Source organism: Ranitomeya imitator, chromosome 6, assembly GCF_032444005.1.
Source record: "Ranitomeya imitator isolate aRanImi1 chromosome 6, aRanImi1.pri, whole genome shotgun sequence".
In the NCBI taxonomy this organism is placed as follows: domain Eukaryota; kingdom Metazoa; phylum Chordata; class Amphibia; order Anura; family Dendrobatidae; genus Ranitomeya; species Ranitomeya imitator.
The window spans coordinates 37663247-37735335 of NC_091287.1; the positions used below are offsets into that span (position 1 = coordinate 37663247).

Consider the following 72089-nt stretch of genomic DNA (forward strand, 5'->3'; position numbering starts at 1 on the left):
CGACTGCCGATGTGCCTTTTAACGACGACAGTTAAGGGTATTAATTCCTCAGCGCCGCTTTTTAACGGCGCTAAGTAATAAGTGTACAGCGCCCCCCCAGCGTTGGAAATTCTCTGAGGTCTCAGCTACTGCGGCTAGCTGAGACCCTGGAGAACATGATTCGGGTTGGTTTTTACCAACCCCAGTGTTTTGCGATCACCGTTATTCCCAGAATAACGGCGACCGCAAAAAAAAAAAAAGTCTGATTTCCAATCTAATTTCTCTCTCCTCTGATGTGATCTAGCACATCAGAGGAAAGAGAAATGGGGTCCCCTGGTACCTCCGGTGTCCCTGGACGCTCCTGCATCCTCCGGTGGTGTCCCCTGGCCGTCAGCGTCTTCTTCTGGGAAGAAAATGGCGGGCACATGCGCCTGCCGAGATCTGCGAGCCAGCACCCGGCAACAATATGAAGTTTTTCCTATTGGTTCATTTTGATCACTGTGATAGACCCTATCACAGTGATCAAAATAAAAATAAATAGTAAATCAACACCCTTTATCACCCCCTTAGTTAGGGAAAAATAATAAAATTATTTTTTTATTTTAATGTATTTATTTCCATTTTCCATTAGAGTTAGGGTTGGGGCTATTGTTAGGGTTGGGGTTAGAGCTAGGGTTAGGGTTATAGTTGTGGTTATAGCTAGGGTTAGTGTTGGGCTATGGTTAGGGTTGGGGCTAGGGTTATAGTTGGTTATAGCGAGGGTTAGGGTTGGGCTATGGTTAAGGTTTGGGCTAGGGTTAGGGTTGGGGTTATAGTTGGGGTTATATCTAGGGTTATGGTTGGGTTAGGGTTGGGTTATAGTTGGCGTTATAGCTAGGGTTAGGGTTTGGGCTAGGGTTAGATCCTTGGTTAGGGTTGAGCTAGGGTTGAGGCTAAGGTTAGGGTTGGGGCTAAGGTTTTGGTTAGGAATGTGTTGGGGTAAGGGTTGTGGTGTTGGGGTTAGGGGTGTGTTAGGGTTGGGGTTAGGGCTGTGTTAGGGTTGGAGTTAGAATTGGGGGGTTTCCACTGTTTAGGTACATCAGAGGGTCTCCAAACGCGACATGGCGCCTGCCATTGATTCCAGCCAATTTTACGTTCAAAAAGTCAAACGGTTCTCCCTCCCTTCTGAGCCCTGCCATGTGCCCAAACAGTGGGCACAGTAAAATGTTCACTTTTTCCTTCCACATTGCTTTAGTTCTCAGGAAGCACCTGAAGGGATAATAAACTTCTTGAATGCGGCTTTGTGCACCTTGCGGGTGTAATTTTTAGAATGGTGTCACTTTTGGGTATTTTCTGTCATATTGACCCCCCAAACTCACTTCAAATGTGAAGTGGTCCCCAAAAAAAGATTTTGTGAATTTTGTTGGAAAAATGAGAAATCGCTAGTCAACTTTTAACCCTTATAACGTCCTAACAAAAAATAAAATTATGTTTCCAAAATTGTGCTGATGTAAAGTAGACATGTGGGAAATGTTATTTATTAATTAATTTGTGAGATATGACTCTCTGATTTAAGGGCCCAAAAATTAAAAGTTTGAAAATTGCAAACTTTTCAAAATTTTTGCCAAATTTCTGTTTTTTTTCCCCCCATAAATAAATGCAAGTGATATCGAAGAAATTTTACCACTAACATGAAGCACAATATGTCACGAAAAAACAATCTCAGAATCAGCGGGATCCGTTGAAGCGTTCCTGAGTTATAACCTCATAAAGTGACAGCGGTCGGGGGCGTGGCTATGTAACTGAGGAGGAAAGACGCACCTCGTGTGAGCTCCAGCGATCCTGAACTTATCCTGCCACTTAGACCCTTAATTAACGCGCTGTGCCGGCTGGTACTGATACCGCAAAGTCTCAGGAACCCAGCGGGCCCTCCGGACGGCTGCGGTGAGGATCTGGGACGAAGGAGCGGTGGTGGCCTGGACGGGCGGCAGACTCCACATGCAGCGGCGGCCATCTTGTGAGTGCGCGCGCTGAGGAGACCAGACACAGCGCCGGCTCTTCCTGGTGTCGGGCGTCCTCCCTTTTGGAAGCGGAGTTCCCCGAACACAGCGGTGATCGCTGGAAAGTACCGGTGAGCGGGGGCAGAAGGACCGGAGGTGGACGGCGGTGTCCGCGGGGGGGCACATCAACACAGCGCGCACCCTGACAGTGGGGGAAGCGGCGCTCTCAGCCTCATCTGCGGCGCAACTTAGGAGGTGGAAAATTAGCCTGACACAGCAAGGAGGTGGCACGGTGTGTGTGCCCTGAAAGATTGGGCCCCGTGCCCCCTGCCATACAAGCACTCCTCCTGCCAGCGCCATAACTTTAGAGGGGTTAACCCTCCCCCCCCTCACTCTGCTGTTCCCCCTGTGGAGCCTGTGGATCTGGTCTAACATACAGAGCCTGGGTGCATATTAAAACTGCAGCATATAACACTCTCAATATCCCAGCTGCCCATCTAGTGGTCTCTCTGGAATACAATCCTACATTTAACTCCACTGTGGCTGGATCTGGAGAGTGCACTGTATACACATATAACTGTAATTAACCAGTGGAGCCCTCTAGCTGCCTGCCATGCATCACTCTAAGGGAACAGGGGCTGCTGATAAACTAAGGAGGTATGCCAGGGAGGATCCTTCTGATAATACACGCACTCTCAGAAATAACCCTGCACAGACCCAACGTAAAAATCGTCTTTCTGATAGTAATGAGGAGGGAGAACAAGATGAACTGACTCTTAAACAGGCGTCAGAGCAGCTAATGCAAGCTATATCCCTCACTAGATCATCTCTCACAGAAAAAATTGAGGACGTACACACTGAGGTGGGTCGACTGCGGCATGATATGCAAGCTATGAGAGGGCGTATTTCGGAGGTTGAAACAAGAGTGTCTCATATAGAGGATACCATCACCCCTATGGAGGCTAAGTTGACAAAAGCCGCTGGCTCAGTAAACGCCTGGAAACAAAAGGCAGATGACTTGGAAAACAGACTGCGTCGTAATAATATCCGAATTATTGGTCTGCCGGAACGTTCGGAGGGTCAGCAACCCGAACAATTTCTAGAGGACTGGCTTAAGGCCTCCCTGGGGGAAGAATTTTCTTCAACTTTTGCAGTGGAGAGAGCCCATAGGGTCCCAACAAGACCTCTTCCCCCTGGAACTCCACCCCGACCCTTCCTGGCACGTCTTCTCAACTGTAGAGACAGAGATGCTATTCTTCGTCTGGCACGACAGAAGGGCCCTATTAAATTCAACAATGCTACCATATCGATTTTTCCGGATTTTTCCATGGAACTCCAAAAGCAGCGAGCGCGGTTCATGGACATCAAGAAACAACTTAGAGATAAGAGTATCATTTACTCCATGCTTTATCCGGCTCGACTGCGCATTGTTCATGATGGTTCCACCTTATTCTTCACAGATCCAGCGGAGGCGGCCGAATGGTTACGGTCTCGCAGGGTGTCTAATGTGAAAGACTCCTAATTTATGCTCCTTGTCCAATGGTAACATAAATGGAGCTCTCTAAGTGGGTGCTAAGGTTGTTAACAATACCGGACGCTGGATTCAGTGAGGATTTCATATTTGACTGTAGGAGTACAGGATCTTACTCATCTACTGTTCAGTTTTTGTTAAATTGTTGCATTTTTTTTCTGTTAGATTTAATTAGTTTTAGTAGGTATTTGGGTAAGAGCCGCCTCCAAAGCCATTATGACTTCCCATGCGTAATCAGCAGACTTTTCTCACCATCAATGCATACCATGTTTTTAAATGCTAGATATGGGGTCTGAGTTGATATGTATGACATGGAACATTCGGGGCATTAAATCACCCCGGAAGAAAATTAAGGTGTACTCTCAAATTAGACGATATCATCCTCATATTGTGGCCCTGGTAGAGACACATCTAACTAGAGATACAGCCAGAGGTGTACAGAAACCATGGGTACAGTGGTATGCTCACGCGTTTCACACTAGCTACTCGAGAGGGGTATCACTATTAGTACACAAAGACGTCCAATGGGAGGCCCAGACGACTCGACGAGATCTAGAGGGACGTTTTGTTTTTGTTCATGCATTAATTAATTCCCGCGAATACGTTATATTATGCATATATACCCCCCCCCCCAGCTAATACTTCAGTACTTAAGATGGCAATGAGCTTTGCGTTAAGCTACCCGGACGCACATGTTATTTGTATGGGTGACTTCAACTTAGTTATGGACAGTAATTTAGATAGAATGCGGTTGGGAGATGGGTCGCCTGGGGAACCTTTGTCCTCTTCCTCTTCTTCGACCCCGACTCAGTTAACATTGTTCATGGAAGGTAGCGGCTGGGTAGATCTATGGAGGATGCATCACCCCGGGGAGAGGGGATATACCTGCCATTCATCCACTAGAAGTTCCCTTTCTCGCATAGATTATATCTTTGGATCCGGTGACCTGGTGCGGTGGGTGGATAGTGTGGAACACGGTAATAGAGGGGCCTCGGATCATAGTCCGATTATTCTTAAACTTGTATTTGGGACGTTAAATAATGGTAGAGTATGGAAATTGAATCCCTTTTGGCTTAAACTAATAGATTCGGACGATAGGACAGTTGATCAGCTGAACTGCTTTATTCAGTCCCATTCAGAACTTCAGAACATTAACTTACTTTGGGATACACTTAAGGCATATCTGAGGGGTTGTCTGTCTTCTACGATCTCATACATTAAAAGGGTAACATCGAGGGAGGACGATGAGATTGAACAACGTTTGAGAGATGCTGAGGCAACATATACAGCTGACCAGACTAATGATAATTGGGTTGAGTGGTTGACTCTGCAAAGATTATACACCCAACACATAGACACCAAGTCTAAACGTAAGTTATTTTTTACGCGACAATCGTACTTTGAAATGGGGAATCAAGCGAGGAAATTTCTGGCCTATTTGGTGCGTCAACATAATACATGTAACATGATATTGCAAATTCGCTCACCGGACGGCTCATTGAATTCCACTACTGAGGGAATACTACAATGTTTTTATAACTATTATAAGGGGCTGTATGAATCTAAGAGCGGTTTTGATGTTTCCGATTGTCTGAGATATTTGTCCGATATAACACTCCCTGTGCTGAGTTCCGCCCAGCAGACCTTTATGGACGCTGAATTTACCCTGGAGGAAGTGGAGCAAGCTATAACAGACATGGCCTCTGGAAAGGCTCCTGGGCCAGATGGCTTCCCTGTAGAGTTGTATAGGAAATACGGGGGATACTGGCTCCGCTTCTACTGAAAGTGTTTAACGAGATATGGAAGGGAGGGTGTCTACCAGATACTTTTTACGAGGCACATATCATTGTACTTAAGAAGGAGGGGAAAGATCCTTTGGAATGCGGATCCTATCGTCCTATATCCTTGGTAAATGTGGATTATAAGATCCTTGCCAAGATACTGGCTACCAGGTTGAACTCCATTATACTGGATATTATACATCCAGATCAAACTGGCTTTATGCCCGGTAAGAGCACCTCTATAAATATTAGACGGGTCCAGTCGGTGATTCAGTGCAGTTCTTTGTTACCAGACAATGCCTGGGCATTGGCGTCACTGGACGCAGCCAAGGCGTTCGACTCACTTGAATGGCCCTTTTTGTCCGCTTGTCTGCAGAAATATGGCTTTGGGGAGAAATTTTTGAAATGGGTTGGTGTGTTATATCTGAAACCCAAAGCCCGTATAGTTATTAACGGCTCTATGTCTGAACCTTTTTCACTGTATAGGGGAACTCGTCAAGGGTGCCCCCTCTCTCCGGCCCTATTTGCTTTAGCAATAGAGGCATTAGCTGTGCGCTTGCGTTCAACTCCTGGTATTGATGGTATTAAGATAGCGGACCGCACTGACATCATTGGTATGTATGCTGATGATATGATAATATTTATGGATAGGGCAGAAGAAACGTTGCCAAAAATAATTGCTACCATAGATAAATTTAGTGGGTTCTTGGGCCTATATATTAATTGGGATAAATCTGCCCTATTACCTCTATCTCAACACCCAGCACCCGGTCTTAGTACTCTTTCCTTACTGCCCATAGTGTCCAAATTTAAGTACCTGGGCATCTACATGTCCCAATGCAGTGGGTTAGACCTACAGCTCAATGTTCTCCCCCTGTTGGAATACACTAAATTGAAATTTGCATCTTGGAGTAAGCTTCCATTGTCCGTAGCAGGCCGCATTAATCTTATAAAAATGATTTTGCTCCCTAAATTCAACTATTGTCTTCAGCATAGTGCAGTAACCATACCAAAATTCTTCTTTACCAGTTTAAATTCTCACGTTACTTCATTTGTGTGGGGGAAAGGCCGGCCCAAGCTCAAACTGACTACTCTGCAAAGACCTAAACAGGAGGGAGGAGCGGCACTGCCAGATTTCTTTTTATATTATTTGGCGGGACAGTCGGGAAAATCACTTAGTTAGTTCCGTTGGTGCTAGGTGTCCGCTGGGTCTTTTGGAATCGGGGAAAATAAGTGCTCCTGGTTTGCTGCCCATGATTCGATTGGTGAGATCCACTTGGAAGAAAATTAGGAGAGTTACTGGATTTGGGGACATTGTAGCCGAGATGCCTCTGTGGGATAACAGTTATTTTCCGATGTTAGTGAATCACCCGTCTACAAAATTTTGGGTTTCCTACGGGGTTCTTTTGTTGGGAGATTTATATGACCAGGGGGTTTTTATGTCCTTTGAACAACTACAAGATAAATATGACCTTCCAAGATCTCAATTTTTTCGATACCTGCAACTCAGATCTGCCGTTCAGTCATTTGTCAGGAATGAGGGGATGAACCGTAACATCTCCTCTTTGCCTCTGATAGGTATTCTTAAATCCCAGGGCCCTCAAGGTCTTATCTCGTCCCTATATACATATTTGTTATCAGCGGGAACGAACTCTGTTGTGGATTCGGTGAGAGGCAAATGGGAGGGGCTTTTTCCTGATACGCAAAGTGAGGAATGGGAGGATATTTTGGAATCACCCCTCAGAGTCTCCCCATCAGCCAATAATAAGATGACCCAATTATATATAATCCACCAGTCATATTTGACTCCATTGAGACTTTGTCGGATGGGTCGACACTCGACGTCGGAATGTTTGCGTTGCCACTCACCTGACGCTGATTTTGTACACATGATATGGCAGTGCCCCATAATCTCTCACTACTGGAAGGAGGTGACGTCATTATTAGCTTCAATACTATCAAATCCAATTCCTCTTGAACCCTTAATTTGCCTGTTTGGAGTGTGGGACGAGGAGGCCTGGGAACACTATACGGGGATTTTTCTACGAGAAACACTTTTCTTGGCAAGGAAGTTGCTAGCTATGCGGTGGATGGGGAATTCACCCCCCTCCGTTAGGTCCTGGATTGAACTGGTGAATACAGTCGTCCCCTATGAGCGTACTCTTTACCAAAATAGGGGCTGCCCGTATAAGTTCAGTAAAATTTGGGATAGATGGAATTCCTCTCATCTCACTTTGTGACCTGATTAAATGGGAGAAATGTGGTTTACCTGGTCCTTTGATCCGCAAATATTGCACAATGGGAAAAGAACAAAATAAATAATGTATTTGGCTTTGGTCAAGTGGCGGTGTAGAAGTTTTGGAGGTTTAGTTGGGTTGTAGTTTAAGAACCCTATGTTCTGACTGTTTTTCTAAAAGTAAAATGATTGACATATGTATGTTCTGTCCTTTCCAATCCCTGTAATGTAACCATGCAGATTAATGACAAGGACAAATATGTATGCTGTAATTTTATTCTATGTTTAATAAATAAACGAATTTAAAAAAAAAAAAGTGACAGCGGTCAGAATTGTAAAAATTGCTTGAAGTGTGCGATGCTGCGCTCTTGACACAGCAAAAATACAGTGTAAAAAACTCACCAAAAAATTATTGTGGTAACATAGGGGGTAAATCCTGGACTTTATGAAAAACAAAAAACATGCCTCAGCACTAACAGACAGGTAGTTGCTACCTGTTGTGCACGGCGCCATTCTTCCCAGCACAAAGCGGTCACAGCACAGCAGGCATGTAAGTGGCAACTACCCGCCTGTTGGTACTTAGGGCATATTTTTTTATTTTCATAAAGTCCCGGATATACCCCTTAGGCACACGTGTGCACACGTTCAGGAATTCATGCAGAAAATTCCTGAGAATTCCGGACATTTTCTGCATGAAATCCGCAAGAAAACCGCGTGCGTTTTTGCCGCGTTTTTGCCGCGGTTTTTTCCGGACACTTCCCAATGCATTTTGGAGTGGGAAATCCGCAAAAAAAACGCAAAAAGATAGAGCATGTCCGGATTTTGTGCGGTATGCGTTTTTTTTGCGGAAAAAAACGCATCATGTGCACAAAACATCCGGAATTCATTCTAGATAATGGGATGCTTATTGTATGCGTTTTTTTTTGCGGTTTTATAGCGTTTTTATCGGGAAAAACCGCGAAAAAACCGCAACGTGTGAACACAGCCTAAAGGTTAGAAATTAGGTGTGGTCTAGTTCCATGCTTTTACTGTTGCTTGATAGGGGTCAGACTGGCACATCGGTGTAAGGGGATTGTCCTGTGGGGCCCCGGAACACAAAAATGGGCTGCAAAGGTCCAACTCCTGTTGGCACTAAGGTCTATTTAAACACTATCCAATAAATCTCTGGAAAAAAGTGGTTTGATGTCAATGCAATTCAGAGTCCATCTGACTCCTTCTTCAGGACAACCACAAATGAAAATGAGTATCTTTCTGAAAACACTCTTGGATATTACAGCAGTTGACATTTTTGCCTCATCAGTGGTTGTGTCGTACACAACCTTTCCTGGTGGGCTTAAACCCCCTTTTTCCCCCACTATTACTTGGATAAGACTCTATTGCCTTTTGCATTTTTTTTAATCTAGTATCAGCACAAGATGAATGTTCAAACCAACCACTGGCACTCGGTGCATTCTAGAAGTGGCTAAAAATCTCAGCGCACCTTCTCACCTTGTTTTCCATCTTCGTCTGTCCTCCTCTGCCTCAGGTAAAGCTTTAGGGCAGTGATAGATGGAACACAAGTAGGCACTGAAATGCTCGGCCACACCAAGGGTGCACCAAAGGCCTGTGCTTGGTTAGGACAGTAACTTTTTGCTGATAAAATGCTTTTAGGACTGATGTATTAACGACTTATCTTAGTAAATTTCCAAAATTATTTTTAAGACTCGTCTGTGACAGACTCAGTAAGATGCGGCGTATTTAGGACCACGTCTCATAATAAAAATTTGGCTGTCTGTATTCAAGAAATCTAAAGGGTTAACTCCCACCTAAATAAGTTCATCCGGATCAATGTGGGTCGCAATGCAAGGACCTCTTGCATTTCTCTGTTCTCCATTCATGACCATGACGTTGAAGATACCCGGTCCTCCGCCTCATAGTGTGACCTGCCACTGCATTCACAAATCCCTCATTCTGCGGCAAATTCGGTTTTCTGTGCATGTGCAATATGGCGGACTAATATTAAAACATGACAATGAGACGCCATTGTACAAATATTTTATTGGAAATAATAAATACTACAAGTGGCTAAGGACACATTTTCCACCAGCCATTCCTTTACTGGACTCCCATCCACATCGGATCTTCTGGATTCTCTTATTGAAGAAGGGTAATATTAATACAGTTTTACAGATAAGAACAAAAGAGGGAAGGAAGACCACCAGCATGAACGTGGGGGGAGTGTACCAAATATACTGCTTCGTATCCACCCATTTATTCCACGCAAACACCAGTGTGTGTACTGTGGAGAGGAATAAGGCAATATGGCCTAGCTTACTCTGTGAAGGAAAAAAAAACAATATAGATAACATTTAGTATAAATTTGCATTAATAGAAGAACATGGGTTCATATAAATGCGTAAGTGTATGGACATAGCATGTAAACATCAGGCCTCAAGTATCAAAAGCCGAATCTGTCTTTGTTGCTCACGGCAACCAATCAGAGCTCAGCTTTCATTTCTAAAATGGCTCTGTTACATTGAAAACTGCCCTGTGATTGGTTGCTATGGGCAACAAAGACAGTTTTGATATGAGGCCTACAGTATGTAAATAAGCAGCGTCTTAGTCGCAATGACCACATTTGTAACTTAGATTGTTCTTATAATTGGATGGTTTTCCCACCAATGTGAATATTGCACTGTATGAAGTGTTCTATGGCAGTATTATTTGAGCCCTGCAGGGTGGTATTATATGTAGACATGGATGTCAGCCGCTTAGAAGCGATTTCTTGCACTGTCTGTGTTGATTAGAGCTCTGAATAGGACTAATATTCATTATCGTTATATGGGTGTATAATTCAGCCCACTATGGAGATTTAATTGCACACTATATTGTGGTATAATTGTGCATTGTATGGCGGTATAATGCATGCATGGTATGGTGGTGTAATTGGCACAGTTGTATAATTCGGTACAGTATGATAGTTTACATGTTTTATGGCAGTAATAATAATATATAATATAGGGCAGCACCGTGGCTCAGTGGTTAGCACTGTTCTCTCCATGTTTGCGCGGGTTTCCTCTGGGTTCTCTGGTTTCCTGCCAAAGACATACTGATAGGGAATCTAGATTATTAGCCCCAAGTGGTGACATTGCCGATGATAACTGTAAAGTGCTGTGGAATTAATGGCGCTACTGTATATAAGTGGGTCAAATAAATAAATATAATTTGCATTTATATATGTCATGTTTTGCAGTAATGAAATATAATAAATCTTAAATAATGTGTCTCTATAATTGTAGGTGGCATGAGTGCTTCTGGCTAGCTGGAGCACCAAACAAAAAAGCCAATAAAGTTTACTATGTCTTCACTTTATATCAGATTAATTGCTTTTCTCATTTATTCACTTTTTGCAGAGTGTGCAGAGTCTCGGATTAGACCGGAGGCAGTGAAGTGTGACAATAATGTTGCCTCCAACTTTGAAGTTAATAACTGGAATTTACAAGGATCTGAAGTCTGAAAGTCTCTATTTGGAAATGTCTGATCACAGAACTTCAATGGATAGTATTTAATCATTATGTAAAACAAAAAGAATTCGTCTATATGGCTTCACTTCTACCACACCCTAATACTGCCAAACAGTGAGATGTGAGACTCATAAGTCACCAAGTAAAACCATTGAACTTAAATATATTACTAAGGCCTTCGTCACACGTCCATGTTTAAACACATACGTGAAAAAACAGTACTGGTGCCATCAGTGTTTTCCATCCGTGTGTCATCCATGTGTCAGTGTGCCATCAGTGTGTCATCCGTGTGTCATCAGTGTATTATCCGTGTGTCAGTGTGTTATCCATGCGCCAGTGTGTCATCAGTGTGCTATCCGTGTGTCAGTGTGTTATCCATGTGTCATCAGTGTGTCAGGGTGTCATCAGGGTGTCATCTATGTGTCATCCATGTGTCAGTGTGCCATCAGTGTGTCATCCATGTGTCATCTGTGTGTCATCAGTGTGTTATCCGTGTGTAAGGGTGTCATCCATGTGTCATCTGTGTGTCATCCGTGTGTCAGTGTGTCATCAGTGTGTTATCCGTGTGTCACATTGTGTCGTCCGTGTGTCATCAGTGTGTTATCAGTGTGTCATCCTTGTGTCAGTGTGACATCAGTGTGTCATCCGTGTGTCAGTGTGTCATCAATGTGTCAGTGTGTCATCAGTGTGTCATCCGTGTATCAGAGTGTCATTCGTGTGTCATCAGTGTGTTATCCGTGTGTCATCAGTGTGTCATCCGTGTATCAGAGTTTCATTCATGTGTCATCAGTGTGTTATCCGTGTGTCATCCGTGTGTCAGTGTGTCATCAGGGTGTCATCCGTGTGTCAGTGTGTCATCCATGTGTCATCAGTGTGTCATCCATGTGTCAGTGTGTCATCAGAGTTCATCCGTGTGTCAGTGTGTCATTCGTGTCATCAGTGTGTTATCCGTGCGTCAGTGTGTCATCCGTGTGTCAGTTCGTCATCCATGAGTCAGTGTGTCATCAGTGTGTTTTCCGTGTATCAGAGTGTCATCCGTGTATCAGAGTGTCATCAGTGTGTCATTAGTGTGTCATCAGAGTGTGTTATCTGTGTGTCAGTGTGTTATCCGTGTGTCATCCGTGTGTCAGTGTGTCATCAGGGTGTCATCCGTGTGTCAGTTCGTCATCCATGTGTCAGTGTGTCATCAGTGTGTTATCCGTGTGTCAGAGTGTCATCAGTGTGACATCATTGTGTCATCAGTGTGTCAGTGTGTTATCCGTGTGTCAGTGTGTCAACAGGGTGTCATCCATGTGTCAGTGTGTCATCCATGTGTCATCAGTGTGTCATCCGTGCGTCATCAGGGTGTCATCCGTGCATCAGAGTGTCATCTTTGTGTTATCAATGTGTCATCAGGGTGTCATCCGTGTTGCAGTGTGTCATCCCTGTGTTATCCGTGTGTCATCTGTGTGTCAGTGCGTCATCCATGTATCAGTGTGTCATCAGTGCGCTGTGTGTCACTGTGTCATGAGTGTGTCATGAGTGTGTCATCCGTGTGTCATCAGCATGTCATCCATGTGTCTGTGTGTCATCCGTGTGTCAGTGTGTCATCCATGTGTCATCAGGGTGTCATCCGTGTGTCAGTGTGTTATCTTTGTGTCGGTGTGTCATCAGTGTGTCATCCATGTGTCAGTGTGTCATCCGTGTGTCATCAGGGTGTCATCCGTGTGTAAGTGTGTCATTCTTGTGTCAGTGTGTCATCTGTGTGTCATCAGGGTGTCATCCGTGTGTAAGTGTGTCATCAGTGTGTTATCTGTGTGTGTCATCAGTGTGTCATCAGGGTGTCATCTGTGTATCAGTGTGTCATCCATGTGTCGTTGTGTCATCCGTGTGTTATCCGTGTGTCATCAGTGTGTCATCAGGGTGTCATCCGTGTATCAGTGTGTCATCCGTGTGTCATTGTGTCATCCGTGTGTCAGTGTGTCATCCGTGTGTTAGTGTTACATCCGTGTGTCATCAGGTTGTCATCAGTGTATCATCAGGGTGTCATCAGTGTGTCCATCTTTACTATCAGTTTGTCATCAGTGTTTTCCGGTATGTGTAAAGGAAGAAAGAAATTACACAGTTTCTCCTATACATTGCAATGTTAAATATGTACAGCACATGGACGCCATGACAGACCCATCCGTTTTTCATGAACCCATAGACTTGTATTGTCCCTTGTCATCCTTGCTGCAGGAAAAAAACAGATACAGTGGGGCAAAAAAGTATTTAGTCAGTCAGCAATAGTGCAAGTTCCACCACTTAAAAAGTTGAGAGGCGTCTGTAATTTACATCATAGGTAGACCTCAACTATGGGAGACAAACTGAGAAAAAAAAATCCAGAAAATCACATTGTCTGTTTTTTTTATCATTTTTTTTGCATATTATGGTGGAAAATAAGTATTTGGTCAGAAACAAACAATCAAGATTTCTTTCTCTCACAGACCTGTAACTTCTTCTTTAAGAGTCTCCTCTTTCCTCCACTCATTACCTGTAGTAATGGCACCTGTTTAAACTTGTTATCAGTATAAAAAGACACCTGTGCACACCCTCAAACAGTCTGACTCCAAACTCCACTATGGTGAAGACCAAAGAGCTGTCAAAGGACACCAGAAACAAAATTGTAGCCCTGCACCAGGCTGGGAAGACTGAATCTGCAATAGCCAACCAGCTTGGAGTGAAGAAATCAACAGTGGGAGCAATAATTAGAAAGTGGAAGACATACAAGACCACTGATAATCTCCCTCGATCTGGGGCTCCACGCAAAATCCCACCCCGTGGGGTCAGAATGATCACAAGAACGGTGAGCAAAAATCCCAGAACCACGCGGGGGGACCTAGTGAATGAACTGCAGAGAGCTGGGACCAATGTAACAAGGACTACCATAAGTAACACACTATGCCAACATGGACTCAGATCCTGCAGTGCCAGACGTGTCCCACTGCTTAAGCCAGTACATGTCCGGGCCCGTCTGAAGTTTGCTAGAGAGCATTTGGATGATCCAGAGGAGTTTTGGGAGAATGTCCTATGGTCTGATGAAACCAAACTGGAACTGTTTGGTAGAAACACAACTTGTCGTGTTTGGAGGAAAAAGAATACTGAGTTGCATCCATCAAACACCATACCTACTGCAAAGCATGGTGGTGGAAACATCATGCTTTGGGGCAGTTTCTCTGCAAAGGGGCCAGGACGACTGATCCGGGTACATGAAAGAATGAATGGGGCCATGTATCGTGAGATTTTGAGTGCAAACCTCCTTCCATCAGCAAGGGCATTGAAGATGAAACGTGGCTGGGTCTTTCAACATGACAATGATCCAAAGCACACCGCCAGGGCAATGAAGGAGTGGCTTCGTAAGAAGCATTTCAAGGTCCTGGAGTGGCCTAGCCAGTCTCCAGATCTCAACCCTATAGAAAACCTTTGGAGTTAGTTGAAAGTCCGTGTTGCCAAGCGAAAAGCCAAAAACATCACTGCTCTAGAGGAGATCTGCATGGAGGAATGGGCCAACATACCAACAACAGTGTGTGGCAACCTTGTGAAGACTTACAGAAAACGTTTGACCTCTGTCATTGCCAACAAAGGATATATTACAAAGTATTGAGATGAAATTTTGTTTCTGACCAAATACTTATTTTCCACCATAATATGCAAATAAAATGTTAAAAAAACAGACAATGTGATTTTCTGGATTTTTTTTTCTCAGTTTGTCTCCCATAGTTGAGGTCTACCTATGATGTAAATTACAGACGCCTCTCATCTTTTTAAGTGGTGGAACTTGCACTATTGCTGACTGACTAAATACTTTTTTGCCCCACTGTATGTGCATAGGTCTAATGGGTACATGTGGTATCATTAAAAAAAAAAAACAGATGCCACACGTGCTGCAAACACGGACATGTGAAGGAGGCCTAAAGATATAGAAAAACAGTAAATATAAATCACCCATAGAGATGAATGGACTGAAGTTTTTACTATAAGATAAATGAAAACCCCTTTAAGAAGCTGTTATAGAAGAACTTACTCTTTAAGCTTTATAAATGGCGTCTCATCTCACAATTTATAGCTTTTTCTTCATTTGTAAATGATTATTATGTTACATGATATCACATAGAGATATTTTTTTCTTGCTGTTTTAGGAGCATTTTTTATTGCAGAGTTTCATTACTGAGTCACTGGATTAGTGAGACAGATCCAGCCGCCGTCACATGGGATTTTCAACAGCTTTACAACTTTTTGGCTCGGCCTGTATAAAACTGTCTGGCTTTGTATGTGTAGATACAATTCAGTGACACGGTCTCCCTAGACAGCTGACATTACCATTCTGGGGCTGAATGTCTACAGCCGTACAGGCGACTGCGGGGAATTTATTTTATAACTTTGCTAAAGCCTTTGTTTACAGGTTCAGTTACAAATGTTTTATCAGATGGATGGAGAGAAAGGGAAATAGAGACTAAGAAAAGAGACAGAAAAGAGCCATGAATGAGAGGCAACAATGTCGGAGAAAGAACACAATGAGGATCGGGCAGGAAGGGAGTAGAGGTAAAGGCAAGTAAGGAGCGAATAGAAAGGACAAGGAGGTTGTATGGATAGCATGGAGCAGAAAGACAGAAAAAGACAGAGATGAGTCAAGACTAGGGGGAAGAGAAATTACATGGGCAGAGAGGAGACAGAGCATAGTAGAAAAGGAGATTCGACATGGAGGGGACAAGGACAGAGAAGAGACAGTTTAGAAAGAGAGAAAAAGTAGGACATAAAAAGAAAAGAAGATGGAGGGTAAAGAGATGACATTGAGAGTGAAGAGACGTGACATGAGAGTAGAAGCAAAGGAACATGGAGTAAGAAGAGACACAACTTAGAGGGAAAATACATGGGCCATGGGGGTAAAAGAGAATGGCCATGAAAGGAGGAGAGACTGTAAATATAGTTAGAAGAAAAGACGAGACTTGGAAGGAAAAGAGACAGGACATAGAGTTAGAAGAGATCAGAGTGAGAAGAGATCAGACATAGAAGAGAAGATATCAGGCATAGAGGAAGATGAAACCAGACATACAGGGAGAAGAGACCAGACATGGAGGGAGAAAAGACCAGACATGGAGGGAGAAAAGACCAGACATGGAGGGAGAAAAGACCAGACATGGAGGAAGAAGAGACCAGACATGGAGGGAGAAAAGACCAGACATGGAGGAAGAAGAGACCAGACATGGAGAGAGAAGAGACCAGACATGGAGGGAGAAGAGACCAGGCATGGAGGGAGAAGAGACCAGGCATGGAGGGAGAAAAGACCAGACATGGAGGAAGAAAAGACCAGACATGGAGGGAGAAGAGACCAGACATGGAGGGAGAAAAGACCAGACATGGAGGGAGAAGAGACCAGACATGGAGGGAGAAAAGACCAGACATGGAGGGAGAAGAGACCAGACATGGAGGGAGAAAAGACCAGACATGGAGGGAGAAAAGACCAGACATGGAGGGAGAAGAGACCAGACATGGAGGGAAAAGAGACCAGACATGGAGGGAGAAAAACCAGACATGGAGGGAGAAGAAAACAGACATGGAAGGAGTAGAGACCAGACATAGAAGGTGAAGCGACCAGACATGGAGGCAGAAGAGAGCTGACATAGAGGAAGAAGAGAAGGGCCTTTGGGGAAAAGGGAATAAAAATGGGGGAATAAGAGAAGGGATAATGACACAGAGCAGACAGGACATGATAAGAAGAGAAGGGTAGAAGAGATGACATATGAAAAGCAGAGACAGAAAAAGAAGGCACAGAGAAAAGAACAATGTCAAGGAAAGAACAGAACAGGAACACGATGCTAGAGCAGGGAGGGAGTACAGGTGGGACAGGGAAGAAGTAAGGAATGTGCAGATTGGGAGCAAATACTGTATATCCAAGGTGAAAGACAGGAGAAAGAAGGGACAATGATAGATAGGAAAGTTTCATAGCATGGGGAAGAAAGACAGACAAAAAACTGAGGGAGCAGAGACAAGATGCAGGAAGAAGGAGAAGATACAGTACATGGAAGAGGAAAAGATAGAGCTTTAAGGCAAAAAAGAGAGAATGGACAGGACATAGTAGTAGATGGGACAGTACATGATGACAGGGTCAGACATAAGGAGGCTTTGCAGGACTTCTAGCCTACATCTGCTACATTGATGGTCACTCATTTTGTCAGCACTGCTGTCAGGATAATGAACCGGGCTTTTTCTATAATGGAAAGGGTTTGTCCAATGTAAACTACATCTTCGGATGATTCAGCGATCGCATCATGAAATCTCCTATTGTCCATACCTGGATGAAGGTATGCTCTCTCCATGACAAAGAGTTTCCAATGGAGGGGATTGATGCCACAGCCAATAAAGCTAATATAGCCAGTGCTACAATTCCCAGAGAAACGTAAATCTCCATCCTCCACACGTCATGCTCAATCCAACTGTTTTCTCGTTGTTGCTGAACCTATACCAATAAAAATAAATTAAAATGAAGATTTTAGGGGTTGTATGGTAATATTATATAAATTCAGAGATAAAGGGATCGATGACCAATTTGTAGGATAATGGTAGGAAATACCTGCTCATACGCCCAGTTCAGCAGTTTGTATCTGTAGGACCTTCTCATAGGGTAGGACAGGCTGTAGACAGCATGCATTGTGCCCGAGAAGAAACCCAAGAGCCCAAACTGTTTCCGTCTAAGCATCCATGTGCTCAGCCATTGTGGAAATCTTCGGTACTTTGTGCCACGGTGAAGCTGGAGAATTGTAGCTAATACTCCTGGCAAATATGCCAAAGTCAGAAGTGTGATGGCGACATCCGGCAACACTTTATTAACCACCAGAATTGGAATCCTGTAGAATTCATTTCTTTTATGTATCAGAAGCGGGTGCAGAATTTCTCTGAGAAATGCGTATATAAAGAAGAGCAGCGACAGGGAGAATGCTACTGTGGCCGGTAGTCGCCACTTTGGAAAAAGTTCCATTTTCTTGTGGGCGAGATTTGCAGGGTCCCGGTCAAAGACATCATAATAATCTGATTCTTCAAGGTTATCAGGATCACAGTTGTTATTCTATAAAAAAAAAACACAAAGGAAAAAAATAAATAAAGCTAAATTGTAAGAATTTTAGACAAATCTGAAAGGTCTTATTTAAAGTTAAAAAAATCATTGAATTTCCACAATTTTTGGGGATTTTTTAATTAAATGTTTAATTTTTTTTTTATACAGGTATTTGTCTTTCCTCTTGCAGAATTAGAAGCGAAAGGAGAGGCAGAGAGCTGCGGGTGAACACTGTGCTGCACATTTGCAATGTTTGTGATTTAATACTGTTGCTGCCTATGCAGAGCTCAGCAGGTGAAATAAGGTATAGGCAGCAAATGAGATGATGAAACTCACTTCATTGTACTGAGAGCTGAGCGGCGAACTTCCTGCGCCCGAGCGCCAATCTTAGAAGCTGCTCATTGCAGTATAGGTCTGGAACATTTGATAGTGAGAGCTGAGGAAGGGGAAGTGAAATGTTGCACCCCATCGAATTTTAGGCCTGGGGCACTTGCTGTGACCTTCCCCAAGTTACACCCGCGTCATCATTATGTGAAAGCCCGGAACATTGATGTTTACTAGCAGAGTGGGAACATCATCCAAAGTGCCCGGGGAAACAACAGGATGTTATGTGTTTGGAATGACGTGAAGCTTAGGAAAATTATGTTGGCAAAGGACAGCATTGGCACCACTAGGTATATGCAAACATTCATAGGGAATCGTTCATAAGGTTTTTGCCACTTTATATGAAAGCAGTATGATGTAGGGACAGAGACCCTGATTCCAACGATGTGTCAATTACTGTGCTGCTTGTTGTAGTTTTGATAAAATCACTGTTTTATCAGCAGGAGATTATCACTAGAGGACTAGTAAACCTGACCTGCTGCCAAGTAGTCCTCCATATCTCTGAGCCTTGTATAACCCCACCCCTGCCAATGATTGACAGGGTATGCACAGTGTACACAGAAAGCTGCCAATCAGTGGTGTGGGCGAGGGTTATACAGGGATCAGCATTGAGAGAACTGGTAAGTGACATATCGCTGGAATCAGGGTCTCTGTCCCTACATCACACAGCTCTCAGATGGGGTAACAAAATCTGCTGACAGACTCCAGGTAATATTGTCACCCAGCTTTTCCAGAGTGCTGAATAGAATTAAATTGACCTAATTATACAGCAATATGGGGAAAATCTGTGTGACAACCCTTCTCTTTGCTGTTGTAATGACTGTATTAGTTGTCAACATTGTCACCAAACTTTCCAGAATAGAAAAAAATCCAAAGAGTTAGGTAGGAATATGGGACATGCAAATATGCCATTCCGGGGTCTAGAAAAGCTGTGCTAACTAATATTCCTACATACAGAAAAGCTGCGTGTTTTCCTCCACTTTTTTTTTCTGTTTTCCACATGTGTATGCTCGAAAATAAGCAATTAGCAATGAACTTTTTTATTGCTTTTTAGTTGCTTTTTGTGAATGATTTTTCATTTTTTTATGCATTTTTGGTTTTCAAGGCCTTTTTATTGCAGAAACTGTGGTTTTATTGCAGAAACAGCACATAACTGTGTAGCGTCATGAGCTTGAGTTCTCATAAAATCACATTCACTTTACTTGTAATGTTACTCTGTGTTCATTCAAAAAGTTCTCTAAGCATTTTTGCCACAACTTTCCAAAAATTAAAATGTGGCAATCGTATTGTGTTTTGGGATAATTGCTGTTAAAAAAAACACAGTGTAACTGGTTTTCTGTATAAAAATAACAAAGCAGAAAAAAAGTACGGTATTTAAGATATATGTGAGCGGGCCTAAGTGCTTGTTCACATGTAGCATTTTAAAGGGAGCCTGTCACCTGAATTTGGCGGGAACCGGTTTTCGGTCATATGGGCGGAGTTTTCGGGTGTTTGATTCACCCTTTCCTTACCCGCTGGCAGCATGCTGGCCGCAAAATATTGGATTGAAGTTCATTATCTGTCCTCCGTAGTACACGCCTGCGCAAGGCAATCTTGCACTCTTCTCTGTTGATAGTGGTGACTGCAAACGTCATGCTGATTGACAGACGGCTCCCTGCTGCCTAACTGTGGGAAGCCAGCTGCCAATCAGCATGACGTTGGTAGCCACACCCTGTTGAAAGGGCAAAAGAGGAAAAGCTGCTCTGTTGGCGTAGAGTAGCAGAATCACTGGCAGCAGTGGTCGGTGACCGCTCTTAGCCGGCGCTAGATAGACCAGGCAGGTAGTTTGCAACTACCTGCCTGTTAGTTTTTCGTCTCATAGTAAAAAAATAATATAATCCTGGATAACACAGCAATTATATTAGTTGTGATCTGTCTTCCTCTGAAACTTATAGAAATGGCTGAGTAAAATGAGAAAAAAACAAGACAACTTAAAAACTTTGTAAGTTCTTAGGGGTAAAATTTGTGTTGAAATTTACAAATTATTTGAAAAAGCAAAAACCTAATCCCGGTCTTGTTATATAGTCCGGATGGAACAGTATCACCATTGTGCATAGTATAAAGAGGGGAAGGTTACCAGTAACGAGGCCGAGAAGGGGAAGACGGGGGTCAGACATTGTTTTTAATGGAAAGTTTGGTAATGTAATTTACTAATGAGACCGCAGACGACAGTGGAGGTCAGAAAGGGTCACTGCACAATAATTTTAAGTCCAATTCCAATTTTTCTTTTTTTGAAAATGAGGTACCCCATGTTAGGGTTGGATCGACTAATTTAGGATCCTTATCTACAGACATGAGCGAATCTCCCAAAATTTGTTTCTCTTTAATTTGGTGCAGAATTGAAAATACAAAAATTGTCATGCAAGAAGGTTTATTTTGCTCGGAGGTCTCTCCTGACCCCAAAACATAATAGACTGAGGAAAGGGATTAAAAGAAAATCATACACATTATACTCATCTGTCCGTGTTCTACGTCCACCATCGATCTCCGGTCCTCAATGCTGGTTTTCAGTTTTTCCAACGCTTCTTCTCTTTGCGTTGTGACGGGCGCAGCTGCGGCGACGCATGTGCCATGCGCCCCTATATTTGACATGGGGGGCGCATGGACATGCGTTGTCTTGCGTTTTGTGACGCATGCGTTTTTTGGCGCAAGCGTCAGGGCGCAGAGGACGCAGCAAGTTGCATTTTTTTTTGCGTCCAAAAGCAAGCCAAAAATGGATGCATGCGTCACAAAACCATGCGTTTTTGCATGCGTTTTGCATGCGTTGTGCGTTGCGTCGCCGATGCAACACACAACAACACAAATGTGAATGTACCCTTACTCTAAGGCCAGTGATAGGCTCATGGAGTCGCGTTGGGGGGACGATACACATCATGAAATGACTGCGTGAGACCATTCACCGGCATTGGCGACAGAAAAGCCCAAAGATTGGCGCTCAGGACCATAAAGACACAGCCGGCTTCCCGCCAATCTGCCGGATTTGAATGGACTAAATTCCATTGTCCAGAATGAGAATATTTTTGAAAAAAAATTGAGTAGTTATGGATCGAATCTCTCATCTCTACTTATCTATTAGCCAGAATGTCTCTCGTTCTGAAGGACTCGGCTTAGTCTACGCATTACACAAGCAGTCCATAGACTGCAATGAGAACGGTGTAATGCTTTTTTTGCCCCTTCTGGTGGCGCTGCAAGAAATTGAACATTTGCTATTAAATTTATCAATATATTACTGTTAATCTTGGAGAACCAGCAGGCAGAAAACAATACCCGATGGGCAATTTAAGAAAAAGGATTTCTCATAGAGGTCATGTGTTACCCAATCTATGCAAACATGTTCTTGAAACCAGAGCCACACGTTAACAATGGGGTTTAGTCTTTTTTTTTTAATCAATTACTTCCGGATTTAAAATATATATAAAAAAAAAGTTTGAAGTCCAGGAATAAAAAGTGGATCTGTATTCATGTTAGTCCAAGGGAGCGGTTTTATTATGGAAGCAGCATGAAGTCCAGCACTTGTGAATGAACTAATGAACAATGAATCACACATACAGTACTTACAGGGAAAAGGCACATTTGATGTAAATGTTTAATAACATCTTACAAAGTGATGACGTATGGATAGGATTTGCCATTACTTTATGATCGATGGGGGTCACTGGGATCCTCATGAAGGCCATGTTCACACTATCAGTATTTGGTCAGTATTTCACAGCAGTATTTGTAAAACAAAACCAGGAGTGGGTGATAAATACAGAAGTGGTGCATATGTTTCTATTATACTTTTCCTCTAATCGTTCCACTCCTGGTTTTGACTTACAAATACTGATGTAAAATACTGACCAAATACCGATAGTGTGAACATGACCGAACACTGAGAATGAAGGGGCCACAACGATATTTTAGCGCTGCACCCACTTTTAGGTTTTGCCTACACAGCTGACCCCGGCCACTCACTGTGCAGAGAGCTACAGCAGAGTTAGATAGGAGTGATCATTCACAGGTACACTCCGGTGTGTTTTAAGTTTATAAGGGAATCCCTCTTTAAGGAACACTCCAGGCACATATAACAGAGCCAGCAAGTAACAGTGCCCCCATAACAGAGACAGCAAATAACAGTGCCCCATAACAGAGACAGCAAATAACAGTGCCCCCATAACAGAGACAGCAAATAACAGTGCCCCCATAACAGAGAGAGCAAATAACAGTGCCCCCATAACAGAGAGAGCAAATAACAGTGCCCCTATAACAGAGAGAGCAAATAACAGTGCCCCCATAACAGAGAGAGCAAATAACAGTGCCCCTATAACAGAGAGAGCAAATAACAGTGCCCCCATAACAGAGAGAGCAAATAACAGTGCCCCCATAACAGAGACAGCAAATAACAGTGCCCCTATAACAGAGCCAGCAAGTAACAGTGCCCCCATAACAGAGCCAGCAAATAACAGTGCACCTATAACAGAGAGAGCAAATAACAGTGCCCCCATAACAGAGACAGCAAATAACAGTGCCCCTATAACAGAGAGAGCAATGTTATGAAAGGCAATTCAGTTCCACAATGGACATAGTGGTCAGAGCACATACAGTGATCTGACAATAACCCAAAATCATAGAACGAGCTCTGAGACGTGGGAACTCTGCAGACCGCAATCCCTAATCCTCTCCAAACAACACTAGAGGCAGCCGTGGATTGCGCCTAACTCTGCCTATGCAACTCGGCACAGCCTGAGAAACTAACTAGCCTAAAGATAGAAAATAAGCCTACCTTGCCTCAGAGAAATACCCCAAAGGAAAGGGCAGCCCCCCACATATAATGACTGTGAGTTAAGATGAAAAGACAAACGTAGAGATGAAATAGATTCAGCAAAGTGAGGCCCGACTTTCTTAACAGAGCGAGGATAGGAAAGGTAACTTTGCGGTCTACACAAAACCCTAAAGAAAACCACGCAAAGGGGGCAAAAAGACCCTCCGTACCGAACTAATGGCACGGAGGTACACCCTTTGCGTCCCAGAGCTTCCAGCAAAACAATTAGACAAGCTGGACAGAAAAAATAGCAAACAAATAGCAAAGAAGAACTTAGCTATGCAGAGCAGCAGGCCACAGGAATGATCCAGGGAAAAACAAGTCCAACACAGGAACATTGACAGGAAGCCAGGATCAAAGCATTAGGTGGAGTTAAGTAGAGAAGCACCTAACGACCTCCCCACATCACCTGAGGGAGGAAACTCAGAAGCCGCAGTACCACTTTCCTCCACCAACGGAAGCTCACAGAGAGAATCAGCCGAAGTACCACTTGTGACCACAGGAAGGAGCTCTGCCACAGAACTCACAACAGTACCCCCCCCTTGAGGAGGGGTCACCGAACCCTCACCAGAGCCCCCAGGCCGACCAGGATGAGCCACATGAAAGGCACGAACAAGATCGGGAGCATGGACATCAGAGGCAAAAACCCAGGAATTATCTTCCTGAGCAGAACCCTTCCATTTAACCAGATACTGGAGTTTCTGTCTTGAAACACGAGAATCCAAAATCTTCTCCACAATATACTCCAACTCCCCCTCCACCAAAACCGGGGCAGGAGGGTCAACAGATGGAACCATAGGTGCCACGTATCTCCGCAACAATGACCTATGGAATACGTTATGTATGGAAAACTAATCTGGAAGGGTCAGACGAAAAGACACAGGATTAAGAACCTCAGAAATCCTATACGGACCAATGAAACGAGGTTTAAACTTAGGAGAGGAAACCTTCATAGGAATATGACGAGAAGATAACCAAACCAGATCCCCAACACGTAGTCGGGGACCCACACGGCGTCTGCGATTAGCGAAACGTTGAGCCTTCTCCTGGGACAAGGTCAAATTGTCCACTACATGAGTCCAAATCTGCTGCAACCTGTCCACCACAGTATCCACACCAGGACAGTCCGAAGACTCAACCTGTCCTGAAGAGAAACGAGGATGGAACCCAGAATTGCAGAAAAATGGCGAAACCAAGGTAGCCGAGCTGGCCCGATTATTAAGGGCGAACTCAGCCAAAGGCAAAAAGGACACCCAGTCATCCTGATCAGCAGAAACAAAGCATCTCAGATATGTTTCCAAGGTCTGATTGGTTCGTTCGGTCTGGCCATTAGTCTGAGGATGGAAAGCCGAGGAAAAAGACAAGTCAATGCCCATCCTACCACAAAAGGCTCGCCAAAACCTCGAAACAAACTGGGAACCTCTGTCAGAAACGATATTCTCTGGAATGCCATGTAAACGAACCACATGCTGGAAGAACAATGGCACCAAATCAGAGGAGGAAGGCAATTTAGACAAGGGTACCAGATGGACCATCTTAGAAAAGCGATCACAGACCACCAAATGACTGACATCTTTTGAGAAACGGGAAGATCTGAAATAAAAACCATAGAGATATGTGTCCAAGGCCTCTTCGGGACCGGCAAGGGCAAAAGCAACCCACTGGCACGAGAACAGCAGGGCTTAGCCCGAGCACAAATCCCACAGGACTGCACAAAAGTACGCACATCCCGCGACAGAGATGGCCACCAAAAGGATCTAGCCACTAACTCTCTGGTACCAAAGATTCCAGGATGACCAGCCAACACCGAACAATGAACCTCAGAGATAACTTTATTCGTCCACCTATCAGGGACAAAAAGTTTCTCCGCTGGACAACGATCAGGTTTATTAGCCTGAAATTTTTGCAGCACCCGCCGCAAATCAGGGGAGATGGCAGACACAATTACTCCTTCCTTGAGGATACCCGCCGGCTCAGACAAACCCGGAGAGTCGGGCACAAAACTCCTAGACAGAGCATCCGCCTTCACATTTTTAGAGCCCGGAAGGTACGAAATCACAAAGTCAAAACGGGAAAAAAACAGCGACCAACGAGCCTGTCTAGGATTCAACCGCTTAGCAGACTCGAGATAAGTCAAGTTCTTATGATCAGTCAATACCACCACGCGATGCTTAGCTCCTTCAAGCCAATGACGCCACTCCTCGAATGCCCACTTCATGGCCAGCAACTCTCGGTTGCCCACATCATAATTTCGCTCAGCAGGCGAAAAGTTCCTGGAAAAAAAAGCGCATGGTTTCATCACTGAGCAATCAGAAACTCTCTGCGACAAAACAGCCCCTGCTCCAATCTCAGAAGCATCAACCTCGACCTGGAACGGAAGAGAAACATCTGGTTGACACAACACAGGGGCAGAAGAAAAACGACGCTTCAACTCTTGAAAAGCTTCCACAGCAGCAGAAGACCAATTGACCACATCAGCACCCTTCTTGGTCAAATCGGTCAATGGTTTGGCAATACTAGAAAAATTGCAGATGAAGCGACGATAAAAATTAGCAAAGCCCAGGAACTTTTGCAGACTTTTCAGAGATGTCGGCTGAGTCCAATCATGGATGGCTTGGACCTTAACAGGATCCATCTCGATAGTAGAAGGGGAAAAGATGAACCCCAAAAATGAAACCTTCTGCACACCAAAGAGACACTTTGATCCCTTCACAAACAAAGAATTAGCACGCAGGACCTGAAAAACCGATCTGACCTGCTTCACATGAGACTCCCAATCATCCGAGAAGATCAAAATGTCATCCAAGTACACAATCAGGAATTTATCCAGGTACTCTCGGAAGATGTCATGCATAAAGGACTGAAACACTGATGGAGCATTGGCAAGTCCGAATGGCATCACTAGATACTCAAAATGACCCTCGGGCGTATTAAATGCAGTTTTCCATTCATCGCCTCGCCTGATTCGCACCAGATTATACGCATCACGAAGATCTATCTTGGTGAACCAACTAGCCCCCTTAATCCGAGCAAACAAATCAGATAACAATGGCAAGGGGTACTGAAATTTAAGCGTGATCTTATTTAGAAGGCGGTAATCTATACAAGGTCTCAGCGAACCATCCTTCTTGGCTACAAAAAAGAACCCTGCTCCTAATGGCGACGATGACGGGCGAATATGCCCCTTCTCCAGGGATTCCTTCACATAACTGCGCATAGCGGCGTGCTCAGGCACGGATAAATTAAACAGTCGACCTTTTGGGAATTTACTACCAGGAATCAAATTGATAGCACAATCACAATCCCTATGCGGAGGTAGGGCATCGGACTTGGGCTCATCAAATACATCCCGGTAATCAGACAAGAACTCTGGAACCTCAGAAGGGGTGGATGACGAAATTGACAGAAATGGAACATCACCATGTACCCCCTGACAACCCCAGCTGGACACCGACATGGATTTCCAATCTAATACTGGATTATGGGCTTGTAGCCATGGCAACCCCAACACGACCACATCATGCAGATTATGCAACACCAGAAAGCGAATAACCTCCTGATGTGCAGGAGCCATGCACATGGTCAGCTGGGTCCAGTATTGAGGCTTATTCTTGGCCAAAGGCGTAGCATCAATTCGTCTCAATGGAATAGGACACTGCAAGGGCTCCAAGAAAAACCCACAATGCTTAGCATATTCCAAGTCCATCAAATTCAGGGCAGCGCCTGAATCCACAAATGCCATGACAGAATACGATGACAAAGAGCAGATCAAAGTAACGGACAGAAGAAATTTTGACTGTACCGTACCAACGGTGGCAGACCTAGCGAACCGCTTAGTGCGCTTAGGACAATCAGAGATAGCATGAGTGGAACCACCACAGTAGAAACACAGCCCATTCAGACGTCTGTGTTCTTGCCGTTCAACTCTGGTCAAAGTCCTATCGCACTGCATAGGCTCAGGTTTAAGCTCAGGTAATACCGCCAAATGGTGCACAGATTTACGCTCACGCAAGCGTCGACCGATCTGAATGGCCAAAGACATAGACTCATTCAAACCAGCAGGCATAGGAAATCCCACCATGACATCCTTAAGGGCTTCAGAGAGACCCTTTCTGAACATAGCTGCCAGCGCAGATTCATTCCATTGAGTGAGCACGGACCACTTTCTAAATTTCTGACAATATACCTCTATCTCATCCTGAGCCTGACAAAGAGCCAGCAAATTTTTTTCTGCCTGATCCACTGAATTAGGCTCATCGTACAGCAATCCAAGCGCCAGGAAAAACGCATCGATATTACTTAATGCAGGATCTCCTGACGCAAGAGAAAATGCCCAGTCCTGAGGGTCGCCACGCAAAAAAGAAATGACGATCCTAACCTGTTGAACTGGGTCACCAGAGGAGCGAGGTTTCAAAGCCAGAAATAGTTTACAATTATTTTTGAAACTCAGAAATTTTGTTCTATCTCCAAAAAACAAATCTGTAATAGGAATTCTCGGTTCTAACAAAGAATTCTGAACCACAAAATCTTGAATATTTTGAACTCTTGCCGTGAGCTGATCCACACATGAAGACAGACCTTTAATGTCCATTGCTACACCTGTGTCCTGAACCACCCAAATGTCTAGGGGAAAAAAAAGGCAAAACACAGTGCAAAGAAAAAAAAAATGGTCTCAGAACTTCTTTTTTCCCTCTATTGAGAATCATTAGCACTTTTGGCTTCCTGTACTGTTATGAAAGGCAATTCAGTTCCACAATGGACATAGTGGTCAGAGCACATACAGTGATCTGACAATAACCCAAAATCATAGAACGAGCTCTGAGACGTGGGAACTCTGCAGACCGCAATCCCTAATCCTCTCCAAACAACACTAGAGGCAGCCGTGGATTGCGCCTAACTCTGCCTATGCAACTCGGCACAGCCTGAGAAACTAACTAGCCTAAAGATAGAAAATAAGCCTACCTTGCCTCAGAGAAATACCCCAAAGGAAAAGGCAGCCCCCCACATATAATGACTGTGAGTTAAGATGAAAAGACAAACGTAGAGATGAAATAGATTCAGCAAAGTGAGGCCCGACTTTCTTAACAGAGCGAGGATAGGAAAGGTAACTTTGCGGTCTACACAAAACCCTAAAGAAAACCACGCAAAGGGGGCAAAAAGACCCTCCGTACCGAACTAACGGCACGGAGGTACACCCTTTGCGTCCCAGAGCTTCCAGCAAAACAATTAGACAAGCTGGACAGAAAAAATAGCAAACAAATAGCAAAGAAGAACTTAGCTATGCAGAGCAGCAGGCCACAGGAATGATCCAGGGAAAAACAAGTCCAACACAGGAACATTGACAGGAAGCCAGGATCAAAGCATTAGGCGGAGTTAAGTAGAGAAGCACCTAACGACCTCACCACATCACCTGAGGGAGGAAACTCAGAAGCCGCAGTACCACTTTCCTCCACCAACGGAAGCTCACAGAGAGAATCAGCCGAAGTACCACTTGTGACCACAGGAGGGAGCTCTGCCACAGAATTCACAACAGAGCAAATAACAGTGCCCCCATAACAGAGAGAGCAAATAACAGTGCCCCCATAACAGAGACAGCAAATAACAGTGCACCTATAACAGAGCCAGCAAATAACAGTGCCCCTATAACAGAGACAGCAAATAACAGTGCACCTATAACAGAGCCAGCAAATAACAGTGCCCCTATAATAGAGCAAGGAAATAACAGTGCCCCCATAACAGAGCCAATAAGTAACAGTTCACCTATAACAGAGCCAGCAAATAACAGTGCCCCATAATAGAGGCAGCAAATAACAATGCCCCCATAACAGAGGCTGCAAATAACAATGCCCCTATAACAGAGCCAGCAAGTAACAGTGCCCCCATAACAGAGCCAGCAAATAACAGTGCACCTATAACAAAGCCAGCAAAAAACAGTGCCCCATAACAGAGACAGCAAATAACAGTGCCCGAAAAACAGAGCCAGCAAATAACAGTGCCCCTATAACAGAGACATCAAATAACAGTGCACCTATAACAGAGCCAGCAAATAACAGTGCCCCTATAATAGAGCAAGAAAAAACAGTACCCTTATAACAGAGCCAATAAGTAACAGTTCACCTATAACATAGCCAGCAAATAACAGTGCCCCTATAACAGAGACAGCAAATAACAGTGCACCTATAACAGAGCCAGCAAATAACAGTGCCCCTATAACAGAGACAGCAAATAACAGTGCACCTATAACAGAGCCAGCAAATAACAGTGCCCCTATAATAGAGCAAGGAAATAACAGTGCCCCCATAACAGAGCCAATAAGTAACAGTTCACCTATAACAGAGCCAGCAAATAACAGTGCCCCATAATAGAGACAGCAAATAACAATGCCCCCATAACAGAGGCTGCAAATAACAATGCCCCTATAACAGAAACAGCAAATAACAGTGCCCCCATAACAGAGACAGCAAATAACAGTGCCCCCATAACAGAGACAGCAAATAACAGTGCCCCCATAACAGAGACAGCAAATAACAGTGCACCTATAACAGAGCCAGCAAATAACAGTGCCCCTATAACAGAGCCAGCAAATAACAGTGCCCCCATAACAGAGACAGCAAATAACAATGCCCCTATAACAGAGCCAGCAAGTAACAGTGCCCCTATAATAGAGCCAGCAAATAACAGTGCCCCTATAACAGAGCCAGCAAATAACAGTGCCCCTATAACAGAGCCAGCAAATAACAGTACACCTATAATAGAGCCAGCAAATAACAGTGCCTCTATAATAGAGCCAGCAAATAACAGTGCACCTATAACAGAGCCAGCAAATAACAGTACACCTATAATAGAGCCAGCAAATAACAGTGCCCCTATAACAGAGCCAGCAAATAACAGTACACCTATAACAGAGCCAGCAAATAATAGTGCCCCTATAACAGAGCCAACAAATAATCGTGCCTCTTTAAAAGAGCCAGCAAATAACAGTGCCCCTATAACAGAGACAGCAAATAATAGTGCCTCTTTAAAAGAGCCAGCAAATAACAGTGCCCCCATAACAGAGCCAGCAAGTAACAGTACCCCTATAACAGAGCCAGCAAATAACAGTGCCCCCATAACAGAGCCAGCAAGTAACAATACCCCTATAACAGAGCCAGCAAATAACAGTGCCCCTATAATAGAGACAGCAAATAACAGTGCCGCTATAACAAAGCCAGCAAATAACAGTACACCTATAATAGAGCCAGCAAATAACAGTGCCCCTATAACAGAACCAGCAAATAACAATGCCGCTATAAGAGAGCCAGCAAATAACAGTGCCCCTATAATAGAGCCAGCAAATAACAGTGCCCCTATAACAGAGCCAGCAAATAACAGTGCCCCTATAACAGAGCCAGCAAATAACAGTGCCCCTATAACAGAGCCAGCAAATAACAGTGCCCCTATAACAGAACCAGCAAATAACAATGCCACTATAACAGAGCCAGCAAATAACAGTGCCTCTATAATAGAGCCAGCAAATAACAGTGCCCCTATAACAGAGCCAGCAAATAACAGTGCCCCTATAACAGAGCCATCAAATAACAGTGCCCCTATAACAGAGCCAGCAAATAACAGTGCCCCTATGACAGAGCCAGCAAATAACAGTGGCCCTATAACAGAGCCAACAAATAACAGTGCCCCTATAATAGAGCCAACAAATAACAGTGCACCTATAACAGAGCCAGCAAATAACAGTGCCCCTATAACAGAGCCAACAAATAACAGTGCCCCTATAATAGAGCCAGCAAATAACAGTACCCCTATAACAGAGACAGCAAATAACAAAGTAGAGGAAGGATGTGGAAGAAATATCCACGTTGTGTTCTGCATTATTCTCAGTTTATGATTTCCAAGCATTTTCTTCATTTTATTTTCTCCAGTCCTCTTACAATCTACTACAGTGCATGAAACCAGGGATTCAAGCCTGAGGAGGCTAATTTGCATATTCCAGGTGCCTTCTGGGAAAAGCGAAGAGTCTCCCTAAGCTAGAAGATCGTTGGGTACAGCCGGGACCAGCTGCTGGGAAAGCATCACCAAACCAGGGATTCAAGCTTGAGGAGGCTAATTTGCATATTCCAGGTGCCTTCTGGGAAAAGCGAAGAGTCTCCCTAAGCTAGAAGATCATTGGGTACAGCCGGGACCAGCTGCTGGGAAAGCATCACCAAACCAGGGATTCAAGCTTGAGGAGGCTAATTTGCATATTCCAGGTGCCTTCTGGGAAAAGCGAAGAGTCTCCCTAAGCTGGAAGATCGTTGGGTACAGCCGGGACCAGCTGCTGGGAAAGCATCACCAAACCAGGGATTCAAGCTTGAGGAGGCTAATTTGCATATTCCAGGTGCCTTCTGGGAAAGGCGAAGAGTCTCCCTAAGCTAGAAGATCGTTGGGTACAGCCGGGACCAGCTGCTTGGAAAGCATCACCAAACTTGCCTGTAGGACATTATTGCAAGAGAGCTTGGCTGAGTAGATTACACAAGAAGGAAAGCACACAGCAAATCAGCAGGATCTAGGAGCAACATGGCAGATGTGACAACCTACATGGTGAGCTGCAGCATGTGCTACATGTTTACAGATCGACCAGAAGAAGAATCAAATTTCACCTGTCAGAAGTGTAGACTAGTGGCCCTTTTAGAAGAAAAGGTGCGGGGTCTGGAAGAAAGAATAGCAACTTTGAAACTCATCAAAGAGAATGAAGACTTTCTAGACAGAACAGAAGCATCTCTACTGGTCACAGAAGGTGAAAAAAGTGTCAGAGAACCTCCAAAAGCAGATGAGTGGAAGCATGTGACCAAAAGAAGCAAGAAGACCATGGAGAAATCACCAACCACACAACTGAAGAACCGATATCAAATCTTTGTAGAGGATGAAGATGGCACACCTAAGGATGAAGCAATACCAGCAAGCAAAAAAGAAAAGGGCACACAGCAACAAGTGACAGCAAAAAGTACAGCCAAGAAGCAACGAAGAGTGGTGGTGGTGGGAGACTCACTACTGAGAGGCACAGAAGCAGCCATCTGCAGACCGGACATAACTGCAAGAGAAGTATGCTGCCTTCCAGGTGCGATGATCAAGGATGTGACCGATAGGATACCAAAGCTCTTCAGCTCCAAGGACGTCCACCCATTTCTTCTGATACATGTTGGCACCAATGACATGGCAAGGAAGGACCTACCGACAATCTGCAAAGACTTTGAAGAGTTGGGGAAGAAAGTAAAGGAACTGGATGCACAGGTAGTTTTTTCTTCTATACTTCCAGTAGACGGGCATGGCACCAGGAGATGGAACAGGATCCTTGATGCAAACAACTGGCTAAGACGATGGTGCAGACAACAAGGATTCGGATTCCTGGACCACGGTGTGAATTACTGGTACGATGGACTCCTCGCCAGAGACGGACTACACCTCAACAAACCTGGGAAACACACATTCGCCAGAAGACTCGCTACACTCATCAGGAGGGCGTTAAACTAAAAGAAGAGGGGACGGGAAGAAAAACATTAGACTTGAACAAAGAAGATCCAGGAAAACATACTCAGAAGGGAGGTAAGAACATTTCTAAAACAATCCACAGCGAGGAGATTGGAACAAAACAAAATCCTCTAAACTGCATGCTCGCAAACGCCAGAAGCCTGACAAACAAGATGGAAGAACTAGAAGCAGAAATATCTACAGGTAACTTTGACATAGTGGGAATAACCGAGACATGGTTAGATGAAAGCTATGACTGGGCAGTTAACTTACAGGGTTACAGTCTGTTTAGAAAGGATCGTAAAAATCGGAGAGGAGAAGGGGTTTGTCTCTATGTAAAGTCTTGTCTAAAGTCCACTTTAAGGGAGGATATTAGCGAAGGAAATGAGGATGTCGAGTCCATATGGGTCGAAATTCATGGATGGAAAAATGGTAACAAAATTCTCATTGGGGTCTGTTACAAACCCCCAAATATAACAGAAACCATGGAAAGTCTACTTCTAAAGCAGATAGATGAAGCTGCAACCCATAATGAGGTCCTGGTTATGGGGGACTTTAACTACTCGGATATTAACTGGGAAACAGAAACCTGTGAAACCCATAAAGGCAACAGGTTTCTGCTAATAACCAAGAAAAATTATCTTTCACAATTGGTGCAGAATCCAACCAGAGGAGCAGCACTTTTAGACCTAATACTATCTAATAGACCTGACAGAATAACAAATCTGCAGGTGGTCGGGCATCTAGGAAATAGCGACCACAATATTGTACAGTTTCACCTGTCTTTCACTAGGGGGACTTGTCAGGGAGTCACAAAAACACTGAACTTTAGGAAGGCAAAGTTTGACCAGCTTAGAGATGCCCTTAATTTGGTAGACTGGGACAATATCCTCAGAAATAAGAATACAGATAATAAATGGGAAATGTTTAAGAACATCCTAAATAGGCAGTGTAAGCGGTTTATACCTTGTGGGAATAAAAGGACTAGAAATAGGAAAAACCCAATGTGGCTAAACAAAGAAGTAAGACAGGCAATTAACAGTAAAAAGAAAGCATTTGCACTACTAAAGCAGGATGGCACCATTGAAGCTCTAAAAAACTATAGGGAGAAAAATACTTTATCTAAAAAACTAATTAAAGCTGCCAAAAAGGAAACAGAGAAGCACATTGCTAAGGAGAGTAAAACTAATCCCAAACTGTTCTTCAACTATATCAATAGTAAAAGAATAAAAACTGAAAATGTAGGCCCCTTAAAAAATAGTGAGGAAAGAATGGTTGTAGATGACGAGGAAAAAGCTAACATATTAAACACCTTCTTCTCCACGGTATTCACAGTGGAAAATGAAATGCTAGGTGAAATCCCAAGAAACAATGAAAACCCTATATTAAGGGTCACCAATCTAACCCAAGAAGAGGTGCGAAATCGGCTAAATAAGATTAAAATAGATAAATCTCCGGGTCCGGATGGCATACACCCACGAGTACTAAGGGAACTAAGTAATGTAATAGATAAACCATTATTTCTTATTTTTAGGGACTCTATAGCGACGGGGTCTGTTCCGCAGGACTGGCGCATAGCAAATGTGGTGCCAATATTCAAAAAGGGCTCTAAAAGTGAACCTGGAAATTATAGGCCAGTAAGTCTAACCTCTATTGTTGGTAAAATATTTGAAGGGTTTCTGAGGGATGTTATTCTGGATTATCTCAATGAGAATAACTGTTTAACTCCATATCAGCATGGGTTTATGAGAAATCGCTCCTGTCAAACCAATCTAATCAGTTTTTATGAAGAGGTAAGCTATAGGCTGGACCACGGTGAGTCATTGGACGTGGTATATCTCGATTTTTCCAAAGCGTTTGATACCGTGCCGCACAAGAGGTTGGTACACAAAATGAGAATGCTTGGTCTGGGGGAAAATGTGTGTAAATGGGTTAGTAACTGGCTTAGTGATAGAAAGCAGAGGGTGGTTAAAAATGGTATAGTCTCTAACTGGGTCGCTGTGACTAGTGGGGTACCGCAGGGGTCAGTATTGGGACCTGTTCTCTTCAACATATTCATTAATGATCTGGTAGAAGGTTTACACAGTAAAATATCGATATTTGCAGATGATACAAAACTATGTAAAGCAGTTAATACAAGAGAAGATAGTATTCTGCTACAGATGGATCTGGATAAGTTGGAAACTTGGGCTGAAAGGTGGCAGATGAGGTTTAACAATGATAAATGTAAGGTTATACACATGGGAAGAAGGAATCAATATCACCATTACACACTGAATGGGAAACCACTGGGTAAATCTGACAGGGAGAAGGACTTGGGGATCCTAGTTAATGATAAACTCACCTGGAGCAGCCAGTGCCAGGCAGCAGCTGCCAAGGCAAACAGGATCATGGGGTGCATTAAAAGAGGTCTGCATACACATGATGAGAGCATTATACTGCCTCTGTACAAATCCCTAGTTAGACCGCACATGGAGTACTGTGTCCAGTTTTGGGCACCGGTGCTCAGGAAGGATATAATGGAACTAGAGAGAGTACAAAGGAGGGCAACAAAATTAATAAAGGGGATGGGAGAACTACAATACCCAGATAGATTAGCGAAATTAGGATTATTTAGTCTAGAAAAAAGACGACTGAGGGGCGATCTAATAACCATGTATAAGTATATAAGGGGACAATACAAATATCTCGCTGAGGATCTGTTTATACCAAGGAAGGTGACGGGCACAAGGGGGCATTCTTTGCGTCTGGAGGAGAGAAGGTTTTTCCACCAACATAGAAGAGGATTCTTTACTGTTAGGGCGGTGAGAATCTGGAATTGCTTGCCTGAGGAGGTGGTGATGGCGAACTCAGTCGAGGGGTTCAAGAGAGGCCTGGATGTCTTCCTGGAGCAGAACAATATTGTATCATACAATTATTAGGTTCTGTAGAAGGACGTAGATCTGGGGATTTATTATGATGGAATATAGGCTGAACTGGATGGACAAATGTCTTTTTTCGGCCTTACTAACTATGTTACTATGTTACTATGAATCATATAAGTGCAGACCGCTCACAATTTCGGACCTTTCAAAGACCTGTCCCAGGACCAATCAAAGCCGTGAGTGCAGAGCGCGATGTGACACATCTTTGCAGCTTCGTTTTCATCACTGGGCTCTTCACGCGATGTTTTGACACCTGTCTCCCTTATAGTACAGCATGGGCACAGATCTGGCAGGCGGCCCAGATCCTGAACTTGCCAGTCTATTAATTGGCAGGGAGCACTGTAGCTGCAGTGTTCGTTAGCAGCAGATGCTTGTGTTCCTGAATGTAAAATGTGCCTGTTACATTCGGATTAATTTTATTATTATTACCTTGTAAAATTTAGAGAGCTCAAGAAACCTTATGGAATCGCTGCTTTTTTATGGACTCAGCGGCACCCATAAAATTGGGCATCTTCTCTGGGTGTCCAGGAAGTTTTTATTTTTCCCATAAGGTTCCTGGATTTTGCAAGGACCATTGAAAAGTATTAGTGCTATCATATAACCTTCTCAGAGTAGTGAAAGCCTAATCTGTCTGATAATACTTGATAATCGGGTGACATGGATCCCATTATAGATTTAGAAAAATTTGTGATCCAGAAGTCTGGGAAAGTTGGTTAAAAGCTCTACTTGTCACCCAGGTGTCCCATAAACAGATAAAACTTTGCACTTGTATCATATAGAAATCTATTTAGAATCTAATTATAGGAGCTTATATCAAATTAAATGTTTTTCAGTAAATTACCAGTTTAGTTTTGCATTCCAAACTTCTCCATTGTTGCTGCGCCCACACATCACCATTGCCGGTACAAGAACTGGGCACCTCCTCATCTGCCATGCTGGATGATTGCTGGAAAGAAAAACAGGTATAGTCAGAAGAATGACGCTGACGCCAGTGTCTACTGTCTGTGAAATAAGTGGATTCTCCGTGGTCTCCAGTTGTTGCTCTCCACCTTCAGCTCTCATCATTCCCGGACAGTTGCCCCTTTTAGTGACCACACTCCACCCCTCTATGTCTCAGTCCTCGTTTCCCTAGTGCTCCAGGGCACAAACAATCCTGCTAATTTTCAGGAGGTTTTGTAGAAAAAAAAAAGTTGCAGTCCCTTAATTTATACACCCCCCCCCCACCTCTTATTAAAATCGTATGCATCGCGGAGCAAAGTAAGGTGCATTCCTGGTTCCTCAAGGAGAATCAGGTCTGGTTCCATTAAAACGAACCTGTCGGTAGGATTTTATTAAGTAAACTACAGGCATTGTCAGGTTGACATTGTTACACTGCTTAAAATGACAACTGGGGTGAAGAAATCCGTCTTGTGGTTCTTGTGTAATCAGTGTTAGGCTAATGAAACGCTCTTGCACCAGGTTGGGACTGTAGGCAGAGTCTTATCTTTTTGCTCTAAGCCAGAAAAACCAAGGAAAGGCCTGACCAGAGGCCGCCCCATACTATTTATGGATCGGGTGGATCAGTGTGAACAGGACTAGGTTCAGCCTAGACAGGAGAATGTAAAAACCCAGAAAAACCTTGGTTGGGCCATCGATTGCTTCTGATAATAGAGTTCAGCTTCGTTGAACTAAATGCGGTGGAGTTGCAGAACCATACACATTCTGTGGACATGTGTGGCGCTGTTTTTGGAAGAAAGAAGCTTTAGAGAAACCTCCTGGAACTCGCCTTGATTTGATTCATTGCTACTCACCTGGACACAATGATTTTCTCCCATGTTATTTTGCTGCAGATTCACCAGGGACCCATCTTGCCGGTAAGGAGCAGATGCTGAAAAAATAGCGGAGCGCTGTCACTTTAAAGAAAGTAAAACCAAGACACTGTTTTACATAACCAGCAGATGAATCACACAACAAACTGTTCTGAGGTCCCGGTAAAGAGTCGGCCCCTGACTGCCCACCGGTTCCTCTCCGATGAATGGCGCCCATTATACGTCCTAATAAACCCATTTTTCTTCAGTAAATAAACTCACAGAGGCGGATTTTTGTTCAACTCCTCGTCTGATTCTGCCAAGTCTTATGTAAAACGTCAGAGTTTCTGAGAAATGTCCCAACATTTTAATGTTGTAGAAGGTTTATGCAAACACAGTGTGTCTGGAGAGGGAATGTTAAAAATAGAAAGAGCACTCGTAAAAAAAAAGAAAGGAAACCCAAATGGGAAAATTACATTTATAGAGACAGCCATGTAATCTGACGTCTGGTGATGTAGAAAACGTGACATTCTGGCCTGTCACCAATAGAATACAGATTAATATCTGTCCTAAGGACGAGATCCAGGAGAGGGCCAAGTCTGTGACGCCAAGGGATGAGAGCGTTTGTAAGAGAAGAGAGAGGTTAACTGGGTTAGAGGTGGAGGATAGATCGTTTGGGTTGAAATGTCGTTTGGGCACTTTATAGATCATTAGTGATTATTGGTTTAGGACTCATTCAGGCTACTCTATAATCGGCCCGTGAGCAACCGCAGTCCGTGTATGGACCCATTATAGCCAGTTTGCCAGCAGGCATAGCTGATTTTCCATGCAGGCCGATGGTCTGTATGGAAAGAAAATGACAGATAGATCCGGCATTCATCCGGACAAGAACAAGGAACCAGTCAAGTTCGCAATTTGCGGTAACTAGTGGTCCGATTTTTCATTTAGCCATCTGAATCCGGCCTTGGAAGTTTCAGTAGAGTGGTGGGGTTGGAAGCCATGTTGTAGCCAGTGGAATAGTTGGGAAGTTAGTTCAGGGTGGACATGTTCAATAAGTAATAAGATGGGGGAAAAAGCTGGACAAGAAGGACGAGTCAGGATGGCTTCTTAGTAATTATTTATTTCACGTACTTCTAATAGCACCACCATATTCCACAGCGCTTTACAGATATTATTATCCCTGTCCCCATTGGGGCTCACAATCTAGATTCCCTTTGGAGTGTGGGAGGAAACCGAAGAACTCGGAGGAAACCCACGCAAACACGGGGAGAACATACAAACTCCTTGCAGATGTTGTCCTTGGTGGGATCTGAACCCAGGACCCCAGAGCTACAAGGCTACAGTGCTAACCACTGAGCCACCATGTGCTAACCACTGAGTACATCTCTTGCTTCAAAATGATTGAATAACTAGATGGATTATTATGCTCAAAATTATTGGAGAACCTTGGTGATGACCTGTTTAGGGCCGACCTTATTTTGGAGGTACTGTAATGCAGAGTACAAATAAATATGCCATATAGTGCCAGATTATTAACATCATATAAGACGTTGCCCACGTAATGTTTGGCACCATACATTGCACATAGTAATGTGCAGTGACATAATAAGAATAATACTCTGCGGTGCCACAGTACTACCACCATGCAGTGTATAACAACTTTTTATATAAAGAAATCTAATGTAGTCAGTGTCTAAATAAAGGGCTGCATTCAGCCATGATCATGTTCCTACACAGCCATTTTTTTCTGCCTGAAAAAACGTAAAAAAATGTAATTGTGTTCTTAAGTGTACTAAAAACACATTAAAAAATTTGCATCAAGTTTGCACAAAAACAGATAAAAAAAAGGACTAACATATCAAAAACGTAATGAGACATGATTGATATTGCATATTTAGCGGGGATACCTGCAGAAAAAAACGTATCCTTGCCGCATGTGGGAAAGTGGCATAGAGGCATTTTCACGTTACTGCCCTAACAGAGATCAGTAGTAAATGGCTCCAGAGGTCACATATGATATACAGCACATTAAATGTACCGGGGGACAAACACTTCCAGGGGCATGTCACTATAAGGTGTAGCTCTGGGGACTGGGACAACCAGGGAAGCATGGAAAGCTCTGTCATGTTCCTGGATCCAATTCATGACCCTTGTGGCACGGTACATTGTCCTTCTGGCATAGGGTTAACAGCTGCCATGAAGGGATCAACTTGGACAGCCACAATGTTTAGGTAAGTCCTACTGTCTACACGTCCATCCAGAGGTAACAGAAGACTTTGGATGGGCTAAGAAATCGCTCTCCACCATTACTCCACCTCTACTAGCCTGGACTGTTACACCTGATACCAAAGGTTCATCGTTCTACCAGCCTGGACTGTTACACCTGATACCTAAGGTTCATCGTTCTACCAGCCTGGAATGTTACACCTGATACCAAAGGTTCATCGTTCTACCAGCCTGGACTGTTACACCTGATACCAAAGGTTTGTTGTTCTACCAGCCTGGACTGTTACACCTGATACCAAAGGTTCATCATTCAACCAGCCTGGACTGTTACACCTGATACCAAAGGTTCATCATTCAACCAGCCTGGACTGTTACACCTGATACCAAAGGTTCATCACTTCATGCTGCTTGTGCCAAATTTGGATATTCCCATCCGCATGGGGCGACCAAAGTCTGGTTTCATTTGACCGGGCGATGTTTTTCCACTGCTCAGTGATCCAAGTTTTGCTCCTTTGCCCACTGGAGTCTTGACCATTTGCTCTTCGTAGTCAGTGATGGCACTTTTGTGCGTTTGGACACGTTAGTTGTACTCTGCTGCATTTTGCTCTGTCTGTTCATCAGAACGATATTTGTCATACTCTTTCGTCTTTCGTGTACATCATCCGTGCGATGTTTTTTCTTGCTCACACCATTCTCTGTATACTGTCCACAACATTAGACAAGAAAACTCCAAAAAGTTGGCAATTTTTGAAGTCATCACCCCGACCAGCGCTGGCACAACCAGTATTTCTACTCCGAGGCCAGTAAACATAATATGTTTTTACAAACAATAGTAAGTGCCGATGGGTTTACATAATACAAAGAGCGTGCTCCGTCATGTTACGTCCTGGTTGAATACTTCTCCGACAGGTGGTCTGACGCTATGGACACCTTCAGTGCCAAGACTAAGTTAAGTATGGGATTGGCACCAGAGATTGTGAGGCATTATTGACACGTCAGTTTTTCATGTACAAGTGCTATGTATTTTTTTTTTTTCACAGTACTCATGATAGTCTATGAGGCCATTCACATGACCGATTTTTATCCTTTGGCCAAGTGGTCTGCAGAAAATATCGGAGACATCTCCAATTTTTATCCGAGTTTCGAATCAAAATCATCAGTGCAAGTAAATGGGGCTTACATATTGGGAGATGACAGTTGGTGCTTACAAGATTCTATGGAAGGAAGGAAGAGCTAGACTAGAAGCTAAAAGACAGTCAGCTGCAAGTTGTCTTGAAATGACAGTTAGGGCTTGTGCACACGTTGCAGATTTGTCGTGTTTTTTTTCTGCGCAGATTTGTAACAAAACCTGGAGGGTTTCTTGATGCCAGCTAAGAGAATGTGAATCCTCAAGTCTCATGCACACGTTGCTTATTTGTAGCTTGCAGATTGGGTGCAGCATGTTAATTTTTTCAGCAGATTTGAGTGGGGAAGAATCTGCATCAAAAATTCATGTAAAAAAAACGCATAAAAAATGCAGAAATTTCCGCACCAAATAGCTAAAGCGTGCACATACCCTTACAGCTCTCCATAGAACTTTATGAGCACCAACTGTCATCTCCTATCTCAGTAATGGGAAAATCTGTGTTCACTGAATACTAATTTTTTATCTGTGAATTAAGACTTATCATTATCACTAGTCCAGGAGGAGAAATCAGAACATTTCTCTGATAAGATATATTACAACGTTTCTTCTTTTCATGTCTAATAATTGATTTATGACAAAAATAAATAAACAGAACAACAGTGAAAACTTATATGATTTTTTTTTCTACAGTTCAGGCAAAATGATAGATGCGCCATGCTGGGAGTTGTAGTTGCGGAGTGGATGAGCGGCTCCGCTTCCTGCACACACACAGTATGTGAATGAATCACTATCCTGGTGCGGGAACTGCACAAACCAGTTTATTCTTTATTGCTATAGACAGGCACATTAGATACTGAACCGGTGTAATATATCTCCAAACACCAGCGCCTCTGACATATACCATCCACTACGTCGTGCCACTGTTAGATCAGTCGTGTGTTTTGTCACCGCTATTCATAAACAGAGTACTATGGATGTAGCAAAGCTGAGCTTGTCATTCGCTTTTAATCCATTAAACATGTTATTGGTGGTCTTACATAGGACTGCAGGTAAACCTACCACATTATCAGAATATAGTGCGTCGTCATATCCAAATATACACTTATAAATGAATGAAACTATTATCGCAATACTGCATAAAGTAAGCAGAACAGTTACAGATGTAGCAGAGCTGATTTTGATACCTGCCACAAGTTATGGGTTGAACTAGATGGACTTATAGTCTTCCTTCAACCTTAATAACTATGTAACTATGTAAGTTATGGTGGTTTTACATAGGACTGCGGATAAACGTACTACTACAGTAGATTATCTCCGCTCTGATTTGTCACAATGCACAAACACTGCAGTTAAATGACAAATTCAGCTCTGCTACATCCATTTACAATCCCATTAATAAAATATTCATCTTTGCATACAACATAGGGGGACAGACCCCGCTGTATACTGACCTGCTGTTCCGCGGCGTAAATGTGGAAGGATAAGTTAGGACACCCAGCCACGTTTTATAGGGACTGCAGGGTTACTAAGTATCACAGGAGCCTGCAGAAGAAGTGATTCCTGGCTCTGCTACACCGCCTCCTGCTGGACACACCTTCCAAGCACACCCTGGTCACTCCCACTGTCTGCCAGGGTACGTGTGCATGTGTGCGTCACATGAAAGCGTGAGACAGATCCCACGTCACGCCGTGTCATCGATCACATTTCGTGTGGAAATAATGAGTGCAGCCGTAACTAATCATCGCCACCAAAAAGCGATGAAATAATCCGCCGTAAAGTAACAAATCAAATTTTTCCAAACAATTCTGGATCTAAAAATTTTGGGGAGTGAATTCTTTTATTGGTTAAAATAATAATAATAATAAAAAAAACAAAAACATAATATACTAAATTTTCCTAGACCCTCATCTGACTCATTACCCTGCCACCGCTTCTTCGCCAGTGCTGGAAATGTGCTGAAGTCGAGGATCTCTTAATTACACCTTAAAGTGAAAAAAAAAGCAGATAAATTCAATTACTGACATGTAATAAAAGTCAAATTTCAGACTCACCCTTTAATTGTTGACCAAAAATCAGACCGGGTCACCATGACCCCTGCTAAGGTGTGAACAGTTCTCTTCTGCGCCGTCGCTTTCACAATATCACACTTATTCCTGGAGTCTCCGCTGAACTTTACATGGAATCCTTCTGCCAGGAAAACTTTCCGGATATTAGATTGTTGCCACATATTGATGCAGGAGAGGACATTGAAATAATGAAGATACATTAACATAATCAACTAATCCATTTCTGCTGAAATATTAGGAAGTGGATATAGACAACTATTTTATATCTAGGTCAAGGGGGCATCCTCTACGTTTGGAGGAAAAAAGGTTTAAGCATAATAACAGACGTGGATTCTTTACTGTAAGAGCAGTGAGACTATGGAACTCTCTGCCGTATGATGTTGTAATGAGTGATTCATTACTTAAATTTAAGAGGGGACTGGATACCTTTCTGGAAAAGTATAATGTTACAGGGTATATACACTAGATTCCTTGATAGGGCGTTGATCCAGGGAACTAGTCTGATTGCCGTATGTGGAGTCGGGAAGGATTTTTTTCCCCAATGTGGAGCTTACTCTTTGCCACATGGGTTTTTTTTGCCTTCCTCTGGATCAACATGTTAGGGCATGTTAGGTTAGGCTATGGGTTGAACTAGATGGACTTATAGTCTTCCTTCAACCTTAATAACTATGTTACTATTTTCCATTTATTACACTTGGAATTCCACATTGGCAGAAGTAGCTGGATATTCATTTAGGCTGTGTGCACACGTTGCTGTTTTTTTCGCGGTTTTTCCCGATAAAAACGCTATAAAAGAGCAAAAAAAATGCATACGATAAGCATCCCATCATTTAGAATGAATTCCGCATGTTTTGTGCTCATGATGCGTTTTTTTCCGCAAAAAAAACGCAGCATGTTCGTTAATTTTGTGTTTTTTTTGCGGATTCCCCACTACAAAATGCATTGGGAAATGTCCGGAAAAAAACGCATCAAAAATGCACCAAAACGCGGCCAAAACGCATGCAGATTTCTTGCGGATTTCTTGCAGAAAATTTCAGGTTTTTCTCAGGAATTTTCTGTGAGAAATCCTGAACGTGTGCACATAGCCTTAGGGTCCACTCACTTCTGAGTATATAAACTCGTTGAGATTCTCAGCCAGAAAAGCTGGAGAGGGTCAGGCGAGTGTCGTGCGTTTTTTTCCTCACCTATCATTCGCATGACATGTGTTATGCAGTCCGTATGCAATGCATTTTTTAACATCAGCTTTTACGCACTGTAATTCTCTGAAATTCATGCGTCTGTCTTTGTTTTTTGGGCCAAGGACATACCCATCCTCTCAACTTAGTGTCTCCAAGCAGCTGGCTCAGAGTCGCCACATTTATGCTGAGGACAGAGAAGACCCCTGACCCACATAGCACAGGATGGACCAGAACTGACAAGCTCCAGTGATCCCACAGCCCAAGCCTCCCATAGTAGCTAGGATTACAGGTGTGCACCACAGCACCCAGCACACTCTAATTCTCTGTGATTTATAGCACGTTTACAAACAAAGCAATCTAATATACAGATAGATAGAATAGGCAGACAGATAGAAACACATGAGGGTGTTTAACCTTATTAAACCTGTTAAATAATTAATTTGAAAAAAATATCTTGGGATCTCCCCTTATTTTTAATAACCAGCTGAGGGAAAGCAGACTAGGGGCTGGCGTTATTATTCTGGGAAGGGGCCACTATCCATAAAAGTTCCCAGCCTATTAATAACAGCTCAAAGCTGTCTGTGGAGCCCTTACTGGCTGGTTACTAGCAAGGGGGACAATTACTAGGGGTCTCCCATATTTTTTAATAACTAGCCAAGGCTAAGCAGACAGCTGTGAGCTGATATTAGTAGGCTGGGAAGGGGCTATGGATATTTTCCCCTTCCCAGACTAACAACACCAGCCCTCAGCTCCCGGGCTTCTGGCGCTTAGCCTCGGATTTTCACAATTGCCCTGGTGCGGTGGGGTGGCAATCGGGGTTAATAGTTTTGGTGTTTGATGTCAACTGTGTAATGTCCAGGCAAGTCCGGGGGTTAGTAATAGACAGGTGTCTGTCAGACACCCCCATTGTTAACCCAGTAGTCACAATAACTAAACACAAACACAAGAAAAAGTAATTTAATTGTAAAAAGCACTCCCAGACAATTACCCTCTTTTACCAATTTAATACAAAAAAAAAGTAATCCAAAGGACAAGCCGTAATCCATAATATGGACGTCTCACGACGATCCCCAACTCTGCTACATCTGGAGGCTGTGATGAGCGGTGACATCAGCAACGTAACCGCTCATCACGGCCGTCGACGAGCGATAATGTCAGTAAGGTTATTGCAGTTCACAGCCGATGAACTGCGGTAACCTTACTGACGTCACTGCTCGCAGCGTGTCAATTTATTGCCAATTCTCATGCTTGTGGTAAAACGGGGCCAGAGTGAACCCAAACTACTGTTTTTCTTCCAGTAAGTCCCATAGAAATACAAATACAGTAGTTGCATTTATGACCTCATCCGTCTGATTCACGTTGAAGAAAAGCAGTAGTGTGCACATACCGTTATTCATTCTTTCACTATGTGGTGGCTATACTTCATGGTAGAGAGGTACTGTATTGTCATTTCATCATTATTAAATGGTGTCTCTTTGCATATGATATGATATTCTTCTTAGAATAAGTCAACAAGGTCAGATGAGTTGGAGTCTGACACCCGGCATCTCCACCAATCATCTCCAGTTAACTAATAGCAGCTGCTCTGCAGTACTCATCGGCGGCTGCTACACTTTATATGGAGCTGCTAGTAGCTTATCGGTGGAGGCGATGGGTGTCGGACTTACACCAATCTGTATTCGATGACCTATTCTAAAGATATTATCATATGCCTGACCATATCGGAAAGCGGTACTATTACAGTGGCATTATCTGGTCATTTTAGAACTATAATTTAGAGATATTCTATACACATTTGTGATAAAGGGAAAGCAATTTAAGAATGGGGCTGGAACTGGACTTATGCTATGGGGAAAAAGTAGAGTTCATCTGTAACAGAGTCACTACTCACGGACACTGTCAATCCATGAGACATGGTAGTCAGGATGTCCGAGATCACATACCAGGAGGGTTAGTTGTACAGAGCGGCATGACAAAGGCATGGTAAAGTAACAGTCTGGGGTCAGGAAGGAATGTCAGGATAAGGGGATAAGACAAACAGATAGTCAGATGCCAAGTCCAGGGTCAAATACCTAAGGTCAGAGAGCGTCAAGAGCAAAAGGGATAACACAAATGACTTGTCAAGACAAATTATGGCAATAAGATCCGGAAATGAGACAGAGCAAAGTGCGCACATCAATGAGCAAAGCTATATCTGACAATGGTCTGCTCATAGGTAGCCAGCTAAATAGCTAGCAAACGAACAAGAGCGGAAAACACCTGGAGGAATCAAAATGCTGACAGCCCAGCACACTCCAGTTCCTATAGGGCGTCTGAGCTGGCAGTCACTGTGTCCCGAGGCCACAGTGAGTGATGAAACTGTGACCTCACCTTTGTCACCAACATGGGTCACTGTCAGCGGCTTTTACAGGATACACTGATACACTCCTGGTGTACAGCGTAGCAGATGTGCGGCAAAACTTGATGAGAACAGGGCATTCTGTTATGAACAGAGGCCGATACGTTGTACTGGACCGACACAATGGATCCATCATCTGTCGATGTTTTGTTGTTTTGACACCGAGAATGAAGTTTTATTAAAAAAAAATTACAGAACTGAAGCTTAGAGCATAAACTAGGAAAAAAAGCAAACAAATATTGTGCAATCATTAGAATAGTAAAGTTTCTTCCTATTCCTTATGTCTCCTGGCCTCTTTGCCCTTGTCTCTGTCATTCTTGGCTTGCTTTCATGTTTCTGGTACAGTCTGATCCTTTCTGTTTGTCTCAGTTCCTCTGACCGCTCTTCTTCCTTAGTGCTTCATTTTGTCATCCTTAGCTGGACGCAGCGGGTCTCTGAATGTCTCCGGTGTCTGACAGCTGTTCTCCTGTGTGTCCATCAGCTGAGTACAAGGGCTACGACCTACAAGTGGTACTAAGTCCAACTGAACATTGGTCATTTGCTCAGACCCATGTCCCCATACAGTGGCGTAGCTTGAAACTCATGGGCACCTATGCAAAAGCTCCAACGGGGCCCTCAAATATTTTAAATCTTTAATAGCAATAGTCTTTTTCTATAGGCCAAAGGGACTTTTAGCCCCCTAGGCTCCAGGGCACGGGTGCGATTGCAACCCCTGCACCTGTTGTAGTTACACCCCTGTGCCCATACCAAGCATTGATCCAGTTTTTCCTACAGTGACCCAAATATTCTGATAAAAGAAAAAACTAAACCTAAAAATAATTTAAAGAGAGTCCGTCTGCAAAAACTGACAATCTGAATCAAGCCCACAGGCTCTTAGGTGATGTAGTCCCTATAACAAAATACCATCTGTAATCTAATCGCTGACTGCGTTCTGCAGAAACTGAAGTTTAATCAAATATGCTAATTTTGTGTCCGACGCCACCTGGGTGTGACCAAGATACTCACCCACTGGTTTTGCATGTCCCGCCTCCCTCACGGGTGATTGACAGCTTCGGTTTGCTTGAGCTTTCACTGCAGATAGTGCTTGTTCCAAGCAAGGCATTGCTGTCAGTCACCCATGAGGGAGGTGGAGACATGCAAATCAGTGGACGGTGCAGCGCACTGATTTGTTTGGCCTCACTCAGAGTGCACTGAGCCTCTTGGTCCCACCCAGGGTGCACTTAGCCTTTTGCCACACCCAGGGTGCACTGAGCCTTTTGACCACACCCAGGGTGCACTGAGCCTCGAGGCCACACTTAGAGTGCACTGAGCCTCTTGATCACACCCAGAGTGCGCTGAGTCTCTTGGTCACACCCAGGTTGCACTGAGCCTCTTGGTCACACCTAGGTTGCACTGAGCCTCTTGGTCACACTCTGGTTGCACTGAGCCTCTAGGCCACACCCAGAGTGCACGGAGCCTCTTGATCACACCCAGGGTGCACTGAGCCTCTTGGCGACACCCAAGGAGCACTGGGCCTCTTGGCCACACCCAAGGAGCACTGAGCCTCTTGGCCACACCTAGGGTGCACTGTGCCTCTTGGTCACACCTAGGGTGCACTGAGCCTCTTGGCCTCACTCAGTGTGCACTGAGCCTCTTGGCCACACCCAGGGTGCACTAAGCCAATTGGCCTCACCCATGGTGCACCGAGCACACTGATTAGCTAAAGCTGCGGAATGGAAGCAGTGATTAGACTTTTCGCAATACGTTGACCTAAGCTTAGTCTATGTATACCATTATTGCTAGGGGTCGGACCCCTCATAGGTTATATGTTTTCAGATATACTTACTAGTGGATATAAAAACTAGTGGACGGAGAGGCGCACTGATTTGTTTGACTACAATCAGGGTGCACTGAGCCAATTGGCTTCACCCATTGTGCACTGAGCCAGTTAGCCTCATCCAGGGTGTACTGAGCCTCTTGGCCACACCCAAGGTGCACTAAGCCTCTTAGCCACACCCAGAGTGCACTGAGCCTCTTGGTCACACCCAGGGTGCACTGAGCCTCTTAGCCCCACCCAGGGTGCACTGAGCCTTTTGGCCTCACCTATGGTGCACCAAGAACACGGATTAGCTAAAGCTGCGGAATGGAAGCAGCGATTAGACTGTTTGCAATACGTTGACTTAAGCTTAGTCTATGTATACCATTATTTTTAGGGGTCGGACCCCTCTTAGGTTATATGTTTTAAGATATACTTACCAGTGGATATAAAAACCAGTGGACGGAGTGGCGCACTGATTTTTTTAGCTACAATCAGGCTATGTGCACACGTCAGAATTTCTGGCATAAATTTTCCTGACAAAAACCTGACATTTCTGCCAGAAATCCGCATGCATTTTTTTCGCATTTTTTCGCGCGTTTTAATGCGTTTTTGTGTGTTTTTATGCGTTTTTTGCGCGTTGTTGATGCGTTTTTTCTTGCGTTTTTGCGTTTTGCGTTTTTTTTTGCGTGTTTTTTTCTTGCGTTTTTTCCAAATGCATAGAATAGCAGGAAAAACGCGAAAAAAACCGCAAAATTAATGAACATGCTGCATTTTTTTACCGCGATGTGTTTTTCTCGCGGAAAAAAACGCATCATGTGCACAAAAATTGCAGAATGCATTCTAAATGATAGGATGCATATGTCTGCAGTTTCTAATGTGGTTTTATCGCGTTTTTATCGCGAAAAAACCTGAACGTGTGCACATACCCTCAGGGTGCATTGAGCCAATTGGCTTTACCCATTGTGTACCGAGCCAATTGGCCACACCCAGGGTGCACTGAGTCTTGGCCAAACCCAGGGTGCACTGAGCCAATTGGCCTGACCCATGGTGCACTGAGCCTCTTGGCCACACCCAGGGTGCACTGAGTCTTGGCCAAACCCAGGGTGCACTGAGCCAATTGGCCTGACCCATGGTGCACTGAGCCTCTTGGCCACACCCAGGGTGCACTGAGTCTTGGCCAAACCCAGGGTGCACTGAGCCAATTGGCCTCACCCATGGTGCACTGAGCCTCTTCGCCAAACCCAGGGTGCAGTAAGCCAATTGGCCACACCCAGGGTGCACTGAGTCTTGGCCAAACCAAGGGTGCACTGAGCCAATTGGCCTCACCCATGGTGCACCAAGAACACGGATTAGCTAAAGCTGCAGAATGGAAGCAGCGATTAAACTGTTTGCAATACGTTGCCCTAAGCTTAGTCTATGTATACCATTATTATTAGGGGTCGGACCCCTCATAGTTTATATGTTTTTAGATATGCTTGTGTTACAGTGAGAACAGTAAGCAAATCAAAGTGGCAAGAATCACTATGTAATCTTATTCCAGCTCTGCAACCAAATGGTAGCATTCCATTTAAAAATGTTGTCCAGTTTCTTAAAAATTGAATAATAATAATAATAATAATAATAATAAAAAAAGAAAAATAGACCATCTTCTATCAGTCTTGTTTTGGGGAGAAATCAGATCCCCTTTTTTAAGTATTATGGTTTGGGAATATTCTGGTGAATGTGTCAGAGTCTAGTGACATCTAGTGGTAAAAAGATAAATTGTGCTCCATTACAAGCCATAAGGGGGAAATTCTCCCCTAACAAATAGCTACTTGCTGAGGGTCATACAAGTCCTTGCACACGACATTGCTCCTCGTCAGTCAAATCAAGCATTGTATGGTCATATAGGTCCATGGAGTTGATATTCCTAAATGTTCATCCAGAGGAAGGTAAATACCCCACTATGCCATAGTACCCGTACCATGTGCCATGTGCCCTCTTCATACAATGTGGCATTCACCGGACCCCAGAACAAAGCAAAACATCCCAAATGCAGACTGCTGAGATATTAGACCATAATGGATGTCTGAGGATGTTCTCTTCTAACATTTGAAGAACATCTTGGCTGCTCCTGCGAGAGGAAATGACGGGCGGCACATGACAGTCCTGAAGCAATCAATTAAATTAGCAGTAAGAATCCTTGTGACTTCTGCTCAGAGACCAAATTCCCCTTCAACCTAGAAATGAAGAGACTTTTCAGCCCCGGTGTCCTGCTTGTAGCAGTCACACTTCTATTAAGTTCATCTTCAGCTTCTACCGGACCGTTCCATGCACAGTGCAGACTGGAGTGGTGCGTACCTTTAGGCCTATCATTTACTATACATATCTATGTGTTTGTGGGGTCGTTTCTGGCACCGTTTATGTGGGAACACACTGTGTTAGATTGTGCATTCTTCTGGTACTTCATATGGGGGAGAACTCTACTGGCACTGCATATTGGGATCTTTCCCCTTGCACTCTATATGTTGGAGCACTCTTCTAGCACTGTATAAAAGGGAGCATTCTACTAGCAACATATGTGGGTGAGCATTCTACTGACACTATAGCTGGGGTGATGGGGTGATGTTCTTCCAACACTGTATATGGGAGCATTCTTCTGCACTGTATGTGAGGGAGCATTCTCTTGGTACCATACACGGGAAAGGATTTTTCTGGCACTGTACATAGCAAAGCCTTCTTCTGGCACTGTATGTGAGGGAGCCTTCTTCTGGCACTGTATGTGAGGGAGCATTCTTCAGGCACTTTATGTGAGGGAGCATTCTTCTGGCACTGTATGTGAGGGAGCATTCTTCAGGCACTGTATGTGAGGGAGCATTCTTCAGGCACTGTATGTGAGAGAGCATTCTTCAGGCACTGTATGTTAAGGAGCATTCTTCTGGCACTGTATGTGAGAGAGCATTCTTCAGGCACTGTATGTGAGGGAGCATTCTTCAGGCACTTTATGTGAGGGAGCATTCTTCTGGCACTGTATGTGAGGGAGCATTCTTCAGGCACTGTATGTGAGGGAGCATTCTTCAGGCACTGTATGTGAGAGAGCATTCTTCAGGCACTGTATGTTAAGGAGCATTCTTCTGGCACTGTATGTGAGGGAGCATTCTTCAGGCACTGTATGTGAGGGAGCATTCTTCAGGCAGTGTATGTGAGGGAGCATTCTTCAGGCACTGTATGTGAGAGAGCATTCTTCAGGCACTGTATGTGAGAGAGCATTCTTCTGGCACTGTATGTGAGAGAGCATTCTTCAGGCACTGTATGTTAAGGAGCATTCTTCTGGCACTGTATGTGAGAGAGCATTCTTCTGGCACTGTATGTGAGGGAGCATTCTTCAGGCACTGTATGTGAGGGAGCATTCTTCAGGCACTGTATGTGAGGGAGCATTCTTCAGGCACTGTATGTGAGAGAGCATTCTTCAGGCACTGTATGTGAGAGAGCATTCTTCTGGCACTGTATGTGAGAGAGCATTCTTCAGGCACTGTATGTGAGGGAGCATTCTTCAGGCACTGTATGTGAGGGAGCATTCTTCTGGCACTGTATGTGAGAGAGCATTCTGCAGGCACTGTATGTGAGGGAGCATTCTTCTGGCACTGTATGTGAGAGAGCATTCTTCTGGCACTGTATATGAGGGAGCATTCTTCAGGCACTGTATGTGAGGGAGCATTCTTCAGGCACTGTATGTGAGAGAGCATTCTTCTGGCACTGTATGTGAGAGAGCATTCTTCTGGCACTATGTGAGGGAGCATTCTTCAGGCACTGGGTGAAGGAGCATTATTCTGGCACTGTATGCGAGGGAGCATTCTTCTGGAACTGTATGTGAGAGAGCATTCTTCTGGCACTGTATGTGAGGGAGCATTCTTCAGGCACTGTATGTGAGGGAGCTTTCTTCAGGCACTGTATGTGAGGGAGCATTCTTCAGGCATTGTATGTGAGAGAGCATTCTTCAGGCACTGTTTGTGAGGGAGCATTCTTCAGGCACTGTTTGTGCGGGAGCATTATTCAGGCACTGTATGTGAGGGAGCATTCTTCAGGCACTGTATGCGAGGGAGCATTCTTCTGGAACTGTATGTGAGAGAGCATTCTTCTGGAACTGTATGTGAGAGAGCATTCTTCTGGAACTGTATGTGAGAGAGCATTCTTCTGGCACTGTATGTGAGAGAGCATTCTTCAGGCACTGTATGTGAGGGAGCATTCTTCAGGCACTGTATGTGAGGGAGCATTCTTCAGGCACTGTATGTGAGAGAGCATTCTTCAGGCACTGTATGTGAGGGAGCATTCTTCTGGCACTGTATGCGAGGGAGCATTCTTCTGGAACTGTATGTGAGAGAGCATTCTTCTGGCACTGTATGTGAGAGAGCATTCTTCAGGCACTGTATGTGAGGGAGCATTCTTCAGGCACTGTATGTGAGGGAGCATTCTTCAGGCACTGTATGTGAGAGAGCATTCTTCAGGCACTGTATGTGAGGGAGCATTCTTCAGGCACTGTATGTGAGGGAGCATTCTTCAGGCACTGTATGTGAGGGAGCATTCTTCAGGCACTGTATGTGAGGGAGCATTCTTCAGGCACTGTATGCGAGGGAGCATTCTTCAGGCACTGTATGTGAGAGAGCATTCTTCAGGCACTGTATGTGAGGGAGCATTCTTCTGGCACTGTATGTGAGGGAGCATTCTTCAGGCACTGTATGTGAGAGAGCATTCTTCAGGCACTGTATGTGAGGGAGCATTCTTCAGGCACTGTTTGTGAGGGAGCATTCTTCAGGCACTGTATGTGAGAGAGCATTCTTCAGGCACTGTATGTGAGAGAGCATTCTTCAGGCAGTGTATGTGAGAGAGCATTCTTCAGGCACTGTATGTGAGGGAGCATTCTTCAGGCACTGTATGTGAGGGAGCATTCTTCAGGCACTGTATGTGAGGGAGCATTCTTCTGGCACTGTATGTGAGGGAGCATTCTTCAGGCACTGTAAGTGAGGGAGCATTCTTCAGGCAGTGTATGTGAGAGAGCATTCTTCAGGCACTGTATGTGAGGGAGCATTCTTCAGGCAGTGTATGTGAGGGAGCATTCTTCAGGCAGTGTATGTGAGAGAGCATTCTTCAGGCACTGTATGTGAGGGAGCATTCTTCAGGCACTGTATGTGAGGGAGCATTCTTCAGGCACTGTATGTGAGGGAGCATTCTTCTGGCACTGTATGTGAGGGAGCATGTTGTGAATTTGCTTTTTGGCTCCCTCTAGTGGTTACTAGTTTTTTGACTCTGGTTTTTCTGTCTTTCCTTTTATCCGCACCTGGGTCGTTAGTTAGGGGCGTTGCTTTATAAGCTCCCTGGACACTCAGTTCTATGCCTGGCAACGTAGTTATCAGAGCTAATCTGCTGTGCTCTTGTCTACTGATCCTGGTCCGGTTATTCAGCTAAGTCATTTACTTTGCTTTTTGCTATTTGTTTTTGGTTTTGTATTTTTGTCCAGCTTGTTCCTAATCTGTATCCTGACTTTTGCTGGAAGCTCTAGGGCGCTGGTGTTCTCCCCCCGGACCGTTAGACGGTTCGGGGGTTCTTGAATTTCCAGTGTGGATTTTTGATAGGGTTTTTTGTTGACCATATAAGTTACCTTTCTATATTCTGCTATTAGTTAGCGGGCCTCTCTGTGCTAAACCTGGTTCATTTCTGTGTTTGTCATTTCCTCTTACCTCACCGTTATTATTTGTGGGGGGCTTCTATCCTGCTTTGGGGTCCCTTTCTCTGGAGGCAAGAGAGGTCTTTGTTTTCCTCTACTAGGGGTATTTAGATTCTCCGGCTGGCGCGAGTCATCTAGGATCAACGTAGGTATGACCCCCGGCTACTTCTAGTGTTGGCGTTAGGAGTAGATATATGGTCAACCCAGTTACCACTGCCCTATGAGCTGGATTTTTGTATCTTGCAGACTTCCACGTTCCTCTGAGACCCTCGCCATTGGGGTCATAACAGTTTGCCAGGCCTATATTAAATGTTTAATGCATTGCAAAAGAGGGATTATAAGAAAGAAGATTCTGAGTTTTTTTTTTTTCTCCTCTCTCATTTTTTTTTTTTTTTTTTCTTCATCCCCTTTACCTCAGAGTGGCTTATGCTTGCTGCAGACATGAATGTCCAGACCTTGATTACAAGTGTGGACCAGCTGGCTACTCGTGTGCAGGGCATACAAGATTATGTTATCAGAAGTCCTGGGTCAGAACCTAAGATACCGATTCCTGAACTGTTTTCCGGAGACAGGTTTAAGTTTAGGAATTTCAAGAATAATTGTAAACTGTTTTTGTCCCTGAGACCCTGTTCATCTGGAGACTCCGCTCAGCAAGTAAAAATTGTTATTTCGTTCTTACGGGGTGACCCTCAAGATTGGGCTTTTTCGCTGGCGCCAGGAGATCCGGCATTGGCTGATATTGATGCGTTTTTTCTGGCGCTCGGTTTACTTTATGAGGAACCCAATCTTGAGATTCAGGCAGAAAAGGCCCTGCTGGCTATGTCTCAGGGGCAGGACGAGGCTGAAGTGTATTGCCAAAAATTTCGGAAATGGTCCGTGCTGACACATTGGAACGACTGTGCACTGGCCGCTAATTTTAGAAATGGTCTTTCTGATGCCATTAAAGATGTTATGGTGGGTTTTCCCATTCCCACAGGTCTGAATGATGCTATGGCACTGGCTATTCAAATTGACCGGCGATTGCGGGAGCGCAAGACCGCAAATTCCCTCATGGTGTTGTCTGAACAGACACCTAATTCGGTGCAATGTGATAGAAAAACCGCAAATTCCCTCATGGTGTTGTCTGAACAGACACCTGATTTAATGCAATGTGATAGAATCCTGACCAGAAATGAGCGGAAAATTCATAGACGCCGGAATGGCTTGTGCTACTACTGTGGTGATTCTACACATGTTATCTCAGCATGCTCTAAACGTATAGCTAAGGTTGTTGGTCCGGTCACCGCTGGAAATTTGCAACCTAAATTTATTCTGTCTGTAACTTTGATTTGCTCACTGTCGTCTTATCCTGTCATGGCGTTTGTAGATTCAGGTGCTGCCCTGAGTCTTATGGATCTGTCATTTGCTAAGCGCTGTGGTTTTACTCTTGAACCATTAGAAAATCCTATTCCTCTTAGGGGTATTGATGCTACGCCATTGGCAGCAAATAAACCGCAGTATTGGACACAGGTTACCATGTGCATGACTCCTGAACACCGCGAGGTGATACGTTTTCTTGTTTTACATAAAATGCATGATTTGGTTGTTTTAGGGCTGCCATGGTTACAGACCCATAATCCCGTCCTGGACTGGAAGGCTATGTCAGTTTCTAGTTGGGGCTGTCGTGGTATTCATGGGGATATCCTGCCTGTGTCTATTGCTTCTTCTACGCCTTCGGAAGTTCCGGAGTATTTGTCTGATTATCAGGATGTCTTTAGCGAGTCCAGGTCCAGTGCATTGCCTCCTCATAGGGACTGTGACTGTGCTATAGATTTGATTCCAGGCAGTAAATTTCCTAAGGGAAGACTCTTTAATCTGTCGGTACCTGAACATACCGCTATGCGTTCGTATATCAAGGAGTCTTTGGAGAAAGGACATATTCGTCCGTCTTCTTCCCCTCTTGGTGCAGGATTCTTTTTTGTGGCTAAAAAGGACGGATCTTTGAGGCCTTGTATTGATTATCGGCTTTTAAATAAGATCACTGTCAAATTTCAGTATCCTCTGCCGCTGTTGTCTGACTTGTTTGCCCGAATTAAAGGTGCCAAGTGGTTCACCAAGATAGACCTTCGTGGTGCGTACAACCTTGTGCGCATTAAGCAAGGTGATGAATGGAAAACCGCATTCAATACGCCCGAAGGTCATTTTGAGTACTTGGTGATGCCTTTTGGGCTCTCCAATGCGCCTTCAGTTTTTCAGTCCTTTATGCATGACATTTTCCGGAAGTATCTGGATAAATTTTTGATCGTTTATCTGGATGATATTTTGGTTTTTTCTGATGATTGGGACTCGCATGTGGAGCAGGTCAGGTTGGTCTTTAAAATTTTGCGTGAAAATTCTTTGTTTGTCAAAGGCTCAAAGTGTCTCTTTGGTGTACAGAAGGTTCCCTTTTTGGGGTTTATTTTTTCCCCTTCTGCTGTGGAGATGGACCCGGTCAAGGTCCGAGCTATTCTTGATTGGACTCAGCCCTCGTCAGTTAAGAGTCTTCAGAAGTTCTTGGGTTTCGCTAACTTCTACCGTCGTTTTATCGCTAATTTTTCTAGCGTTGTGAAACCTTTGACGGATATGACCAAGAAGGGCTCCGATGTAGCTAACTGGGCTCCTGCTGCCGTGGAGGCTTTCCAGGAGTTGAAACGCCGGTTTACTTCGGCGCCTGTTTTGTGCCAGCCCGATGTCTCACTTCCCTTTCAGGTTGAGGTGGATGCTTCGGAGATTGGAGCAGGGGCCGTTTTGTCGCAGAGAGGCCCTGGTTGCTCTGTTATGAAACCTTGTGCCTTTTTCTCTAGGAAGTTTTCGCCTGCCGAGCGAAATTATGATGTGGGCAATCGGGAGTTGTTGGCCATGAAGTGGGCATTTGAGGAGTGGCGTCATTGGCTCGAGGGTGCTAAGCATCGTGTGGTGGTCTTGACTGATCACAAAAATCTGATGTATCTCGAGTCTGCTAAACGCCTTAATCCGAGACAGGCCCGCTGGTCATTGTTTTTCTCCCGCTTTGATTTTGTTGTCTCGTATTTACCAGGTTCAAAGAATGTGAAGGCCGATGCTCTTTCTAGGAGCTTTGTGCCTGATGCTCCTGGAGTCGCTGATCCTGTTGGTATTCTTAAGGATGGAGTTATCTTATCAGCTATTTCTCCGGATCTGCGACGTGTGTTGCAGAGATTTCAAGCTGATAGGCCTGAGTCTTGTCCACCTGACAGACTGTTTGTTCCGGATAAGTGGACCAGCAGAGTCATTTCCGAGGTTCATTCCTCGGTGTTGGCAGGTCACCCGGGAATTTTTGGCACCAGAGATCTGGTGGCCAGGTCCTTTTGGTGGCCTTCTTTGTCAAGGGATGTGCGGTCATTTGTGCAGTCCTGTGGGACTTGTGCTAGAGCTAAGCCTTGCTGTTCTCGTGCCAGCGGGTTGCTCTTGCCCTTGCCTGTCCCGAAGAGACCTTGGACACATATCTCCATGGATTTCATTTCTGATCTTCCGCTATCTCAGGGCATGTCTGTTATCTGGGTGATATGTGATCGCTTCTCCAAGATGGTCCATTTGGTTCCTTTGCCTAAGCTGCCTTCCTCTTCCGATCTGGTTCCTGTGTTTTTCCAGAACGTGGTTCGTTTGCACGGCATCCCTGAGAATATTGTGTCAGATAGAGGATCCCAGTTCGTTTCCAGGTTCTGGCGATCCTTTTGTAGTAGGATGGGCATTGATTTGTCGTTTTCCTCTGCTTTCCATCCTCAGACTAATGGACAGACGGAGCGAACCAATCAGACTTTGGAGGCTTATTTGAGGTGTTTTGTCTCTGCTGATCAGGACGATTGGGTGACATTCTTGCCGTTGGCTGAGTTTGCCCTTAATAATCGGGCTAGTTCCGCCACCTTGGTTTCGCCTTTTTTCTGCAACACTGGTTTCCATCCTCGCTTTTCTTCAGGTCATGTGGAGTCTTCTGACTGTCCTGGGGTGGATTCTGTGGTGGATAGGTTGCAGCGGATCTGGAATCATGTGGTGGACAACTTGAAGTTGTCACAGGAGAGGGCTCAGCGCTTTGCCAACCGCCGCCGCGGTGTGGGTCCCCGACTACGCGTTGGGGATTTGGTATGGCTTTCTTCCCGCTTTGTTCCTATGAAGGTCTCCTCTCCCAAATTTAAACCTCGTTTTATTGGTCCTTACAAGATATTGGAAATCCTTAATCCTGTATCTTTTCGTCTGGATCTTCCTGTGTCGTTTGCTATTCACAATGTATTTCATAGGTCCTTGTTGCGGCGGTACGTTGTGCCTGTAGTTCCTTCTGCTGAGCCTCCTGCTCCGGTGTTGGTTGAGGGCGAGTTGGAGTACGTGGTGGAGAAGATCTTGGATTCTCGCCTCTCCAGGCGAAGACTTCAGTACCTGGTCAAGTGGAAGGGCTATGGTCAGGAGGATAATTCCTGGGTGGTCGCCTCTGATGTTCATGCGGCCGATTTAGTTCGTGCCTTTCATGCCGCTCATCCTGATCGCCCTGGTGGTCGTGGTGAGGGTTCGGTGACCCCTCACTAAGGGGGGGGTACTGTTGTGAATTTGCTTTTTGGCTCCCTCTAGTGGTTACTAGTTTTTTGACTCTGGTTTTTCTGTCTTTCCTTTTATCCGCACCTGGGTCGTTAGTTAGGGGCGTTGCTTTATAAGCTCCCTGGACACTCAGTTCTATGCCTGGCAACGTAGTTATCAGAGCTAATCTGCTGTGCTCTTGTCTACTGATCCTGGTCCGGTTATTCAGCTAAGTCATTTACTTTGCTTTTTGCTATTTGTTTTTGGTTTTGTATTTTTGTCCAGCTTGTTCCTAATCTGTATCCTGACTTTTGCTGGAAGCTCTAGGGCGCTGGTGTTCTCCCCCCGGACCGTTAGACGGTTCGGGGGTTCTTGAATTTCCAGTGTGGATTTTTGATAGGGTTTTTTGTTGACCATATAAGTTACCTTTCTATATTCTGCTATTAGTTAGCGGGCCTCTCTGTGCTAAACCTGGTTCATTTCTGTGTTTGTCATTTCCTCTTACCTCACCGTTATTATTTGTGGGGGGCTTCTATCCTGCTTTGGGGTCCCTTTCTCTGGAGGCAAGAGAGGTCTTTGTTTTCCTCTACTAGGGGTATTTAGATTCTCCGGCTGGCGCGAGTCATCTAGGATCAACGTAGGTATGACCCCCGGCTACTTCTAGTGTTGGCGTTAGGAGTAGATATATGGTCAACCCAGTTACCACTGCCCTATGAGCTGGATTTTTGTATCTTGCAGACTTCCACGTTCCTCTGAGACCCTCGCCATTGGGGTCATAACAGGAGCATTCTTCAGGCACTGTAAGTGAGGGAGCATTCTTCAGGCACTGTATGTGAGAGAGCATTCTTCAGGCACTGTATGTGAGAGAGCATTCTTCAGGCACTGTATGTGAGGGAGCATTCTTCAGGCAGTGTATGTGAGAGAGCATTCTTCAGGCACTGTATGTGAGAGAGCATTCTGCAGGCACTGTATGTGAGGGAGCATTCTTCAGGCACTGTATGTGAAGGAGCATTCTTCAGACACTGTATGTGAAGGAGCATTCTTCAGGCACTGTATGTGAGGGAGCATTCTTCAGGCACTGTATGTGAGAGAACACTCTTCAGGCACTGAATGTGAAGGAGCATTCTTCTGGCACTGTATGTGAGAGAGCATTCTTCAGGCACTGTATTTGAGGGAGCATTCTTCAGGCACTGTATGTGAGAGAACATTCTTCAGGCACTGAATGTGAAGGAGCATTCTTCAGGCACTGTATGTGAGGGAGCATTCTTCAGGCACTGTATTTGAAGGAGCATTCTTCTGGCACTGTATGTGAAGGAGCATTCTTCAGGCACTGTATGTGAGGGAGCATTCTCCTGGCACTTTATGTGAAGGAGCATTCTTCTGGCACTGTATGTGAGAGAGCATTCTTCAGGCACTGTATTTGAAGGAGCATTCTTCAGGCACTGTATGTGAGGGAGCATTCTCCTGGCACTGTATGTGAGAGAGCATTCTTCTGGCACTGTATGCGAGGGAGCATTCTTGTGGAACTGTATGTGAGAGAGCATTCTTCTGGCACTGTATGTGAGAGAGCATTCTTCAGGCACTGTTTGTGAGAGAGCATTCTTCAGGCACTGTATGTGAGGGAGCATTCTTCAGGCACTGTATGTGAGGGAGCATTCTTCAGGCAGTGTTTGTGAGGGAGCATTCTTCAGGCAGTGTATGTGAGAGAGCATTCTTCAGGCACTGTATGTGAGAGAGCATTCTTCAGGCACTGTATGTGAGCGAGCATTCTTCAGGCACTGTATGTGAGCGAGCATTCTTCAGGCACTGTATGTGAGGGAGCATTCTTCAGGCAGTGTATGTGAGAGAGCATTCTTCAGGCACTGTATGTGAGAGAGCATTCTGCAGGCACTGTATGTGAGGGAGCATTCTTCAGGCACTGTATGTGAGAGAGCATTCTTCAGGCACTGTATGTGAGAGAGCATTCTGCAGGCACTGTATGTGAGGGAGCATTCTTCAGGCATTGTATGTGAGAGAGCATTCTTCAGGCACTGTTTGTGAGAGAGCATTCTTCAGGCACTGTATGTGAGGGAGCATTCTTCAGGCACTGTTTGTGAGGGAGCATTCTTCAGGCAGTGATGTGAGAGAGCATTCTTCAGGCACTGTATGTGAGAGAGCATTCTGCAGGCACTGTATGTGAGAGAGCATTCTTCAGGCAGTGTATGTGAGAGAGCATTCTTCAGGCACTGTATGTGAGAGAGCATTCTGCAGGCACTGTATGTGAGGGAGCATTCTTCAGGCAGTGTATGTGAGAGAGCATTCTTCAGGCACTGTATGTGAGAGAGCATTCTGCAGGCACTGTATGTGAGGGAGCATTCTTCTGGCACTTTATGTGAGAGAGCATTCTGCAGGCACTGTATGTGAGGGAGCATTCTTCTGGCACTGTATGTGAGAGAGCATTCTTCAGGCACTGTATGTGAGGGAGCATTCTTCAGGCAGTGTATGTGAGAGAGCATTCTTCAGGCACTGTATGTGAGAGAGCATTCTGCAGGCACTGTATGTGAGAGAGCATTCTTCAGGCACTGTATGTGAGGGAGCATTCTTCAGGCACTGTATGTGAGAGAGCATTCTGCAGGCACTGTATGTGAGGGAGCATTCTTCAGGCACTGTATGTGAGGGAGCATTCTTCAGGCACTGTATGTGAGGGAGCATTCTTCAGGCAGTGTATGTGAGAGAGCATTCTTCAGGCACTGTATGTGAGAGAGCATTCTTCAGGCACTGTATGTGAGGGAGCATTCTTCAGGCAGTGTATGTGAGAGAGCATTCTTCAGGCACTGTATGTGAGAGAGCATTCTTCAGGCACTGTATGTGAGGGAGCATTCTTCAGGCAGTGTATGTGAGAGAGCATTCTTCAGGCAGTGTATGTGAGAGAGCATTCTTCAGGCACTGTATGTGAGAGAGCATTCTTCAGGCACTGTATGTGAGGGAGCATTCTGCAGGCACTGTATGTGAGGGAGCATTCTTCAGGCACTGTATGTGAGAGAGCATTCTTCAGGCACTGTATGTGAGGGAGCATTCTTCAGGCAGTGTATGTGAGAGAGCATTCTTCTGCACTGTATGTGAGGGAGCATTCTCTTGGTACCATACACGGGAAAGGATTTTTCTGGCACTGTACATAGCAAAGCCTTCTTCTGGCACTGTATGTGAGGGAGCATTCTTCAGGCACTTTATGTGAGGGAGCATTCTTCTGGCACTGTATGTGAGGGAGCATTCTTCAGGCACTGTATGTGAGGGAGCATTCTTCAGGCACTGTATGTGAGAGAGCATTCTTCAGGCACTGTATGTTAAGGAGCATTCTTCTGGCACTGTATGTGAGAGAGCATTCTTCTGGCACTGTATGTGAGGGAGCATTCTTCAGGCACTGTATGTGAGGGAGCATTCTTCAGGCACTGTATGTGAGAGAGCATTCTTCAGGCACTGTATGTGAGAGAGCATTCTTCTGGCACTGTATGTGAGAGAGCATTCTTCAGGCACTGTATGTGAGGGAGCATTCTTCTGGCACTGTATGTGAGAGAGCATTCTGCAGGCACTGTATGTGAGGGAGCATTCTTCTGGCACTGTATGTGAGAGAGCATTCTTCTGGCACTGTATATGAGGGAGCATTCTTCAGGCACTGTATGTGAGGGAGCATTCTTCAGGCACTGTATGTGAGGGAGCATTCTTCAGGCACTGTATGTGAGAGAGCATTCTTCTGGCACTGTATGTGAGAGAGCATTCTTCTGGCACTGTATGTGAGGGAGCATTCTTCAGGCACTGTGTGAAGGAGCATTATTCTGGCACTGTATGCGAGGGAGCATTCTTCTGGAACTGTATGTGAGAGAGCATTCTTCTGGCACTGTATGTGAGGGAGCATTCTTCAGGCACTGTTTGTGAGGGAGCATTCTTCAGGCACTGTATGTGAGAGAGCATTCTTCAGGCACTGTATGTGAGAGAGCATTCTTCAGGCACTGTATGTGAGGGAGCATTCTTCAGGCAGTGTATGTGAGGGAGCATTCTTCAGGCAGTGTATGTGAGAGAGCATTCTTCAGGCACTGTATGTGAGGGAGCATTCTTCAGGCACTGTATGTGAGGGAGCATTCTTCAGGCACTGTATGTGAGGGAGCATTCTTCTGGCACTGTATGTGAGGGAGCATTCTTCAGGCACTGTATGTGAGGGAGCATTCTTCAGGCACTGTATGTGAGGGAGCATTCTTCTGGCACTGTATGTGAGGGAGCATTCTTCAGGCACTGTATGTGAGGGAGCATTCTTCAGGCACTGTATGCGAGGGAGCATTCTTCAGGCACTGTATGTGAGAGAGCATTCTTCAGGCACTGTATGTGAGGGAGCATTCTTCAGGCACTGTATGTGAGAGAGCATTCTTCAGGCACTGTATGTGAGAGAGCATTCTTCAGGCACTGTATGTGAGGGAGCATTCTTCAGGCAGTGTATGTGAGAGAGCATTCTTCAGGCACTGTATGTGAGGGAGCATTCTTCAGGCACTGTATGTGAGAGAACACTCTTCAGGCACTGAATGTGAAGGAGCATTCTTCTGGCACTGTATGTGAGAGAGCATTCTTCAGGCACTGTATTTGAGGGAGCATTCTTCAGGCACTGTATGTGAGAGAACATTCTTCAGGCACTGAATGTGAAGGAGCATTCTTCAGGCACTGTATGTGAGGGAGCATTCTTCAGGCAGTGTATGTGAGAGAGCATTCTTCAGGCACTGTATGTGAGAGAGCATTCTTCAGGCACTGTATGTGAGGGAGCATTCTTCAGGCAGTGTATGTGAGAGAGCATTCTTCAGGCACTGTATGTGAGAGAGCATTCTTCAGGCACTGTATGTGAGGGAGCATTCTTCAGGCAGTGTATGTGAGAGAGCATTCTTCAGGCAGTGTATGTGAGAGAGCATTCTTCAGGCACTGTATGTGAGAGAGCATTCTTCAGGCACTGTATGTGAGGGAGCATTCTGCAGGCACTGTATGTGAGGGAGCATTCTTCAGGCACTGTATGTGAGAGAGCATTCTTCAGGCACTGTATGTGAGGGAGCATTCTTCAGGCAGTGTATGTGAGAGAGCATTCTTCTGCACTGTATGTGAGGGAGCATTCTCTTGGTACCATACACGGGAAAGGATTTTTCTGGCACTGTACATAGCAAAGCCTTCTTCTGGCACTGTATGTGAGGGAGCATTCTTCAGGCACTTTATGTGAGGGAGCATTCTTCTGGCACTGTATGTGAGGGAGCATTCTTCAGGCACTGTATGTGAGGGAGCATTCTTCAGGCACTGTATGTGAGAGAGCATTCTTCAGGCACTGTATGTTAAGGAGCATTCTTCTGGCACTGTATGTGAGGGAGCATTCTTCAGGCACTGTATGTGAGGGAGCATTCTTCAGGCACTGTATGCGAGGGAGCATTCTTCAGGCACTGTATGTGAGAGAGCATTCTTCAGGCACTGTATGTGAGGGAGCATTCTTCAGGCACTGTATGTGAGAGAGCATTCTTCAGGCACTGTATGTGAGAGAGCATTCTTCAGGCACTGTATGTGAGGGAGCATTCTTCAGGCAGTGTATGTGAGAGAGCATTCTTCAGGCACTGTATGTGAGGGAGCATTCTTCAGGCACTGTATGTGAGGGAGCATTCTTCAGGCACTGTATGTGAGAGAACACTCTTCAGGCACTGAATGTGAAGGAGCATTCTTCTGGCACTGTATGTGAGAGAGCATTCTTCAGGCACTGTATTTGAGGGAGCATTCTTCAGGCACTGTATGTGAGAGAACATTCTTCAGGCACTGAATGTGAAGGAGCATTCTTCAGGCACTGTATGTGAGGGAGCATTCTTCAGGCAGTGTATGTGAGAGAGCATTCTTCAGGCACTGTATGTGTGAGAGCATTCTGCAGGCACTGTATGTGAGGGAACATTCTTCAGGCACTGTATGTGAAGGAGCATTCTTCAGGCACTGTATGTGAAGGAGCATTCTTCAGGCACTGTATGTGAGGGAGCATTCTTCAGGCACTGTATGTGAGGGAGCATTCTTCAGGCACTGTATGTGAGAGAACACTCTTCAGGCACTGAATGTGAAGGAGCATTCTTCTGGCACTGTATGTGAGAGAGCATTCTTCAGGCACTGTATTTGAGGGAGCATTCTTCAGGCACTGTATGTGAGAGAACATTCTTCAGGCACTGAATGTGAAGGAGCATTCTTCAGGCACTGTATGTGAGGGAGCATTCTTCAGGCACTGTATTTGAAGGAGCATTCTTCTGGCACTGTATGTGAAGGAGCATTCTTCAGGCACTGTATGTGAGGGAGCATTCTCCTGGCACTTTATGTGAAGGAGCATTCTTCTGGCACTGTATGTGAGAGAGCATTCTTCAGGCACTGTATTTGAAGGAGCATTCTTCAGGCACTGTATGTGAGGGAGCATTCTCCTGGCACTGTATGTGAGAGAGCATTCTTCTGGCACTGTATGCGAGGGAGCATTCTTCTGGAACTGTATGTGAGAGAGCATTCTTCTGGCACTGTATGTCAGAGAGCATTCTTCAGGTACTGTTTGTGAGAGAGCATTCTTCAGGCACTGTATGTGAGGGAGCATTCTTCAGGCACTGTTTGTGAGGGAGCATTCTTCAGGCAGTGTATGTGAGAGAGCATTCTTCAGGCACTGTATGTGAGAGAGCATTCTGCAGGCACTGTATGTGAGGGAGCATTCTTCAGGCAGTGTATGTGAGAGAGCATTCTTCAGGCACTGTATGTGAGAGAGCATTCTGCAGGCACTGTATGTGAGGGAGCATTCTTCAGGCACTGTATGTGAGAGAGCATTCTTCAGGCACTGTATGTGAGAGAGCATTCTGCAGGCACTGTATGTGAGGGAGCATTCTTCAGGCATTGTATGTGAGAGAGCATTCTTCAGGCACTGTTTGTGAGAGAGCATTCTTCAGGCACTGTATGTGAGGGAGCATTCTTCAGGCACTGTTTGTGAGGGAGCATTCTTCAGGCAGTGTATGTGAGAGAGCATTCTTCAGGCACTGTATGTGAGAGAGCATTCTGCAGGCACTGTATGTGAGAGAGCATTCTTCAGGCAGTGTATGTGAGAGAGCATTCTTCAGGCACTGTATGTGAGAGAGCATTCTGCAGGCACTGTATGTGAGGGAGCATTCTTCAGGCACTGTATGTGAGAGAGCATTCTTCAGGCACTGTATGTGAGGGAGCATTCTTCAGGCAGTGTATGTGAGAGAGCATTCTTCAGGCACTGTATGTGAGAGAGCATTCTGCAGGCACTGTATGTGAGGGAGCATTCTTCAGGCAGTGTATGTGAGAGAGCATTCTTCAGGCACTGTATGTGAGAGAGCATTCTGCAGGCACTGTATGTGAGGGAGCATTCTTCAGGCACTGTATGTGAGAGAGCATTCTTCAGGCACTGTATGTGAGAGAGCATTCTGCAGGCACTGTATGTGAGGGAGCATTCTTCAGGCACTGTATGTGAGAGAGCATTCTTCAGGCACTGTATGTGAGAGAGCATTCTGCAGGCACTGTATGTGAGGGAGCATTCTTCAGGCATTGTATGTGAGAGAGCATTCTTCAGGCACTGTTTGTGAGAGAGCATTCTTCAGGCACTGTATGTGAGGGAGCATTCTTCAGGCACTGTTTGTGAGAGAGCATTCTTCAGGCACTGTATGTGAGAGAGCATTCTGCAGGCACTGTATGTGAGAGAGCATTCTTCAGGCACTGTATGTGAGAGAGCATTCTTCAGGCACTGTATGTGAGAGAGCATTCTTCAGGCACTGTATGTGAGGGAGCATTCTTCAGGCAGTGTATGTGAGAGAGCATTCTTCAGGCACTGTATGTGAGAGAGCATTCTGCAGGCACTGTATGTGAGGGAGCATTCTTCTGGCACTGTATGTGAGAGAGCATTCTGCAGGCACTGTATGTGAGGGAGCATTCTTCTGGCACTGTATGTGAGAGAGCATTCTTCAGGCACTGTATGTGAGGGAGCATTCTTCAGGCAGTGTATGTGAGAGAGCATTCTTCAGGCACTGTATGTGAGAGAGCATTCTGCAGGCACTGTATGTGAGAGAGCATTCTTCAGGCAGTGTATGTGAGAGAGCATTCTTCAGGCACTGTATGTGAGAGAGCATTCTGCAGGCACTGTATGTGAGGGAGCATTCTTCAGGCACTGTATGTGAGAGAGCATTCTTCAGGCACTGTATGTGAGGGAGCATTCTTCAGGCAGTGTATGTGAGAGAGCATTCTTCAGGCACTGTATGTGAGAGAGCATTCTGCAGGCACTGTATGTGAGGGAGCATTCTTCAGGCAGTGTATGTGAGAGAGCATTCTTCAGGCACTGTATGTGAGAGAGCATTCTGCAGGCACTGTATGTGAGGGAGCATTCTTCAGGCACTGTATGTGAGAGAGCATTCTTCAGGCACTGTATGTGAGGGAGCATTCTTCAGGCAGTGTATGTGAGAGAGCATTCTTCAGGCACTGTATGTGAGAGAGCATTCTTCAGGCACTGTATGTGAGGGAGCATTCTTCAGGCAGTGTATGTGAGAGAGCATTCTTCAGGCACTGTATGTGAGAGAGCATTCTGCAGGCACTGTATGTGAGAGAGCATTCTTCAGGCAGTGTATGTGAGAGAGCATTCTTCAGGCACTGTATGTGAGAGAGCATTCTGCAGGCACTGTATGTGAGGGAGCATTCTTCAGGCACTGTATGTGAGAGAGCATTCTGCAGGCACTGTATGTGAGGGAGCATTCTTCAGGCACTGTATGTGAGAGAGCATTCTTCAGGCACTGTATGTGAGGGAGCATTCTTCAGGCAGTGTATGTGAGAGAGCATTCTTCAGGCACTGTATGTGAGAGAGCATTCTTCAGGCACTGTATGTGAGAGAGCATTCTGCAGGCACTGTATGTGAGAGAGCATTCTTCTGGCACTGTATGTGAGAGAGCATTCTGCAGGCACTGTATGTGAGGGAGCATTCTTCTGGCACTGTATGTGAGGGAGCATTCTTCTGGCACTGTATGTGAGGGAGCATTCTTCAGGCACTGTATGTGAGAGAGCATTCTTCAGACACTGTATGTGAGGGAGCATTCTTCAGGCAGTGTATGTGAGGGAGCATTCTTCTGGCACTGTATGTGAGCGAGCATTCTTCAGGCACTGTATGTGAGGGAGCATTCTTCAGACACTGTATGTGAGGGAGCATTCTTCAGACACTGTATGTGAGGGATCATCATTCTTTTGGTGACATTAGGTTGACAGCGCTGCAACCAATCATTGAGCCCAGCGGCTCATTCCATCTACATGAGGAGAGCCGCTGAGCTCAGTCATTGGCTGCAGCGCTGTCGATATGACGTCACCACTGCACCAAACATAGACTCTGGCAGCTGCGTAGACACGGTGCTGGACACGGGAAGGGTAAGTAAAGCTCAGTTTGTTATTTCGCAAAGAACTGAGACTATGAAGAAAAGTCTTCTATAAGGTGACAGCCCCTTTAAGACTATTACAAAATTGCTTCGTATTTCATACTAGATGCATTGGCACAATATGTTGTGTTTTTCTTTTACACAGGAATTTTGGAGTCTCTTGTTATAGCGTATACACATCCTTGGTGATGCAGATTAAATTGTGGACATCAATGGACAATTGTATGAAAGAACGAGGCGAGAGATGCCTGTATGAGGCAAGTATACCATGCCATCATCAATACTGTGGGGAAATCATTGGATGTGTCTGGAACTAATTTATTTTGAATGTCACTGAGCTGCAATACCTGACACAACCTGTGGTCAAGGGTGGCACTGTTTCTGCATATTTTTTGCCAAGATTCTAATCCAGGGATACTTTTTTGTAGATCAATGTATGTATGTGCTCCCCTAATACACTGATGTAGAAGGAATCTGTATTATTTTTTTGGAAAGTTGTTATAGATTTAGAGATGCTAACATTTTACCTTTACGATTTATTAGCTTCAGTCGGCTAGTGAGCATTATATTGTGGCTAAACACAGGAACCTGGTGCACAATTATGTAGACGATCTGACTTTTAAGCTGATGCCATGTGGTGCCCGGCAATTCTGCCAGGTCTTTGTAAGTATCACCACCCCTCATATTCCATAATGATGTCATTTTGTCTTCACGTGTGCAACCTTTTTTCCTCTCTTGTGGTAGGACAACGGAGATATAGTTTTATATGTCATATTTTTTTATGCTTTTTTAAAAATTCTTTCTTTTATGCAATTAATCGAATGCGTAAAAAAAAAATAATAACAAATGCTGAAAGTTTAAAAAAAATACTTCGCAGTTCAAAAACAGTGCAAAAAAATCCCCAATGCACCGCAGCTAAAAAAAAAAAAAAGTGCACCGAGTGAATGAGATTTTTTTAAAAAAAAGAGAAGGGGAGAGTAGATCACAGAGAAGAGTGACCTGTTCTTCACTAACAGGAGACTGCAGACGGCTGGGGTGAAAGGGAGAGAGTCCGACGAACTCTAAAAGCCTAGAAAAAGCCCCTCCACTTGCGGCTCATTTGCATGAAAATTTGCCGATGGATTTCTGTAAAACAGAGGCATGGAATTATAAAACAATTGTATGGATCTAATCAACATTTCAGGGTCTTTACATAGATTGCATTAATTTGGGGTCTGAAAACCTGCTGACAGGTTCCATTTAAAACAGCGCCATCTGCTGTCTGCTCAACATAGGTACTGCAGCATAAGCCTGCAGCTGTTGTATATGCAAAAAACAGCTAAGGCTCAGTCCCAACCTTAAAAGTATCTCTGCGGATGTATTTGCAAAAATATCTAAAGTCATGTCCTCAGATGACCAGTATTATATGTACAGAAGTATATGTTGACAGTGTTTTATTTGTATGAGAGACATACAGGTGGTTTACCTTTATTTTCTCTTGTTGAATGCCTTGGTTGTTGCTTTGTTCGGTCTTGAGCTGACATCAGCTATTTGTTCAGAAGTATGTAAACTAAGTTTATTATGAGGTTGCTCAGGCTTGAGTCATTCTATTTGACTGCAGACTTGTGAATCCTCACAGCACGCACACTATGCACTGTCATGATTCTCAGGTGCCAGGAGTGTGCCCGCAAGCACGTGATTTGCATACATGCGATCACATGCCAACTAGACGTGCGCAGCCTCACTCAACACAAGTGAATTGAGTGAGGCTGGACAAGTCTAGTCGGAATGTGACTAGAAGTATGCAAATCGCATACTTCCGGTCACATATCTGGAAGGCAATGGCACAGGGGAATCCTGACAGCATGCACTGTGCGCGCTGTGATGATTCACAAGTTTGTTGTTACATAGAGTGACTGCAGACTTGAATGCCAAACTCTGGCATAGACATATTAAATGATAAACTTTTGTCTACCAGCAGCTACCACTAGAGGCACAGTATGCAGATAGCTCCCTCTAGTGTTGACGGCAGGTAGCTAGGAGTTTATCATTAATCCTATGTCTACTGAGGGGATTTGGAGCTTTGTATCAGAGAATAAAGTTCTAAACACTCTCAAAGATGGACATTCACTGTAAATACTGTACAAATCACTTAACTATGGTTTAACAAAAGTGTTCCATCTTTCCACTTTGAGGCATTCTCAGTATCCGAACCCTGGTATATCGTGTTGGACAACGGGATCAATTATTGCAATCTCCATAATCTTGTGGAGGGTGAGATGATTTTTCACATTTCATTCTTTAATGATAAATCCGTATATAATGTGTCCCAGGATCCGCTGTGTCCATCCTCACTTGCTTTGGTTTATTGTCAGGATCTGGTTTGGACTCGGTTCCAGGATTTTCGGAATCTACTGATGACTTCAGATGTACCCAGTATTCTTCAGCAAACTGCTCCGTATACTGATAAATGATGATGATGAAGAAGAAAGCGGCAGCTCAGGAAACGATGATGAACTCGGTGTCCTGAGTCCTGTGGCTGCGGATATTATTTATCTGTTATAAGTGACATGATTGCTTTTGTTCTTCTCTATAGGGAATCGCAAATCTTTATCGAAGTTACTCAGAGTCGCATCGTATCAGAGAATGAATCTTTACTGAGCTGCCTGGAAGCTCCGAGCCTCAGTGCTAGATCTACAATGAATCTATTGTCACAAAAAAATAACAATTTTTCATATCACGTTATGTTAAATATATTTTTTTCGGTATTTTTAAAATATATTTCCAGATCACTATAAATATTAAAATAAATACTTTTAGTTTTCATTCTGAACATTAAGTCTCAATAGTTGACCTGTTCTGTACAGATCACTTCTCAGGAAACATCTCATTATTATCATAGACAGGAATAAAATCACAGGTAAAACCTCTATATACACAACTGATAACGCAGAATCCATCATTCACAATAGGTGATGTCACAGCTCACCCCTTCTCCTGTACAATGACTGATAACACCTCTATATACAGTAGATAACACAGGATCCACCATTCACAATAGGTGATGTCACAGCTCACCTCCTCCTGTACAATGACTGATAACACCTCTATATACAGTAGATAACACAGGATCCACCATTCACAATAGGTGATATCACAGCTCACCTCCTCCTCCTGTACAATGACTGATAACACCTCTATATACAGTAGATAACACAGGATCCACCATTCACAATAGGTGATGTCACAGCTCACCTCCTCCTCCTGTACAATGACTGATAACAACTCTATATACAGTAGATAACACAGGATCTACCATTCACAATAGGCGATGTCACAGCTCACCTCCTCCTCCTGTACAATGACTGATAACACCTCTATATACAGTAGATAACACAGGATCCACCATTCACAATAGGTGATGTCACAGCTCACTGCCTCCTCCTGTACAATGACTGATAACACCTCTATATACAGTAGATACAGGATCCACCATTCACAATAGGTGATGTCACAGCTCACCTCCTCCCTCTGTACAATGACTGATAACACCTCTATATACAGTAGATAACACAGTATCGACCATTCACAATAGGTGATATCACAGCTCACCTCCTCCTCCTCCTGTACAATGACTGATAACACCTCTATATACAGTAGATAACACAGGATCTACCATTCACAATAGGTGATGTCACAGCTCACCTCCTCCTCCTGTACAATGACTGATAACACCTCTATATACAGTAGATAACACAGGATCTACCATTCACAATAGGTGATGTCACAGCTCACCTCCTCCTGTACAATGACTAATAACACCTCTATATACAGTAGATAACACCGGATCCACCACTCACAATAGGTGATATCACAGCTCACCTCCTCCTCCTGTACAATGACTGATAACACCTCTATATACAGCAGATAACACAAGATCCATAATTCACAATAGGTGATATCACAGCTCACCTCCTCCTGTACAATGACTGATAATACCACTATATACAGTAGATAATATTGGATCCACCAGTCATACAGCCAAACTGAATCTCATACTTTGCACTGATGAGAAGTAACACCCCAAAACACGTGTTGCAGACTGATTTGGCTTTTATCCTAAGTCATGT

General features: G+C 44.4%; 1 protein-coding gene across 2 annotated transcripts; it reads right to left on the reverse strand.

The window, feature by feature from the left end:
* Window positions 1–9523: 9523 nt before the first annotated feature.
* Window positions 9524–42450, reverse strand: STEAP1 (STEAP family member 1). 2 transcript variants are annotated; one of them, XM_069729486.1, is made up of 6 exons: window positions 42318–42450; window positions 37518–37594; window positions 36569–36673; window positions 17599–18090; window positions 17320–17484; window positions 9524–9821 (listed from the first exon to the last, which is right to left on the reverse strand). In XM_069729486.1, exons 2-6 carry the CDS (start codon window positions 37539–37541, stop codon window positions 9561–9563), a joined length of 1047 nt encoding a protein of 348 aa, XP_069585587.1. In that variant the 5' UTR covers window positions 37542–37594; window positions 42318–42450; the 3' UTR covers window positions 9524–9560. The 2 variants fall into 2 exon arrangements, with proteins under 2 accessions (XP_069585587.1, XP_069585588.1); XM_069729487.1 differs by lacking the exon at window positions 37518–37594 and having other exon boundaries at window positions 42318–42414.
* Between the last annotated feature and the right edge of the window lie 29639 nt (window positions 42451–72089).

What these genes read in the sequence shown, in the direction of transcription:
- STEAP1 (XM_069729486.1), bottom strand. Translation starts at nt 37,541, where the DNA reads ATGGGAGAAAATCATTGTGTCCAG. An exon ending in GAGAAAATCATTGTGTCCAG is followed by an intron (nt 36,674 to 37,517) that starts GTGAGTAGCAAT and finishes TTTTCTTTCCAG; the next exon opens with CAATCATCCAGCATGGCAGA. An exon ending in GAGAGCATACCTTCATCCAG is followed by an intron (nt 9,822 to 17,319) that starts GTATGGACAATA and finishes TTTCCTTCACAG; the next exon opens with AGTAAGCTAGGCCATATTGC.